Source organism: Perca fluviatilis, chromosome 1 (assembly GCF_010015445.1).
Source record: "Perca fluviatilis chromosome 1, GENO_Pfluv_1.0, whole genome shotgun sequence".
Taxonomy (NCBI): Eukaryota; Metazoa; Chordata; class Actinopteri; order Perciformes; family Percidae; genus Perca; species Perca fluviatilis.
Window position 1 is genome coordinate 12,217,369 of NC_053112.1, and position 60,948 is coordinate 12,278,316.

General features: G+C 39.6%; 4 protein-coding genes and 1 long non-coding RNA gene across 6 annotated transcripts; 2 read left to right on the forward strand and 3 right to left on the reverse strand.

The window, feature by feature from the left end:
• Nucleotides 1-244: 244 nt before the first annotated feature.
• On the reverse strand, nucleotides 245-4,810 carry LOC120562884 (kallikrein-6-like). Its single transcript, XM_039806817.1, has 6 exons — nucleotides 4,678-4,810; nucleotides 2,740-2,917; nucleotides 2,373-2,552; nucleotides 1,646-1,698; nucleotides 1,212-1,369; nucleotides 245-465 (listed from the first exon to the last, which is right to left on the reverse strand). Exons 1-6 carry the CDS (start codon nucleotides 4,721-4,723, stop codon nucleotides 250-252), a joined length of 831 nt encoding a protein of 276 aa, XP_039662751.1. The 5' UTR covers nucleotides 4,724-4,810; the 3' UTR covers nucleotides 245-249.
• Nucleotides 4,811-8,705: 3,895 nt separating this feature from the next.
• Nucleotides 8,706-9,632, forward strand: LOC120562905. Its single transcript, XR_005639870.1, has 4 exons — nucleotides 8,706-8,891; nucleotides 9,133-9,196; nucleotides 9,287-9,381; nucleotides 9,479-9,632. It is a non-coding gene; the product is annotated as an uncharacterized LOC120562905 (long non-coding RNA).
• Nucleotides 9,633-20,049: 10,417 nt separating this feature from the next.
• Nucleotides 20,050-23,722, reverse strand: LOC120562891 (cationic trypsin-like). Its single transcript, XM_039806829.1, has 6 exons — nucleotides 23,343-23,722; nucleotides 21,975-22,161; nucleotides 21,586-21,768; nucleotides 21,323-21,369; nucleotides 20,752-20,873; nucleotides 20,050-20,651 (listed from the first exon to the last, which is right to left on the reverse strand). The coding sequence occupies exons 1-6, from the start codon at nucleotides 23,380-23,382 to the stop codon at nucleotides 20,502-20,504; spliced, it is 729 nt and encodes a 242-aa protein (XP_039662763.1). The 5' UTR covers nucleotides 23,383-23,722; the 3' UTR covers nucleotides 20,050-20,501.
• Nucleotides 23,723-32,596: 8,874 nt separating this feature from the next.
• Nucleotides 32,597-46,636, forward strand: LOC120567030 (ras-related C3 botulinum toxin substrate 2-like; the record flags this gene model as incomplete). The annotated part of the gene is made up of 5 exons (XM_039813815.1): nucleotides 32,597-32,673; nucleotides 38,244-38,361; nucleotides 44,031-44,139; nucleotides 45,309-45,442; nucleotides 46,034-46,636. Coding segments are annotated over 4 exons (435 nt in total), but the record flags the coding sequence as incomplete, so codon positions are not given.
• A 10,681-nt stretch (nucleotides 46,637-57,317) lies between these two features.
• On the reverse strand, nucleotides 57,318-59,716 carry LOC120562870 (anionic trypsin-2-like). Of its 2 annotated transcripts, none has more exons than XM_039806797.1 (6): nucleotides 59,666-59,716; nucleotides 59,351-59,552; nucleotides 58,709-58,903; nucleotides 58,522-58,571; nucleotides 58,106-58,209; nucleotides 57,318-57,977 (listed from the first exon to the last, which is right to left on the reverse strand). In XM_039806797.1, the coding sequence occupies exons 1-6, from the start codon at nucleotides 59,703-59,705 to the stop codon at nucleotides 57,831-57,833; spliced, it is 738 nt and encodes a 245-aa protein (XP_039662731.1). In that variant the 5' UTR covers nucleotides 59,706-59,716; the 3' UTR covers nucleotides 57,318-57,830. The 2 variants fall into 2 exon arrangements, with proteins under 2 accessions (XP_039662731.1, XP_039662739.1); XM_039806805.1 differs by having other exon boundaries at nucleotides 59,351-59,531; nucleotides 59,666-59,713.
• Nucleotides 59,717-60,948: the final 1,232 nt, after the last annotated feature.

The following is a 60,948-nucleotide window of genomic DNA, read 5'->3' on the forward strand; positions in this document are numbered from 1 at the left end:
TGAAGTTATGAATTATTTTGACAAAATACTTAAGATCAGATGATGTTGATAATCACAGACAGTTTATGTCAAGGTTTAGTCAGCATACTGTTTGGAAACCATTTATTGTTTTCAAACGCTATGAAATTGAATAAAAGACCCATGTTATATTTGGGCAATTTGGTTGATGGAAACCCAAATTTCTGATATTGAAACTTTGAAAACGGGTCAACAGGAGGGTTGAAAATTTACAAAACTACAAAAGGTTTCTCATTCAGCTTTAATTTTGATAGAGTGTTTACAGTTCAACACATCTGTAGACATCTTTTTTTCCTCAGGTAATAGTTTTTTGATCCATGCAGCGTATTCTGGATTGCAGAGGTCCATGAATGCAGCTGCTCTCCTACACACATGGCCAGGGTCACCCAGAAAAGAAATGACGCCATAAATCTTGTCTTTGTACACCACTCCTCCACCAGAATCTCCCTGTGAGAGAGAATATATATTAATATAATAATCGTTGCGTTATTGAAATATATTCATCTTAAAGGTGCACTATGAGTTCCTGTATGACGTCAGTTCTGTTGACGTTCCAAGTAAATACCAAACAAAGCTCGCCCCTCCCCTCATGTTTCTGTAACTGTCATGACTAACTGACTAAAGTGTGAATTATACTGGCCGCAGCCCAGCTGGTGCGGGCAAATGTGACGTCATGGAATCGCCGTAACTATTTATACCCGCGCTGGTGGTCGCGACACTAGTTGCAGTCTTCTCCTGAACAGAGGTGGCACTAATGAGCAAAGGCTACCGACGTTGCTCTTTCTACGGACTAGAAGAAGAAGAAAAAGATAAACAACGGCAGAACTGGCAGCAGCATTGACGTCAATGCTTCGATTTGATTCAATGACCTACTTCGTCGGATCAAGCCTTTCATTCGCCATAAAAGAACTCATCTTAACCCAGTAAGTTTACAAGAGAGACTTGCAGTCACCCTGAGAGTCCTGGCATCCGGTTGCCCAGGAGCTTGTTCATGCTTCCTGTTTCCGCTTTGTCGCGCGCCTCTGCAAAAAAAAGTGTTGAGTGGCGCGCAACCTCGGCTTGTGCGCCGTTTGATTTGAGACAAAAATGAAATTGCGCTGAAAACATGCAGGAACTCATAGTGCACCTTTAACACAACTCAAAACATAAATAACAGCAGAGGAGAGAACGTATTAAAGGCCATGGCAACCCACATAACATATATCCATTTTAGGTGTTTGGCCACAGAACCAGTGTTGATACAGCTTGACTTGGTAAACCTTTCGGAAATCTTTCTGCAAAGTATTTTTGAGGTCTGCACAGTTGACAACATGAATGTCTGCACAGTGGAGAGTAGGTGATTCACCGGGTTCTATAGAGAAAGAGAGAGAAAGAAAGAGGGAAAAACATTTGACTACAAAATACATCTGAATGTTCTTTAAATATACAAATACATATATTTTGAATGATCAAAATAAAGTTATAAAGAAACATACATCTGCCTATTGGCTGAGACAGTTTTTTTTTATATTCTGCTTCAGTATTGCGAGAACTAAAATATATATTAAATACAATACAATTCATTTCGGTACAAAAGACAAATGCATATAGATCATGAACTTAAGTGAATGATTAAAAATGATCTCACTCCTTTCATCATTAGGGCCTCCAGTAGTGGCTGCGTGACCTGCAATCTCAAACCTAGAAAATAACAACAGGAACCAAGTGGTGAGGTTATATTAAAAGCTTTTGATGCATTCCTGCTACAACTATTATAAATGTTAAAGGCTTCAAAAGGGCAGACCGGTCCGACTTATATTTACTTAGAGGTGCTCTAAGTGTTGTTGGGTGACGGCACTTCTAGTTGAAGTTCAAAGTATTTTCAAACTAAACAAGGCTAGCTCGCCCCTCCTTCCTCCTCATCCCGTCCCCTCTCCCTCCCTTCCGTGCTTCCGCGCACTAATGTGCTTTGTGTGTGTGTGTGTGTGTGTGTGTGTGCATGCGTGTGCGTGCGTGTGCGTGTGCATGCGTGTATGTGTGTGTGCATGCGTTACCAAGATAGCGTCGCAATCGTGGAAGATGCAGTCATTAAACTTTTCAGTTGTGAACTGTAGATGTGATCAACATTAACACCACGTTTTAAGATGGGTGTGGTCTGAGAAAAGGCCCCGGAGGTTTGGGGTTAGGAAGTATAGAAGGGCCCTCCCAACACTTTGCACCCCTGACCCGATAACTGTGCAAGATGCAGTCACTAAACTTTACAGGTGTGTTATTGAGATCAAAAAGGAAAGGCCACGTTTTAAGATGGGTGTGATCCTAAACATTGTAAAACTTTTAAAACTTAACAACTATGGGTGAAAGAAATCACCACTCACATTTCCGGACGACAGTTACAATCAGGAAGAGCTAGAGGTGGAATGTTAGAGGGGCTAGGTAGCTGCAGCAGCATGATATCATGAGACCTCGTCCTGTTGTCTGTATAGATCACAGGTTCTGCTGTTATTTGCACTTCTTGCGCCGGACCTCCTGGATGCACACTTAAATCTGCGAACATACTGGAAGAGGTTAAAGATGAATATCACACAATGAAACACATACAATCATTCCACTCTGTTTCTCATCTCTTTAATACATTTTTCTCAAGAACACCTGAACATTTATATCAGTCTGTATATACCTTGCATTAGGCTGTATATGTGTTTAGATGTGACAGTATTTAAAGATATAGGATCATTTCCTTACTTTCCTGGCTTCAAACAGTGAGCTGCAGTTAAAATCCACCGGTCACTGATCAGAGAGCCACCACACAATTTGGAAGATTTACCGGCAGCAACTCTCAGTTTGACGTGGTACTGACGCTCACATGGTTGACCTCCAATGATTCTCTTCTGTAGATCCAGAACTGGGCTCACTGTGACACCTGAAAGTAAAAGTCCTCCATGGTAAAGTTAGAACTTTTTATTTTTCTTTTTTTTCAACGCACAGCAGTAATAACAGAAAAAGGAGTGTCCCCATTAGGAGACCAGGCAATATAGTTATTATACATGACTGAGAATAGGATGTTACTGAGCAGACAAATGCTTTTCAGAGTAAATCATTAATAAACAATCTGCTTCAAAAACACTTGGAAAGGTGAGTTCATTCAAGATGCAAGATTCATGATTCAAACTCCTTTATTAATCCCACAACAGGGACATTTATGTAACAGCAGCAAGGGATAGTGCAACATATTACAAAAAAGAAACTCTTAAAGGTGTACTATGAGTTCCTGCATGACGTCACCTTGTGTTGACATTCCAAGTAAATACCAAACAAAACAGAGCAAGCTCGCCCCCTCCCCCTATGTTTCCGTAACTGTCATGAACGCGCATAGAAATGGAAAGTGGATTTGTGCTACACTAACATGAAAACAAACAAGTGCCATTACGAGTTCGTTGGATGCACTTCAAAGCTAGCTGTTAGCTGCTAGTAACCTAGCTCGATAATAACTACCTTAGCCGTTACAACCAGTATTAGTTACCACAACTTTGTAGGTTCGCTCTCATGGGATAACTGTGGAAAAGAATGACTTTTTAGTGGCACGAGGGCTCAAGTGTGCATGCATTTACAACAACCAATCTTGACTTTACCTACCTGTCCAGTAAGAACTTAGCCACCTGTGCATCGGACTGGAAGCCCTTCTGCCGGTGGAGTTCTCGCCACCTTTGGATCGATTCCCCAACGTAAATCCGGGTTTTAGTTCGCTCCTTCTCAATCTCTCTTCTTCTCGCCATATATTCCTCCGAGCGTCTTTTCTTTGGTCGTGCCTCAGCCATTTTCCAAAATATATCGAATTGAGTCATAGTTTACGGCAACGTCCAGCTATCCAGCTGCTACTCTCAGATACAACTCACGCTACTCAATCAACTCTGCTCACTGCCGGAGATGATCAATCACATTTCTTGAGATTTCCATGTCATATATCTGTATACTAGGCCCGGGCTGTGGTGGCCCCTTAAACTGTAAATCAACCTTAAATGAGTCCTGTAGGGTTTACTTCTTAACAAACAAAAATCCTGTTCACTCTTATTCAATAAAACACATTTTGAGGATCCTTTAGGGCTAACATACATGTTGAGATAATTTGGGAAGCAAATTTTCATGCACGATAAAAAACAAAACAGTGACGCACACCTAAAGACATTGCTCCATTCCAATCCAGGTACCTTTAAGATCTAATGCAACATAATCTCGCTTTGCCAGACCGTCCACACGCGGAGCGGAGGAGGGTCTCCTAGTCCACACAGCATTCCGGGATGGGAGAAAAAAGTGCTCTGGTTTATTAACATTTCTTTAAACCAATCACAATCGTCATGGACGGCGCTAAGCTCTGCACGGAGCCGCTGTAAAATAGTTGTGCGAGATAAAACTCAGATTGGACAGATAGTCTAGCTAGCTGTCTGGATTTACCCTGCAGAGATCTGAGGAGCAGTCAACGGAAGTGGAATGTCAAGGATATAGACTAAATGCAACATAACAGAAGTAACTTTTATAATAACTTACTACACAGACTAATACAGACATTGACAGCACCAGGGAACGGGAGATTGAGAATCAGAATAACAGGATATGTAAAGGATTAGCTAGACAAACAATTACCTAATTTCAAAATGCATTATATACAAATATTTGAATACTCACCGACCGACAGCAAAAGGAGAAGCCTAAGATGACTCATTGCTGCCATTCACCGTCGAATTAGACCCTTTCTGTCACAATAGCTGTAGCTACCAATCGCCTCGTAAAGCCTTATCAACACAACCCTATTGGCTGCAGAGCTCTCCACATTCATGCAAAGTTTGGAACACTTATCAACAGTTCCTACCCTTGTTTTCCATAAAGTGACAGCAGGGAAATGACAATGAAAAATGCTCTATAGGGGCACTGTGAGCTCACTGACTAGAACCACCTGTTCTTTACACACTCTACTGCATGTCACTCATTCACAGAAATGCACTTTTATTTTTATTTTTTAACGAGTTTTCCTCTAACGTTAAACAAGTGTTTTAGTTGCCTAACCATTAAGAAGCCTTCACCATACACTAACCATAGTTTATTTGCCATAACTTGATATTGTGATACCAACATTTGCTGATCAATTGAGAAAAAGTTTATGGATACAATTTTAAAATGGGAATAATCCAATCAGTTAAAGGCTACCTGACAAGTGATGGTACCAAGGCAAAAAACAAACAGATAAAAATGGAATATTGCCCAAAAAAAACACTCCTGCTCAGTGATATGCAATACAGTGTTTTTCAATACTAGGGTCAGGTCTCTACCAAGAGGTTACAAGATGAATCACATAGGTCACAAGACAAGTAAGTGAATGAAAAAAAGAGAGCTTGGGATAGATTCAAACCCTGGCTCCTTTCTCACCGCTGCACACGTGGGTGTTGTGGTGTTCTTTAGCATGACTTCATGATCAAGCCCAGATTTTAAACTAACTCAGTGCAGACCATATTTGTCAGCTGACTGTCTAACTAACTTCAGCCTGGTGTTTGACAGACAGCGCTCACTGCTCTCCGCTGGTCGTGAAGTGACGTTTTTCTCTAACATCCCCAGCTGATGAAACTGTTGCTCCGTAACTGCTGGATGTGTAAATATGCAACTATTTGACCTTAGGGTTTACCACAACTTAACTAACATGAAGATTTCAGCAGAAACACTCTTCCTCACAGCAGAAGTAAGAAGGGGGGGTCATTACCAGTTCAAATTGCAAAAAAATACCGTATAAGGTCAACGGTGCAAGCTGCTCATAACGACCCATAATTACTTTTATTGTTAGGCGGCAAACTCTCACGGCTGTCGTAATTATCGCGAGAGCAAACGAGTAGTATAAGAGCACCAAATTCCGCAAAAAGAGGCAGTTTGGGGTAGCCTGGTCCTACCAGACTCTGGTACATTTCATTTATACAGAGAGTCTGGCCACTCTCCATTGACATCTTGTGTTAACTTCGTTATAGTACTCTGTTGAAGTTTAAAACTATTGGATCTGCCATAACCAAAGCCACCATTACGGAACTACAACTTTAACTAGCGCACAACCTCAACGTCATCGTTGTCAGCCAATCTCTCTGTTCACTGATTGGACCGCCAAATATTTGGCCGGAGAAAACCCAAAAATAAAGCCAGACGGTGTACTGAAGGAAAAGGAAAATTGAGCGGAAGTACATAGGAGGGCAGAGCCAGGCTAAGTTTGGGGTGGATGGGTCAAGAGCCGGGAGTTGGTGTCACTTTTTGAGTTTAGCTTTAGCTTAGCTTGTGACGCCACGACATCCGTAGCTGAAGGTAATCATATAGTTTTAGGTGACTCATTTTACGCCCACCTGAGGAAAGCCAAATTTTGGGCCTAAACGTTGTGTGCCTGATTTTGCACTATTCAATTATTTTTTCGGAGCATTTAACTGTTGTGCGGACTTTACTTTATTTAAACATTACTTTTTTGTCCTGCACCAGCAACCACATGGATGTGTACAACATTGTCTTTTAAAAAAATGAATTTTAGGCCAATCCCTGATGTTTTAATAACCCCAACTAAGAATGTATGTTGCCTAAACTAAACAAGTTCTGTTTCACAATGTTAGCTGCTTGTTTATAACTGTTACCTTTAAATTAAATAGAACAGTCACATGATTAAAATGTCCATCGCGGTCACGTGTTACGGTCACATGTTTAAAACGGTCACCACGCAGCAGTAAATAGAGCAGTCGTACATTGTTTACAGTTAAAGTTGAGAGCTTGTCCTGTTTTGACTCTTCATCCTGACTTGCAGATTGAACATGGAGATTTCAGGTAAAACAGAGAAGGAAGACCAAGGAAAAACAGCCAGTCACCATCAGTCACCATCACAGCAGAAGTTAGGAGGGGAAGAAGAGTTGAGTAAGAGAGAGCCTAGTTCTTTACAGATAACTCACATAACAATGTCCATGAGCCCTTCACTGTTTACTGAATATGTGATGTGGATGTGAAAACTGCTAAACGTCCTCAAAGCTAAAAGTCAGTACTTGACCTCAGTCGTTGTTTTATCCATCCATTATAACAGCTTTTCTTTTCAGTCGTTTTCAGTCGTTTTTGGGGGGGGATCTCAGCTGACATTAGGTGAGAGGAGGGGTCCACCCTGGACAGATCACCAGTCAATCACAGGCCTGACACATAGAGACAGACAGCCAGACTCACATTCACATCTAGGGACAATTGAGAGACAACAATTAACCTAACTTTTATGTCTTAGGACTGGGAGGAAGCCAGAGCACCTGGAGAAAGAAGAAACTTTATTATTCGTCACATACAGTCCTACAGTACAAGGTAGTGAAATGAAATCTCAGCATTTAACCCATACTAAGCATTAGAAGCAGTGGACAGCCACATACAGCTCACAGGGAGCATCTTGGGGTTCAGTGTCTTACTCCAGGACACTTTGACATATGGCTGGAGGAGCCAGGGATCGCACAATTGATATGGTTGATGGCCAATTCACTCTACCTCTGAGCCAGAGCCACGCCCCCCCCAAAAAACCACACTGGCACAGGGAGCACATGCTAACTCCAAACAGAAAAGGCTTCAGCTGGCCCAGAGCTGCGATCCTTCTCGCTGTGAAGCAGCAGTGTTAACCACTGGGCCGCCCCAAATAATTAATTCAAATCAAAGTCCTGAAGTACAGAGTGGACGCAATTGTATCCACTGCATGAAAAGGGATTTTCGTCAGTATGCGGCACTGTAGATTGTCGTGGAACTTCAGGTTTACGGCTGTACACGGCAATTTACAGGCAATACCGAAAACTGCCGTGAATTGTCGGAAATTGACGTGGGCCTTGCTTGGCAGTTGTCCCCCCATGACCCCCCCTTCCTCTAATTCTAGGGGAGGCTTTCACATGTAAATGAAAATGCTGTGAGCTATACAAATGCAAATCATGGTAGCAGCAGGGGAGTTTTACCCCAGGTGACATTTTTCTAAAAGGTATTAACTTAATTTTTAAGAAAATCTCTTAAAATTGATCAGACTCAGTATAGCCTAATTGTAGACTCTTCAATTTTCCGAATTGATTTATTTAATGAAAGTATGCTAGATTAATTACTTTGTATGTCATTAGCAATGACCAATGTTATGTAAAAGAGATACACAAAATAATTTATTTCAACAATTAGTTTTACAGGCTTTGCCACAAAGGTAAAATGTACAACCACTGTACATAGTGACATGACTACAGTCTTTGGTCTTGCTCATCCAACATTGTCTGGTGGAATGGAGACAGAGGCTCCACTGGACAGTTTTCTAAGAGAAGTCTTTCTGCTGACACCAAAACACTGAGCTTCACATATTCGCATATCAGCTTTGTCACTGCATGACAAGGTCCCAACCATTTGTCTTCTTAAAATACTGGCAAATTCAGCACCATATTCACATGTCCATGGCATATGAAGCGGTTGGCTCTGCTGAAATGGCCTCATAATCTAGACTTCAATTGTCCTATTGTTATTAAGATTTTCCAGTAATCTATTTAAACTCACTGTAATTCACCTCCACACCAGTGTGGGCCGCTGTTCGCGCCCTGCTGGTTAATCTGCTTCTTTTGTTTTCTTCTATCACTTCTGCCCCCCTCACCTGCTTCGATTCCTGAAAAGAAAAGCGGGGAGATGAGTCCGAACATCCGGAGTTAGGAGTTAGAGCAAAAGCTTCCGAAATATGGGAGTATTAAATATTTCAGGCCAACTGGTAAAATAGTTGTCTGTACACTCTGTCAAACTTCAATTGGAAACCCAAAGGAGTTGTTCAAGACGTTTGGAGCAGGTTTTTTCTCTCCTCCATGTCTCCTCCGGGGCTCCAAAGATGCGCTCACAGAAAAGAAGACAACGTAAGTATATGATTATTAATGAAACGGCGAGCTAGTCTGTACTGTTTATTAACTCTTGATCGTACAGTGACTGTCTTTGGATGTTAAACAGGCTACTTAGACTTGGCAGTAATGTTTTAAACCCCACCAAGTTTAAACGCGAGCAGTACAGAACTGTGGCTGCTTTCAGCGCCATTCATTACAGAGCTGAGAGGGTGAGTTGTTTTATAAAAGTGTATTTTTATTATCTTGTAATTTACAGAAAGCAGTCGCCGTCTTCACAACTCTGAGACAAACTGTAGCAGGCGCTACGAACCGGAGCAAGGGTAAGATTTAAAGAATATGCTTTCATTGAATTAACTTCATTAATTCTTCTGTATAAGGACATAGATACGTCAAACGTCAATTTTTTACAGACTAACCTCGCCTCATAATGAGGCCGTGACCTATATTTGTTCGGAGCTGTCTGCAAGTCCAGATTTACATGACGCTGATAATGACGCCACTGTGTGTAAGTCATTTTTACTTTTTCATCTTTCCTTGTTTACTTTTACTGTGACTTATGTTTGTTTTTTTATTCATACCACTCTCATATAATTGTTTTCCAGCTGCCTGTAAGACATGACGAGACAGTACAGGAGCTTCAGTTAGAAACAACCAGATGTGGCATCGCGGGCAGAAGCTGTAGAGAGTTCAGCTCGGAGTCGGTCGAGAAGAAAAGAGGGTAAGATTAGATCCATTTTTGGTCAATGGTAATATTTTTCAGGTGTCTTCATAGATGTGTTGTGTCCGTAAGCAGTATATCTCGCAGTACTGATTGTCTTTATTGATTGATTTTACAGCTGCTGGAAGCGAGACAGAGTGTGCTGGCTGCGGGTGAGGTGGGCATTTGGAAGTGCGCCACCATAGACCTACAGGACAACGCACCACAGACGTCTGCTAAATGGACCGAATTAAGACCGAATGCTGCCGGTTACCTCCAGCTCCGAGGCAGCCGCGGGTTAGATGTTGTGTAGATTTGTTGTGTGTGCTGTGTGTCTCCGATGCTTTGTACATAGTTTTTTCTGATTGCGTTTGTGTTCTCAATAAAGCTCTATCTTTGAATAAACAGCACGTTCCTGGCAAATCATTTTAATTAGGATAACCATGAAATGAATATACAACATAGCATGAAATAAATACATATAATACATAAATATAATATAATATATATATATATATATATATATATATATATATATATATATAATTTTATTATTATAATAATGGCCCAGGTTGACCAATAGCCTAACCCGTGACAGACATGTCAACCAATCACGAGAGATTTTTCTTGTTTAAAAGTAGTGGTTTCATCCAATAGCGAGTGAGGAAATTCCAGCCAGGCCAGACGTTCTCTGGACACGAGGTGTCGCTGCTATTCATATTCTAATTAGATCCATTAACACCTCCGCGGGGGCTCTCCACATACGTCATGGTTCGTTTCCGACAATATGTGGCACAGACGAACGTGACGTTCACAGCCTGTAAATTGTCGATAACTGCCGAAAATTAGGGGGATTTCCGGGCGTTTACGGGGACGGAAATCCCACTTTTCATGCAGTGATCCATCCTCTGTATATTCAGAGGGTGGACATAACAGGGACACCTATAATTTCACCAAATAGAAGAAATAGGAACATTTTCCAAACATGTTGGAGGGGACAGGTCTAGTTAGAAAAAAATTATTACTGTATGATGCATATGAGACATATAGAAACAACATTACTGTTCTTGTATGACATGAATGTTATAGACAATGAAGGAATTTATGATTGTGTATTGTCATGGTTTGGTATTTTGAGAGGAGTCTTTGGCTCTGCGGAGGTACAGTAAAGGTAAAATGAGAACTTTGATAATGTTTCCGACTCCCATGATAAAGTCTTGACCATATACACACATTGGTTTCCCTCATCCCTGAGGGCATGATTATAGTACATAATTCTGTTATGTGGTTCATACTGCATACAGCTAAGCAAATGTAATGTTACTTAAAGTTTTTGGAATGACTTTGTGCATGCAGAACATGCTGTACTAAGATCTGCTCTGATGTAGATTTGTACAGACAACTGGGGTTTATTAAGTTTGTTCTATTATGCATCAAAGTGATCGATATTGTTAATTAATATTGTAAGATAAATGAATATTTACTTAACAATTAATTCTTGGAATAGTAAGGAATACATGTTTGTGTGTGGTTAACAGCTGGTATGGGCGGCCATGTTGGGAGAGAAATAACTATGCACATTTGTTCTGTGAAAAGTCTTTTACAAAACCATGCACATTTTTGTTAAGAATCCATCCGAGGTGTTTGGATTTAATTTTGAAAGAAGCCAAACAAACACAGGTCTCATTAAGAACACTGAACAATGATTACAATCCAGTTCTAGAGTCAAATCAGATACATGTCTACTTACATCATGGTGCTTTTGTACTCGATTGCAATGTTGTTCAATGTTGTTTTTTTTAAATTATATATTTAATTAAATTAATTAAAGAAATAAACACATTTTATTTGAAAAGAAAAACATTTCTATAATGTGAACTAGTTCCCTTCTTTCGTAACATGTCTATCCCTTTAATGCTTCTGTGATGAGGGGGACTGACTGTTTTAGTGTTTTTGTCCCAAAAAAAAACTCCATTCTGTAAGTCACGAGGAATAGTCAAAACTCTGAAACAGCACAAGCTCTCTGGCTACCTTTTAAATGTAAAGCTAACACAATCTAACTGATAGCATCTGTCACACCTGTCACACAGGTCAGTGTGTTGACAGTGTGTGAGATGTTGTCTTTTAGGTAGATCACAGGTGAGATTGAACAATAATGCTGGCTCAGTTTTATTAAGTGTTTAGGGGGCACAGATCTGTATTAAGTGTCCCAGTAAGCTATTCCAATGAGCCAGCACGAATAATACAAGGGCCTCTGCTAAGTGCAAAGCATCTATCGTCAATGACTCAGTGTTATCAAATACACCTGTGATTTATGACATGTCAAAATGTTTAATGCAGACATTGACAGAGCTAAATAGAGTGAATCTTGGATTTAACTTGATCAGGTGGCTAGAAAGCCTGAATCCCAACAATTGCCAATGCTCGGTTACTACTGAATGTGTACAGTAAACAACATAAGATAAAAGGTGATGTGTCATTGTTGTGTTTACAGCTTGTCAGCTTGTCTTTGTTTGCTAAGTATAACACACCGTTGCCATGCATAGCATAGCGTTGCCATGGACGCAGTTCTGTTCCCCCCCGACTGGCAGAAAGTTTCGTGCTGTGATTACGTAAGATGCTTCTCATTGAAATACATTAGTATAAAAAACGTGACCCCAACACGTAAATCTTCAAAATAACGTGAGGGTATCACGTTCTAATAGATTTAATTTCGTAATGCCATCACCAACTGACGTGAGACTGGGTTGTATATTGTTACTACTTTAACTGTCACTTTCTCACCCCTTCCAGCAGTGAGCTGCTGTCAGAATCCACCAGTCACTGATCAGAGATCCACCACACAAGAAGTTATTGGTACAATCATTCGCTATCAACTTCACATGGTACAGACGCTCAGTTGGTTCACATGTTTGACCTCCAATGATTCTCTTCTGCAGATCCACCACTGTGCTCACTGTAACACCTGGAACAGAAAGTCCTCCACCTTTGTGAGTTAGAACAGTGATTGTTTACACTCAGTGGAGAACAACAATTTAATACATGAGAAGAAACTATTAGTGTAAACTAAACATCCAGAGATAATTGTTGACCACTCATCGACCCACAGCAAAAAGAGAAGAGGCGTGAGCCGAGCCATCGCTGTCACACACCCTCTGGTGACTGCCCTCCTGGTGCCACAGCGGTGGCTTTTAAGTCTGTTCACATCCTCCAGAGGACATTTGAGCCACCAATCACGCTGTGAAGTTTTACCATCATGTCCCCATTGGCAAAAAATTTGCACATCTATGCTAATTTGTGATCTTTATCAATTGTTTTGTGGAAATGAGAGTCATGCTGCAATGACTAGAGCAACAGTTATAACCTGGGCAATTCTTTAACTTATCAAATCTAATAAATATTGAATTTGAAAAATGTGTATAGTTCAACTAGAGTGGTAAAAACAATTATCCTTAGGCATGATCCTTTGTTGTGTTATATAGCAGGTCTGCTCGATTTCCCAAAGGTTCATGTTGTATTTAACAAACATGGTGTAGCCCGCTACTCAGCAGACAGCATCATAGCGCTGCCACATAACTCAAGGATTAGAAATATTGTTAACACTTTTTAATAATGGTACATTAATTATCATGAATTCATGCATGACTTCATGCATGAAAAAGCATGACTCATTCATTTAGTACTTATAAACTATCAGTAATGTACAAGGATTAATAGTATATTATGTGTGGCAAGGTGGGTGGCGCTAGGGGAGAAGCCGCCACCCGAGTCTAACCGACAACGCCACCTGGGGACTTCCACCAGGGCCGGATTGGGACTCATTTTCAGCCCTGGATTTTCATGCCTTAGACTGGCCCACTTTACTTCACGAATGACTATATTAACAAAATTTAAACAAAACCTTAGTATATAAGTCTGCAATAGCGCCCTGTCCTCTACATCCTTGTAATTCGGTGTATTTTGTAAAATATCACTATTTCCAAGTGTTGCCTAACAATGTAGATTTATTAGAAAAGTTAACATCTTAACAACAACCCAATGATGTTGAACAATATCAGAATTTGTTTCTGTGCAAATAAGTAATCACAGATTAAATAAAGAACAAGATACATTGTATTGCACTTTCTAATGACACCATAATCTATTTTTTCCTTTGAATATTTCATACAACTTTCATAATGGGTCACAAGTAATATTTGGGCATAAAAAGTGATTATATTTTAGCTAATCTGATCATGTTTGCTTGTTCACACACTGTGATACAACAGCTTACAGTAGATGTACCATACACACTGACAGCAGCTATCCCTAATGCACACTACTGGCTCTGCTTCTGACACTAAATCACATTTTATAAATTGTCATAATTCTCAGCACAAATCTCTCCTTTTTACAAAGCTTTCTGATCAAGTCAAGTCAGTGTCATTATGGTAGTGCTGAATCATCTGGCATCATTAATTATCCCAGGGCATTTTTCATATAGAGCAGGTCAACACCACACTCTTATTAATTCTTATAATACTCAGTCAATGATCAACCCTACCTGCCCAAACTGGAGTTCTGGGCTCATATAGCTGCTACTAACCTTACCCAGCTAACAATTTTTGGTTCCCAGAACGTTCTGGGAACCAAAAATACTGGCTCTTCATTGTCACTGTTAGCAGCAAACTGGACTAGTAGGCCTACTAGCTGCTGCTGCGGAGCTACAAGAACAAGTTTGATTCATATACATAAACGCTGGTTTGCAGGCACTTTTCCTAACTAACTTAGCTTACTCGTCTCAACGTCTTCATTTGGCGTTTTGCTAAAAATAGAAAAAGTTCATCTGGCCGCGTCACTTTCTAGAGCTCTACTTTTTAAATTGATGCTTTTTCAGTGCCGTTTTGCGCTTTCTATTACCCGTTTAAAACAGCTTCTTTTTGCTCGCGGTAGCATCCTCCAACAAGCACCAGTGACTTGTGTACGATGACAGTTTGTTGTTGTTTTTTTAGCAAGGTGCTGCCGTCGGAGGACTCCGAACATAGGTTATCATTAACCAGGCTGCACTCTGCGAGTGGGCTGCATGAATGAAGAGAACGGTGGGCTGCAAGAAAAAATAAATACTGTAAATACAAAAAGTGGGCTGCGAGTGCAGGCAGCATAGGGACAGCATCCATAATATTCAACTATGATTTCAACCCAGTGCCATACCTGAACACCGGCCCTCCAACCAAACAACCAGACCGGCCCACCGGGAATTCTCCCGGTGCTCCCGATTAGCCAATCCGGGCCTGACTTCCACCCCAAGATCTGTTTATTTCTAGTTCAACAAGCATTCAACCCAATTGTACAAAGGCTACACAGGTTCACTTCTGAAACAAGAGAGACGTGGTTACAAAAGAAATATTGGTTTATTAATGAATAAATGATAACTGGAATTGCCTGTAAAAGAGAATCATTAGAAATGAGATGGTTTAATCAAATTGCAATTTAAGATGTAGAAAAGGTTTTATTAAAATATATATTTAGCATTCAGGTTGATTTTAAAACAATACACTCCCAGTTATGGCTTTTATGTAAAATGACTTTAAAAGAAGTGGGCAGAGGCCAGCTGTGGAGAGGCAGTCTACTAAGGGTGTGTTCCAGGGATGCACCAACTTACCCACCGCATGTGACCACTGCAACAGATAGTCAGTGCAAACCAATTCACTACAAATCGTGTCACCGTGCTGTTATCACTACAATCTGTGAAGGGAACCACGCTAACGTGCCTAGCCTCCACCACAAGCTGGCTACTAACTCCACTTGAAACAAAACAATTTAACAGAATCAAGAAAAACAATAAACCAGTTGCTAAGCTAAAACTAGTGGTGGGCAGAACGAGGCTTCGTGAAACAATGAAACAGTTGAAGCAAATGTGCCATATTGTGTCGAGGCTTCGAAACAATCCGACACCCGTCTCAGCGATGACACCTAGTGGTCACTTGCAGGTGTTGATCTGAAACAACCTTGACAACGAGCCATTAAAAAAAAAAAATATTATTGTATTTTTCTAATATGTGAAGCTTGTAAGGCTTGTAGGCTCCTCACTGTGCATAATGTTATTTTGGTCATGAAAAATGAATATTAATAAAAGAAATCAAGCCACAATGTCTCACTTTTTTATAGATTTTTATTCAAAAATATTAATTTCTCTGCTGTGCAAGGACTTAGCCTACTTTTTTTACAGATCATTTCTCCAGCCTTTGAAAAAATCCTCTCACAAGGGACACTTGTTGCTGGCATGCAAAGATATTTTTTAGCAAGGACATACAAATGAGGAAAGATTACTGCTCTCTCTTTCCAGTAAGTTAGGGGATCATGAGTTCTGGGCAAAAACGCATAGTTGAGGTATTTTTTCACTTCCACTGTGGCATCAGCTGTAGCATTGTGTAATGTGTATCATCTTGGTTTCACGGATACGATCATCAAAACGTTCCAATACACTGTCCTGTATTTCTACTGGTGGTGATGTTGATTATGATGGGCCTGATGTTGACATTTGTGGCTCTGAATGAAAATGAAAACGGAGCTTCCATTTTTATCTATCTATCTATCTATCTATCTATCTATCTATCTATCTATCTATCTATCTATCTATCTATCTATCTATCTATCTATCTATCTATCTATCTATCTATCTATCTATCTATCTATCTATTAATGTGTCACTGTATGTATACTCTGTCTGTCTCTAGCCTATCAGTCAATGTGTAGATTTAAATGTAAGCCTAAATATAACTAAACAAATCACACTATAAATGTCACTATATCACCAAAAATCCGCTATCTCAAAATCAAACTCCTCTCACAAAACCCCAAGAGATTGTGTGGTCTGTTCCAGACCCTATCAATCAAACTCTGATTCGGCGGACCATGCCACCTGTCGAAAGTCGAAACACTTGTGAAACACTCCGATGCTTCATTTAGCCGTAGTCACGTGACATGGCTGTTTTGAATCACGCTTCGGATCAGTGTTTCGAAACATCTGTGCTTCGGGATCTCAACAAAGCTTCGGAACGTCAGTTTCACGTCAGCCATCCCTAGCTAAAACACAAGCAATCCAAACAGGGAGAGTGTCCTGGAGTCAATAACAAAATGTTAACTAAATGATTGAAATCTGAAAACAACTAAACTAAGGCAAAACAGCAGCTGACCACCTACAATTCAGACAGAAGATTACATTACTGACAAGTTTAAAAACAGTGGTCAACAGATGATAACATACTCCAGTAGTGATCATACCAGACTTAAGTTACATACCTTCACTCAAATGTACTCAGTAGGCTAAGAGGGAATTCATCACACCATTTCAGGTCAGGGAGCTTGGAATCCCTTCCAGGCCTAAGCAGACAACAGTCCGGTAAGTAGGGATGGCTGACGCGAAACTGACGTTCCGAAGTTTTGTTGAGATCCTGAAGCGCAGATGTTTCGAAACACGATCCGAAGCGTGATTCAAACACCCATGTCACGTGACTACGGCTAAATGAAGCATCAGAGTGTTTAACAAGTGTTTCGACAGGTGGCATGGTAGTGGTGGGCAGATCGAGGCTTCGAGAAACAATGAAACAGTTGAAGCAAAAGTGCCATATTGTGTCGAAGCTTCGAAACAATCCGACACCCGTCTCAACAATGACACCTAGTGGTCACTTGCAGGTGTTGATCTGAAACAACCTTGAAAACGAGCCATTAAAAAAAATATGTGAAGCTTGTAGGCTCCTCACTGTGCATAATGTTATTTTGGTCATGAAAAATGAATTAATAAAAGAAATCAAGCCACAATGTCTCACTTTTTTATAGATTTTAGGGACTTAGCCTACTTCTTTTTTTTTTTTTTGTGTTTCGAAACATCTGCGCTTTGGGATCTCAACAAAGCTTCGGAACGTCAGTTTCGCTTCAGCCATCCCTATGGAATGGTCCGGTCGAGAAAAGGACATACGGCAGAATTTCCGGCGGCAACAGGGGAATCTCAGAAGTGGAAGGTGGTGGATATAGATTACTTTATTCACAACAACATGAGGCAATTAAAAAGTAGTGCCTGGAGAACAAGGTTCACCCAAGTAGGATATTTCTGAATGTTACTCTTTACTAACTTCCAAGTGTCTGAACACCAGAAATGTCTTGACAATTCCTTTTTTGAGGGGGTCAAAAAGATGATTGCTGCATATGCACCTATAGGGCATATGCAGCAATAAAGGGTTAGAGAGCTTGTCTTTTCTGACTCTTCATCATCCTGACTTGCAGATTGAACACGAAGATTTCAGCAGAAATGCCAAGGAAACAGACAGTCATCCTTACAGCAGAAGTTAGAAGGGGAAGAAGTCTTTGGAGAGAACATTGTTCTTTGCAGGTCATTACCAGTCCAAAATACCCTGCTTTACCTTTTGCAAGTCAAAAACATATTTAATATGGATTGCTTGGAGCTAGAGCCATAGCAGCTAGAGCATTCATTGTTTTTGCAGGACAAAGTTAAGGCTTCAGTCTTTCCTGTCATCACTTTACGTGACGTCTAGTGCTCAACAGCAGGCGGACCATTTCTATTGCAGGTGAAACTATCAATACACCTTTGCACTCTGCTCATAAAAATTTGTATATCTCAAAAACAAAACAAAAATGTACATACTTCGAATTACTTCTGGACTGTTAAGGAATATTTTGTTCATGTTTCTACATTTAGAAATCTTTTGGATCAATGTTTAGAAAAGATTTAGAAAACTTTGATGAAAACACATTTTCTTATGTTTTCATTTATGACACAATTCTTAATGATTATGTTTAATTGACTTACATAACCGTTTGACTTGTACTAATTTTAGGGATGTGAAGCATTTGAAGATACTCCAAGAAATGACAACACAATAAGCAAACATACCAATGTAGGCACTGGCGGACCTTTTCTATTGCAGCAGTAAATAGAGTAGTCGTACATTGTTTACAGTTGAAGTTGAGAGCTTGTCCTGTTTTGACTCTTCATCCTGACTTGCAGATTGAACATGGAGATTTCAGGTGAAACAGAGAAGTCACCATCAGAGCAGAAGTTAGAATGGGAAGAAGTGTTGGTGAGAGAGCCTAGTTCTTCACCTCAGTGCTGGATTTTATCGTTGTGCTTCATGAGAAAAGAATTAATATTTCCCCAAATGTGGAAATAGCTCTGGTCTATAACTGCCTGTATCAAATGCAAGTGGTGAATGTAATAGACCATGAACAACCATGTGTGAATAATGTTCCACCTTTTAAAAATAATGTTGGTCCTGTTTGGTTGAGACCCGAGGCTGCAGCTGGCATTGTGGACTCCGGGACCATGGAGGTCCAAAAAAGGAGAGAAAAAGGTGGTCAGCACATGTACAATTCTTTATCACCAAATCTTCCAACTGAACTGACTATACTGAAGTCCCATTGGAAGTCCCATCGCTTTTAGCAGTGCAGATCCCCTCACTGGTGACTGGGAGCACAGTTGTCAGCTCGGCCACAGTACAGCTGTCTGTAGAGCTACTTTTTCTAATTTTGTCACATTATTTTTTCTTATTATCCTTATTCTTCCTTCTATACATCTTGTAGAGCCATCCAGTAGTGCATTTTCTGCATGTGTTACCTGTGAGTTAATTTGCTTCTTGGTCAGGTATTTGTAATCATCTTGTAACTACTAAAGGGAAAACTGTGCTGAGGGCTTCATTCTTTCTTTCTTTTTTTCTTTCTTTCTTGAGTAATAATACAGCCTTTGTTTCCTTCTCATTTACTAAATAGCAGCACAGCTGTGTATTTTAATTATTTTTAATTGTTTTAAATTGACCAAGCCTCAGGCCACACTGTTTTCTAACCTGGGCCTAGGTAAAACGGGGATATTATTGTTGTATTTTGGCCCTGGCAAAAAGGGGGCTGAACTTAAATACAAAGTTGTGGCCAGAATATAAGTGCTTGCTTCAAAAAAGTAATAATACATATCCCGTGCACTTTTCTGCCCCTTCCTCATTGATGATAAGTTAGTCATTGGTAATATACATTGATATTGTAACAAAACAACATGCATCAAATGATAATGTGAAGAAAATGCGACAATGTGAAAGGGGTCACTTGTAGTGATGATCAAACGGAGAATTATCACCTGAATCTGCATCCCTCTCTTATGGATATAACCAGTGACTTTCAGCTCATTTTTTTAGCTGTCAGTTCTAGAACTTTACTATTTTGGTTCGCTGTCTCAGCTCTCATTTTTTAGGCGACAGCAGGCAGCTGTTTTCACTGAAAAAAGGTGCCAGAAACCCTTCCCGAAATTAATGCTAATGCTCGGCTGAATGTGTAAACAATCTATGATAAAAGGTGATAAGTCTTTGTTGTGTTCACAGGGTTACCTGTTATTGCAGGTTTAAAGATATTACTGTAACTAGTGGAGCTTTATATCGTACAGAGATATGTTTATGTATATTTTCTGGGACACTGAAAGCATAAAAAAAGAATTAATGATTTTTGTCATCTCCATTTATTTTTAACTGACAACATGGTCAAGGTAGACACATTGATTATAATTGGTTAAAGTATTTTTAAAATAATTGACTGTTTTATTTGTATATATATATAATGGCCATTTGTTACTTTTCCATACAATGATTACAGCATGCTTAATCTGCTGAATTGATAAAAGGGCAAATGTACAATTATGTTTTTATACATTTTGATTGAAAAAGGAGAAAATGCTATTTAAAAACTGTATATAGATAACAACAGTCTGATAGCAACTACAGTGAGAGAATCATAATTATTGTTTGACTTTAAGGGCTTTATAAATGATAGTCAAACATTTAATGCAATCCAAAAAAAATTATAATAACGTAACAATTTTTAACAATTTTCTTAACACGGGAAATGTCTCTTGAATGACAGGACATTTTACAATAACCACAAATTAGACATATCTATGTTGCTACTATTCGATTGATCCAGTCCATGTAATCCTTATTACAGACATCCATAAATTCAACTTGTGTTCCTTGGTTAGTGCATGCACCAGAGGAAATGACACCATAAATCCTGCCATTGTACACCACTCCTGAACCAGAGTCACCCTGTGAGAGAAATGCAGATATTGTTCGAGACAGACTTTTACATTACTCATGGAAATACATGAAATTGAAAGATATACAGTTAGAAGCCATGCCAACTCACTGGACAAGCATCCACTCTAGCTCTTTTGCCACAGAACACGTCTTGATGGGCGAGAGAAAACCCAGCTACACAGTTGACAACCGTGGTGTCAACACATTGGAGAGTAGTTGATCTTTTAAGTTCTAGATGAGAATAAAAAAATTGTTTCTTTGCTACAAAACAAAAAATATCATATTCTTATGCACACTTACATGGTACACAGAAAAATGAACAGAACTCTGCTGTAACTCACCACTGGAATCTGATCTATTTATACTTATTTTTACATATATAAAAGGCATCCAAATGTGTTTAAGAATCAAACAGCATCTTTAAATTAGGTTATTTATCTGATTTATTTAATTAGTTTTCCTGATATCTTGGATTGTGCTCAGTTGAGAAGAAATGAATTGGCAGGTTTATGTTTCATTAGGTATATACATACATATAATTAATAAGAAACACATTTTGAAGACAAAATTAAATATATTCCCTGTAAATATGTCAGGTATGTTATCAAATATACAAGTAAAAAAGAAAACAAACTGTGATAAACATACACAATTATTATTAATATAAAAATTTATCTCACGTATTTCATCGGTATAGCTATGACCAGCCATCTGAACGGTATCACCTCTGAAATACAATAAAAAGATTAAAAAGAAACCTTTTTTATAACAGCTTTATATCTTCTTTTTCGTTTTAAGTCAGAAAATTATTTTAAAAAACAAGCTACTTTGCCCACTAATGACTTTACAATTAAAGAAAGATTGTACATGGATTTCTAGTTTCTTCATGAGTTAAGCCTCATACTTATTAAGACAGGGTTAGAGTGGAAAGGTCATGACTCACATTTTTGGAACATTTTCACAGTCAGGAAGTTGTACAGGTGTAATGTTAGGTGGTTCAGGTAGCTTCAGCAGCATGATGTCATGAATGTCTCCGTTGGTGTCTGTAAAGATCTCAGGTGGTGTGATGATTTGCACTGATTGTTTGTTGGTTCCTGGATGCACACCTACATGTGCTGTTATAGTCCTACAAATAGGTAAAGGTTGAAAATGATCATCCCTGAATGAATGTAAATACATAATTACAGAACATGAACATGAGTCATCTATGTTAATTTTGGGAATGCTATAGTTTTACATCAAACAATTACTGATCGCTGCTTCAGGACTATCACGTTGAACCTAATAATTGAGAAATATATTGTTAATATTGTTTAACTGTCACTTTCTCACCCTCCCTTCTCCCTGCAGTGTTCTGCAGTCAGAATCCACAGTTTTTTTATCAGAGTACCGCCGCAGTGGAACATTCCATTAGGATGAGTTATTGTCAGTTCAACATGGTACAGACGGTCATCTTTTCCACATGTTTGACCTCCAATGATTCTCTTCTGCAGATCCAGCCCTGTGCTCACTGTAACACCTGGAACAGAAAGTCCTCCACCAGGTAACTGTAAGTTAGAACAGTGGTTGTTGTAGAGAACTTATTCATTCTCTAGAAAGTTATCACTATACATGGTGAACTATGCCAAAAGTTGTATAAGCGTTCTGTCGAAGCGTAGTTTAGCAGCTTTACAATCAATAACACACATTTCTCTACAATGAGTTCACTTTCACAAAACTGTTCAGACAGTTCTCGTTACTGATGTGAAGCTCAGCACTAATGCAACCAACACACTTGATACACATCTGATTGATCAACTCTTATACCAGAACACTGACAACAGTTGTCTCACTATAAACCAAGAGTCCATTACAACAAAAGGAGGAAAGAAACTTTTTAGTTGAATTAAATTATTCTGGGCCTGTGGAATGGATATTAGGTAATTTGTCTGGACAGGCAAGTACCAGAAAGTGAGGTTAATCTTTCATAAAGTGCTTGTTACAGTAACAACCATTCAGAGAAGCTGGCTGTAAAGAGCTCCAATAATATTCATTCATACACTTCTGAGGTAGTGTGGGGCTTCCATTCACTTTCCAATGTGAGAGCTAATCATTCTCAATAGTTTTTCTTTTGGAATAGGTACATAAAACAGCAACATTTGTGGCAGCAGACCAAACTGCAGGCACCACAGATGAAGTTTTCCTGGAGGGCCTGACATCTGTGTGCTCGTACTGCCACCGACTGGCTACAGTCTCAACCCCTGGATCTGCTCCTTATCTGCATCATACCACCTGCCCAAACTTTTAACTGGCCTTTCAGAGAGGAAACATGCAAGAGTCATATTGACAGAAAACAGCCAACATGGCTGAGCTACATAGCTGAGGAGTGTCTGTCATTGTCAGCCATTGTTTCTGCCTCAGTCAAAGCTGCTTTACACCTCCAACTGATCTAAAATTCATCTGTCAGGATATTACTGTAATGGGCACCAGAAGAAGAGACCACATCACTCTGGCTTCCTATAGATTTTGGAATTGGTTTTAAACATATTGCTTACTTTTAAAACTTGGACTAGCCTCACAATACCTAATAGATATTTCAACACTCTCGACACATGTAGGAATAGCATGTCTGATGGATAAACTCAACTTAAAATACATGATAAATACTATCTCAAAGTATAAAGTAAGCAGCAGACGTGTAAGCATTAGATGACTACTCACCGGCCCACAGCAAAAGGAGAAGACATGTTATGCCACCCATCTTTGTCAATGACTGACCTCCTGGTGTAACACTGGTGCCTTTTTAAATCTGGTCCAACTGTCCTGTTGGCCTTCGAGTCACCAATCACCACATGAAGTTTTATCAACACAATCCTATTGGCTACTAACGTCTGAACTTTTGCATATTTTTGATCACTTATCAAGTGTTCCTGCCCAGCGGCAGGAAAAAGGATCTGACATACAGAGAAGAAAAACCTAATACTAATAAAAGCCTTATCTCAGCCGTATTCCATCAGCAGACATTAGACCAACATGAAACTGCCATTATTGTAAATTAAAATAGATGAACACAAATTGTCTTTAGGTTTATAATAATAACATGAGTAAACCTTGACCTAAAATTGATATTTTGATTGAAAGGCATTAATTTAAAGTTAAATTGTTACTATATACCTGTACTATTAGGCCTATTGAAATGAGTTGAATGAAACTTCTTCAGCTTTGTGCCACAAACATCACCAAAACCCAGTAAGGATCCTTCTCCAAAGCCAAACCGCTTTCTTTCACAACCTCCATGTGTACATGAAAGCTGCTAGACATGCTAAACCCCAACAGTTTGTTTGTGGTGCTGAAACAGTGACCATCATGGCCCCTTTCTATCTCTGGGCACTCTGAGTCATCATGGGTTAACTCTGCATTCAGTACACATGCATGTTTTAGAGGTCACTGTTTTTCTTTTCAAAGGAGGAATGACCCTCTTTCGAGGGGTTTTTGGTTTGCAAATGTAGCCTACATGTTTTATGACTAAAAGCAACAAAAATACTGTCAATCATGGAATAACATGGGCTTTGCCAGTGGCAGACTCAGGTCTGAGGGGCAAAGAAAATAAAAAGGACACTAGTGCACAGAAGGTTTTCTAGCTTGTAGGGCAGCAGCCTATATTTACACCAAGACTCATCTGGAGAGTTACAAAGAGTTCAGTTTATCCTGGAGCTTCATGAGTGTTCTTCATAAAGGTAGAGAGAGATGAGAGGAAAATGGAGAGAGAGACTCTGGTTTACCATCTTTTCTTCTAGTGGGTTAGAAGAAAAGATGGTATTTTCTTCTAACCCACTATTAATTTTACTATTTAAATTTTTTTGGAGTGGAGAATAAGCTATTATTTATTTATTATGAAGCTGGACAATCAAAAATATGTTTCGGATCTTTAAGTTGAGACATTGTTATGATAGGATGTAATGTAAAAAAAAATGAAAAATCTAAGTGGATTCCTTGCAAAAGGGGAACCGAATTCAAACATCAGAAATTGGTGGCCAGTTTTCTCCAATTGCTAACACATTAAAATAACATGCAGCACAATTATTTAAACGGACACACAGAGAGCAAAACTTCTTCTCAAGTCTCCAAAAGTCGAAACGCATTTTCTGCTTTATAGGCTACAAATTTTGCAAAAATCTGGTAATATGAATGAAATGTGAGCCATTTGGTGCAAACGCTTGATTTTGATAATGCTATATGAAGTTTTGGTTACAGTGCTTAATTTTGCAGGATATATATGAGGTATTTTGCAGTTTGGGTGTGTGGTTTTGTGAATTGTGTTAAGTATTTTGATGAAACCAGCCTAGTTTGTAAAATTGTGTTTTATCAATTGGAAAAAAACTGTAACTGGTAAAGTGATATAGGCTCCTATCAATCCAGTCGATAACGTCATTACTGTAACACAGTGTGTGTGTGTGTGTGTGTGTGTGTGTGTGTGTGTGTGTGTGTGTGTGTGTGTGTGTGTGTGTGTGTGTGTGGGGTTTTGGGGTGGAGGCTGTTCTCCCAGCTGGGGGGTGGAGGCTGTTCTGTACTGTTTTGGGACAGACGGAGCTCTGTAATCGCAACAGTTCACAAGTCAAATTTAGGAGAATTTCACCTCAACCAGACTCTGATGCAAACACACCTCAGACCAGGTGGATTGTGGTAAGTTCTTTTTTATTGTTTTCAAACGTGTGATCGCTGACTCTGCTGTATCTTCGGTGCTCCGGTTATTTTCATATTGGAGATTACACAAGGTTTTTGATTGTTTAATAAAATAATGTGCTTTCTTATCAAACGGAGCAGCTCGCACAGCCTGAGTTTTTATTCCCAGAATTTGCCTCATGGAGTGATAGCGCGTCGTTTTTTAATAAACGAAATTTGGCAACACATACGGCTGCTCTTGTCTGTTTGAGTATATTGAGTATATTTAAATTACATTTTAGAATCGGTTGTCGATTTACAGAAGCCCTTATTCAGTGTGTTTTGATTAAGGATATATTGTCCATGTAATATGTAATAAGTAGACTGTTATTCTGTATTGGTGGGATACGATTTTGCTTTTTCATCACGTTACTAACACACACACACACACACACACACACACACACACACACACACACACACAAAAACAACAAAAAAAAAAAAAATATGCAAATTAAGGCACACAAGCAGTATCAAGCATAATGCAAATCAGTTAAGTACAGTAGTACAGTAGTACTAGTAAAGGTATTAGTAAACATTCTGTTGCACACATTTTTTTTCATGACATATTTTTGCTTTTTTATTGAGAAACACTGGATACTTTAAGCTCCGACTGCCTCTAAAAATCCTTCAAATGAGTCTGAGTCCACAACATGAGACGAGGGGGTCACAAGTTGACACTGATTTGTTTTGAGGGGTCGCAGACCAAAAATTGGTTAATAATCACTGGACTGGAAAATCAGAAAAAGGAATGGAGAGATGGATATGGAGAAAAAGAGAAAGGCATAACATTTTTTTTAATGAGAGCAGGTGAGTCTAGAGAGAAGTGGAAAGGAAAGGAAAAGAAGGGGAAGAAGATTATGATCAGGGATGGAGGAGAGGCGAGAACAGAAGAAAGAAGCAAGAGCAGAGGAAAGAAGGAGAGACTAGTTAAGAGAGAGGAGATACGTTTGCCCTGCTGTGATGTTCATAACCACAGAGTAGTCAGGATCCGGTATAGGAGACTGCACTACTCAGTATGACACGATGTGCCCTGCTATGACATGAACTACAACGACTACCTTCGAAGTCACTGTTCCATTATCTTTAATGTAACTATTATCGCCACTGTTCATCACACCACAACGGCCCGTCAGACACCGCCTACCAAGAGTCTGGGTCTGCAGAGGTTTCTTCCTAAAAGGGAGTTTTTCCTCCCCACTGTCGCAATAGCTACTGCTAATGCTTGCTCTTGAGGGAATTACTGTAATTGTTGGGGCTTTGTAAATTATAGAGTGTGGTCTAGACCTACTCTATCTGTAAAGTGTCTCGAAATCAGAGAAAGGAATGGAGAGATGGATATGGAGAAAAAGAGAAAGGCATAACATTTTTTTTTAATGAGAGCAGGTGAGTCTAGAGAAAAGTGGAAAGGAAAGGAAACGAAGGGGGAGAAGATTATGATCAGGGACGGAGGAGAGGCGAGAACAGAAGAAAGAAGCAAGAGCAGAGGAAACAAGGAGAGACTAGTTAAGAGAGAGGAGAAAGAAGAAGAAAGGTGATGGCGAAACGGAGAAAAGAAAGGAGAAAAAAAAGGTAGAGAGGAAAGAAATAATAACAATACATTTTGAATAATGATTAATGTAAAACCTCCTCGCCCCACCTGATTAGAAACACACTGAGCATATTCTTTATATCCAGTATCTTCGTTGTTCTCTTCATTTGATCCTTTTGCACCCTATAGTAAAGTAACACTGCTTTAAATTAATGGATCAGTCAATAGAGTAAAATCTAACCTCTTGTGAGCCTGCTTTCTCTCTCATCCTGTATCTGTCTGGGGAAACACAGGAGCTTTAAGTGGCAAATATCCTCTCTAATGTAGCTTTTAAGCTTATTCTGTTCATCTGTCCAATTTGGCCTGTAATTAGCCTAGGCCTACATTTATCTGTTTGGACACGTGTGGGAAGAAGTTAATTGTACCTCTATGTGTTTAAGGACTGTGACATTACATCTCAACATAACATAAATAAAGTCAAACATGAAAAGAAAACACATTTCACCTTCCTAAAAATGTACTTAGTGTTCCTTTTTGCTTGCTGCAAAGCCTTCATCATGTTGTCACCTCTAATCCCTCACTCGGGGTAAAATGACTCATTCCAATGTGTGCATGTGAGCACACCTTTGTACTTTTATCTTTGTGGGTATGCATATGTGCAGCTTTGCCTGCGTGAGGCTTGTAAAATGCAAACCACATTCAAAAAAAACGTTCCACCCCCCATGCGTTTATTACAGCGCGTCCCGCATGTGCATGAGGAGCGTTGAGAGGGTATTGATCAAACTGGGGTTAATCTGTGAGCTCTTGTCGGTCTTTGTAATGGAAAAGTGTGGAGGCAGACTCGAACGAGGTGGCGGGATGTAGACCTGATCCATTGCTGCAAATCCGTTAATTGGACAGCAGCAGAGGAAGTAGACTCCCGGGGGGAATAAAACTGATGGATTGTCAATTTGCTGATGGTGTATCTCTCTTCCACTGATACTTTCTTGTAGGATCGTTTGAGAAAAAAAAACATTGATGTCGATCACATTTCAGCTAAATGACCAGTACATACACATAATTAGTCCACTGTCTTCCTCAAAAGGGCATCTTCTACGTGACAAGATCACATCTTTTGAGTTTGTATTATATAATTTGCAGCAAGTTAATTACTGAGTGCATGGTGCTCTGTTGCAAGGAACATCCTTGTATGTGCATCTGTGATGGGGGGGGGGGGGGGCTATACTGATGGCTTTTTCACTTTAAAATAACATTTAAAAAACCTCATTCAAGCCAATTCAGGGCAAGTTTATAAAAAAACTTAAAAATTTTTTTTGTACTGGTTTTTTTTTTTTTTTTCTTATTTTTTTTTTTCTTTTTTTTTTTTTTTTTTTTTTTTTTTTTTCTTTTTTTTATTTTTTTTTTTTTTTTTTTTTTTATTCTTTTTTTTTTTAAATATTATATACCACCACATTTCTTAGAAAAAACTCACCCATGAAAGTTTATAAAACACACAAATTTTACTACTCTGAACAAGACTAAGATTACAGCCAGCAGCTCTGTTAGACGTGAGCTAAATGCTCACATCAGCACACTAACATGCAACAAATAATGTTGTTTACCATGTACAGTACATACATTAGTGCAACTCTTAGTGCAAGCCTACATGTTACATCAGGTTTCAGTGTGTGAATGCTAGAATGTGTGTGTGTGTGTGTGTGTGTGTGTGTGTGTGTGAGACACACAAGGTGGTAGAGTACATGGTAGGCTATGTTATGAAAAAATATCCATCGCTACTGTAAAGGAAAATAAAAAAAAATTAAATAAATTCCCTACCGACCCATGACATGACAACCAACAGTAAACTTTAGGCCTAAGGTAATTAGTGCCACAGTTTGGGCGGGGTCTATTGTGGTGGTGCTGCCGGTGGTGGTGTTTGCAGACGTGCTGAAGGATGATTGGAACTGCAGCATTCTGTGGCCTGAGCCAGCTGGCTTCTTCTGCCCCCTGTTGGTCATCTGCTTGTGCTACCTGCTAATCGTCATCAAGGTACAGCATTTACAGTGATACAAATGTTTTGTCACGTGATTGATTTTGCCTATTCTGAATTCCCATTTCAAAATTCTCTTTAAATAATATCCTGTTAATTAAAATAGAAACATGAAACTCTCCTTGATATGTAATATAATTTATGTTGTCATAGCTATGTTATATTATGTGTGACCACCATGTAGAATCACTCCGATTGTGAGTCACAAAACACTTTCTAGGGGGAAAAATAAATGGGACTTTTACTTCCAACACCAGGGGTCCCTTAATTAGCTGTTACCATGTTCCAACTCGGTTGCATTACATTCTTTTTATGTTGAATATATTTTACCAAAACATGCTGTTTTTGACTACTCACAAAGAAATCCTTCCAAATGAAGCTGCAGTGCAGAGAAGACCTTCAATGCAGCTACAGCTTTTGTCTCAAACTGCACAAACACATTAGTACACAGTCACACAAATATCCTTTATAATTGGACTGTTCTCTCTTGATATCACTAACGATGTTGGAGGGCTCTTGTAGCCCAGAGAGCAAGAGCAATATTTGTACATAAATAATGGAGTATGTAGTAGGGAAGGAGACCATGATGTTCTAATTCCTCTAATGCACTAAAAAACAGCAAAGTGTATAAAAGTGTAGGCAGAATGTTATATCTGCTTTAGATAAGAAACAGACATGACGGTCAACAGTTTCCTTACAAACTATTTCTTAGGTACATTTAGGTACTTAGGCAGATTAAATGGCAAAATTGTAAAAATAATTTTTTTTCTTAGCCTTCCTGAGCTATTACCAGTGAACATGTGTGTTTAAGTAGGACAGGTTCTTTATCTTTTCTTTCAAAGGTGCGCAGCGTTGGAAAGTGGGTGCAGGCCACGTCCTCTCGGCGCAGATGTGGAGCCCCAGATCATAACGACCACTGGGGGCTGAAGTTACATTTAAGCTCTCAGAAAGTGCACTGTGTGCGGCAAATAGGTGCCCTCATCCCCTGCTGTGTCCAAAACTGCTGAACATCTCTAGTTAAAACTGTACTAATCCAGTCAGGCTGGCTCTCTTACACCCTCTTTCATAGCTGAAGCTTTTTCTGATCTGATGTGCTATAACCGGATGTTTTTATAAAGAGAGCTTCAACAGTGGAACAACGTGCTTTGCTCGACTCACACCGATGCTGATGCCTGAATCAACAAAAAAAAATAAAAAAAAAAAAAAAATATACTCTTACAAAATAAACCACTACTGCCTCCAATAGAACTGTTAAAAGTACAAACAAACGTCCCATTCATATTACGTCCTCCTCTACTGCCGAGATCTTTAAGTCTCGTCTTAAAACACTTTTATTCTTTGGCGTATGATTTAGTTTAGGGACATTTCTATAGAAATGTGTTGTTTGTATGATGTTCATTGTGTCTACATTTTTGTTTTCCCTTGTTTTTATAACATAATATAACTTTATTCAGCCTAGGTTGGTTTTAAATGTGCTCTATAAATAAATAAATTGACTTGACTTGACTAATAAAATGTATATATCACTTTCAAACTATTAACCATAAATTTACAGTAATATACTGGCAGAAGCTTCACCAGTAAACTACTCTCTATTTACAGTAAGCATACTGTTTTTAAATGTTTAAGTATTTTACTGTAAATAGACTAACAGTTTCTTACTGATTTATTTCTTACAGTAATATACTGGCTGCAGTGTAATTCCCGCCTTTTCCTTTATAACAGTAAATACCTGTAATCTGTAACACTCACAGATAGTGCTGTAATGTTATTATGTTCTCCCAGAATGCATTGCCATTGACAGTATTGCCCTGTATAACATTAAAACTGTAAGATACTGTGAGATTTTAGCTGTAAATTCAGATGAAAGGTTTACAGTGTAGTGATTGTGGTTTTTGGGTGATGAACTGATGGGTTCCTCGCTAATTGGGCACAATCTAGATTTGCCTACAGGTAATATGTTAGCAAAAGAGTGAGATATAATTGTAAAACCATAATAGACGCATAAAAGCGGTTTACATTTCTTTTCCGATTGCTAAACGACAGTGGGCACAACTGGAGACATGTGTGAGAAACTGTGGGTTAGCTCAGTTGGTAGAGCAGGCGCACATATAGAGAGTTTACTCCTGGATGCAGCCGCTGCGGGTTCGACTCTGACCTGAGGCACTTTGCTGCATGTCATTCGCCCCCTCTCTCCGCTTTCGTGTTTTCATCTTTCCTATGGAAATAAAGGCCTAAAATGCCCGAAAAAAATGATTTAAAAAAATTGTTAACCACACTTTCAAAACAGAATGGATTTCAGCCTGACAGCAATTTCAGCTGAAAGACTAAGCAGGTGTTTTGTTTTAAAACTTGTCAGTGAACTCATACTGTATAAATATACATAGGGAAAGCTCATAAAGATTTTTTTGGGAAATAAAGAAACACCAAATAAGAAAGAAACAGTTATACACTGTACCGTTTGAGAGAAACAGTGAACAGGTAAAAGAGCACATCCCAAAACGTCCTGGTAAGATGTCTGAGGTTACATACACAGCTATAAAAAAAATCTGAAAAACACTATATCTTTACTATAGTAAAACTGTGCACTTTCAGAAAGTAATGGAAGTGGAAGCAATATCAACACTACATTACTTTACATTACGTATGGGTGGTGATGGTGCAGTGGTTATGACACATGCCTTTGGTGTGTGAGATCTGGGTTAAATTCCCACTGTGATACATCAACCAATGTGTCCATGAGCTTAACCCATAGGCGTGATACATACGACATACATACCAATAGCTTTGGATGAAAACATGAGCTTAATTACATGTAATGTAATGTCATGAATAATCTAAAAGGCATGATGTAATGTCATGAATAATCTCACAGTAGAATATTTGGTCCCTGAGCTTGCAGACCACCTGGTTTTCATTCATACCTTTCCAATCTGTGATCTTCTCTGTGTGTCAGTGCCTTGGTGAAGACAGGCCACGAGTGCTGGTGTTATTGTTGAAAATGCTAACAGCAATGCTCTGGAACAAAATACAAACAGGACTAGTTGATACTTGTTTGATCATCTGGTGCATGCAGCCAGACATCACTGCGCTCCTGTAATGAACATGTTACTGGCTCAAATGTTTCCATCTCAATTATACAATGTGATATTAAAACTAATAAAATAAACTTGTAAACATGCAAGGCTACTGATATTGTACATGTGTGATTATTGCTCTGAGATCAGTCTGCCAGCTCATCTCGCATCCTCTTTCTCTGCTTTTCTATACCGTTGTCCTAAATACATTCTACACACTAAATCTAACCAGGTTGGAATTAAGCATGCAATGCACAAAAGCTGCTCAACTGCTAGAAAAAAATACAGTGTGGGTGATAAAGAAACAGTTATACCCAGAATTTGGGATAACAGAATATCCCAAAATACAACAAATACAATTGAAATATTTTGAAAACACTTCTGCTCTCCCTTCCTGTCTTCCATAATTTCCTTTTAGTACAAAATTGAAAAGTATGCTGAGTATAAAAATGATTTTTTATTCTACGTACTGTATACTGTACTGTAAGTATGTAGTATGGACTTGGGACAAAGCTTATGTTGATTGTTTCTGGCTGTGATTCCCTCTTTTAGCCTGAATGAAACATTGAAATTGTCTGGTCATAATGTCTCACTGCATGTGTTTTTACTTGTATGATTTAGAGCGGTGGGAAAAACATGTCTTCTCATCAGCTACACAACCAATGCCTTCCCCGGGGAGTACATTCCTACTGTGTGAGTATGAGGCACACCGACACACATGCTCTCTTTCTGACGGTAAATTACAAAGTAAATTACATGTACGAGTAAACTAACATGTTGCACATTTCTGTATGAACAATAATCAACTGTAATATGCAATGGTGTGCATGCAATGACACATGGGACAAATATGGCACACGAATGCAGTAAAAAATATATATACACACACACACACACACACACACACATACACACACACATACACACACATACACACACATTGCGTACATCTGCCGAACACTGACAGATTTGGGCTGGCAGCAACCTAGAAGTTAGGAAGCAGGCTTCTTTTCTAAAAGACAAAAAAGCTGACAGTTAAATAGAGAAGAAAAAGGTTTACTAACCACTCTCTATTTCAGCAATTAATGTTGCAGTGCTTGTGAGCAAGCCACGGATTTTATGTTTACTCCTCTAGTCAACATATTACCTAATAATAGAAATAATCAACTTCATCAATACACTTTCAAAACACAGTTACAAGGTGTTTTACACAGGATCTATTCAAGGTCCCATGGCATGAACATTTCACTTAATGAGCCTGCCTACGGTCCCCCAGTGGCTAGAAATGGCGATAGGTGTAAAGCGAGCCCTGGGTATCCTGCTCTGTCTTTGAGAAAATGAAAGCTCAGATGGGCCGATCTGCAGGTTACCTCCGCTTTCTCTGCTTTGCCCGCCCAGAGAATTTGGCCCACCCATGAGAAAGAGACATCATGGCTTTCAAACGAGCAAAGTGGCAGTTGGTCAAGGCCACACCCCCACCCTCCACCTTCCCCCCCTCTCTCCTCCTCAATAGCTACAGACACAGAAATGGCACATCCTAAGGAAAGCTCATTGTAATTCTAGTGGCTGTAATTCTGCACCAAGGCTGAATTTCGGGAAAGAGACTTAAGACGTAGGGGACCACTAAGGCCTATATAAAAGCATCCAAAGAGCAGCATGTCATGGGACCTTTAAAACATTTCCAGACTAACTAAAGGACAAGTAAAAGCCTACAATAAATGTAAAAAGAAATGATACAATGAGTTGAAATAGAATTACATTAACAAACTATTAAGATATTTTAGAAATAGGAAATAAGCGATTTAAATGTCCTTTTTTAGTCTTTAGACAGGATTTAGGTCCATGAAGTAAAACAACTCAACGCTAAAACCGATTTGTAACCTTTAAAGAGAGGCAAGAACATGGGCGATATATCTCTTTGAATTTGTTAAAAGCCTCTAGCAGCTGTGTTTTACTAACTGATGGCGTGAGATGAGATGAACACACGCATGAGGCAGAAACAGGATGTTGCTAAAAACAGAGTTAGTTGCGTGTGTCCATCGAAGTTGCACAACGAAGCGATCAACTAGACGATCCAAGTCAAGTTAGGTTCAGTTTGCAAAATCAGATTACCTCCGTTATCAAACTGATGTTGGTTTATTCGTCTTAAGAATGGCTTTTATCTGTTTTTGCAAATGAACTCAAATGAGTGTATGTTGTCCTATGTGTAGCAGCACCATGTGTACATACCAGTGGTGGGATGTAACTTAGTACATGTACTCAAGCAGTGTACTTAGGTAGATATTTTAGGTTCTTTCGCTTGAGTCATTTCCTTTCATGCCGCTTTCTACTTCTACTCCGCTATATTTCAGAGAGAAATATTGTTCTTTTTACTCCACTATGTTAATATGACAACTACTTATTAAGATTGTTACACACAAAACACATGTAGTTTCTAAAATACAATGTTATATTATAAATTAAACTACCCAACATACCCATCCAATGTAACGGCCTACAAGTTCAGCTGAAGTGATTAGAACATTAAACACTTAGTTGATTGACAGAACCTGCATTTTTTTCTGCATTGAGTACTTTTACTTTTAATACTTTAGTACATTTTCCTGATGATACTTACATACCTTTACATAAGTAACATTGTCAATTCGGGACTTTTACTAATAATAGAGTATTTTAACAGTGTGTTATTAGTACTTTTACTTAAATAAATGATCTGAATACTTCTTCCACCACTGGGTACATACAAAAGGTCCAAAGGGAAGTTTAGGAAAGTCATTTCCAAAGCTGATAGAAGAGACTGTAGTGTTTCAGTGTGACCACACAGGGGCAGCACAGCTTAGCATTACAATCTACAACGTTGCAGGGGTTACTTCCTTAAACACCCAGGTGTTTAAATAACAAATATATTAGGCATTTTTATGCCAAACCCACCCAGCAATTTAAATTCAAGTGTGTTTAATCCTTTCAGTAGAAGGATTGTAATTAATCTGTCCAAATAAACTTGTCCTTTTCCATGGTTTCTGTAATAAAAATCTTCTCCTCTCAGATCTAAGGTGTTTAGTTATATGACCCTACCTTGGCGTGATGGCATTTCTATGGCATTTCTATCCATCCATCCATCTTCGTCCGCAGTGGCGGATTTAGTCATTTTGGGGCCCAAGGCAAACACAGACATGGGGCCCTCTACACAGACACACAGACACTCACACAGACACTCGCACACAGACACTCACTCACACACTCAGGCCCTGTTTACACGATGACGCTCTCGGGTGAAAACGAAAAATATTTTTATTGGATGTGCCTTTCGTTTATGCGGCGACGGCGTTTTTGGGGGCTTAAAACGCAAAAAGTGAAACCACCTTCCAGAGTGGAAATCTTAAAAGCGCTCCACCGTCGCGTTACCATCTAAAGGGTAAAACCGCAAAAGTCTGAAGACAGAGGTGTGGAGAGAGGCGAAAAAGGCGTCTGTTGTTACGGAGTAGGATACAGAAATTATAGGCTCCTGTTAGAATTTCCAATGTAATGGCTCAATATTTAAATGATTTCAACAATGTGGATAAGGTTGTTATAGTTCGATGACGATATGTAGGCTATTCATTTGAGCCAGAGCAGGCGACAGACGTTACGGATGAAGAGAGAGAGAGAGAGAGATAGAGAGGCAGCGGTCAGCGGTCAGAGGTCAGAGGAGGGTCTGCTTCAGCCTCCTCTGCCCACTGCCTCGCTCTCAAGCAGGAGAGAAGTAGAATGAATGTTCTGCGCAGGTGGGTGTCTTGGTGGTGTTGTGTGGCAGTGCCACCTAGTCACCTGGAGTGCATACTACATCGAATTTCACACACTTTTGCGTCACCATACCAGATCGTTTCCGTGTAAACATAGCGCCCCACTCACACACAGACACTTTCGCACACAGACACTCTCACTCCACACACACTCACTCACACACACACACTCACACACACACACTCACACACAGACACACTCACACACACACACACACACACACACACACACACACACACACACACACACACACACACACACAAACACACACACGGAGATCAGCCCAATCATTTTTTCTCCATTCTTCATTTGCAGGTAATAATTCCTGCTTGTAAATCTTCGCCCCTCTTGATTTTTAGGATAAATTCTGTCGTCCTTGCTCTGAACTGGGCCTCTCTGCACTATTGAGCACCGCTCTTTGTCAGTGAGATGTTTTGACCAGAGTGCTGCTGGGTCATCTTCAAGTTCAAGAGTTACACACTGGTCATGACTGCTAGTAGGCCTACTCATTAGTTGTTCATTGGAATTGTCGTCTTTTTCGTCATAGACGTCGTCAACATTATTATCACTGTCACTGAAAGTGAACGTGGACAAAGGCGCCGATTTATGTTTTCCTCCGTGGGTGCTCACGCTCTTTAAAAAAAAAAACAAGTCAAAAAATGTTTGCGTTCAGAACCTTAGGAAATGGACAGCGGCCGACACGAACACACACACACACACACACACACACACACACACACACACACACACACACACACCTATTAACTCGATAATAACGCCGTAAAGTAGTCTAGTCTATCTTTCAACTCAGGACAGCGCCACTTCTCACAACTACAGATAGGATTGGAGATGAAAAGTTGAACTGACATGTAACCGCGATCAGCTTCGTGGGAAATTAAGAATCAATGCCACCGACATAACCGACGATCGCTGACATGAGTTAGTTATTAGTTATTAGTTATTCATTTTAAATTAATTTTGCCTACTGGCAGTTGGCCAGCGTGGGTGCTCAGGTATTTTTCCGTGGGTGCTCGAGCTACGGAGCACCCACGGTACCTATGCGGAAGTTTTGTTACCTGAAGTTGAAGGATCCTCATCATCCTGTAAAGGTGAATTGGATGTAACGTTAGCAGCAATATCGCTGGAGCAGCCTGGGCTGGCTCTGTCGGCAGCAACGGGTAGCTCCTCCTCGCTAGCAGCAGTGCTAACGCTCGTGATGGTGCTTGTAGCGTTGTTGTTATTGTCAGCGGCGGGCATCACGAAGAACTTTGTTAACTTCGGCAATTTTTTTTTTAAAAACGTTTTTCTTTTTTCTTCCTCCTTTTTTCAGCACCGCTTGGGTAGTTTCGCTTCATTACTCTAGTCTGTACACTGTCTGTCACTCTGCACACGCACTCTGTCTGTCTCAATACATCCATGGTCTGTCTGTCACTTTCTTTTCTCCGTTTTTGCGCCGACATTACAGCCTTGTCACTTTCGGAATGAGCAGTAGCCTAGGTGATTTAATGGAATAGTCCAATGTAGTGAGGTGGGGGGGGCCCTCCGGTCTGCGAAACTAATGATTTGATGCCATGTTTTGCAAATGGAGTTTTAGAAATATATAATTTGCGAAAAGTAAAAAAAAAAAAACAACCCTTAACCATAAGTTAATAGGGCATTTTGGGGGGCCCTAGGTAGCTCGGGGCCCAAGGCAATTGCCGACCTTTGCCTAATGGTAAAGTCCGCCCCTGTTCGTCCGCTTATCTGGTGTCGGGTCGCGGGGGGAGCAGCTCCAGCAGGGGACCCCAAACTTCCCTTTCCCGAGCCACATTAACCAGCTCCGACTGGGGGATCCCGAGGCGTTCCCAGGCCAGGGTGGAGATATAATCCCTCCACCTAGTCCTGGGTCTTCCCCGAGGCCTCCTCCCAGCTGGACGTGCCTGAAACACCTCCCTAGGGAGGCGCCCAGGGGGCATCCTTACCAGATGCCCGAACCACCTCAACTGGCTCCTTTCGACGCGAAGGAGCAGCGGCACCTCACGGATGACTGAGCTTCTCACCCTATCTCTAAGGGAGACGCCAGCCACCCTCCTGAGGAAACCCATTTCGGCCGCTTGTACCCTGGATCTCGTTCTTTCGGTCATGACCCAGCCTTCATGACCATAGGTGAGGGTAGGAACGAAAACTGACCGGTAGATCGAGAGCTTTGCCTTCTGGCTCAGCTCTCTTTTCGTCACAACGGTGCGATAGATGGAATGTAATACCGCACCCGCTGCGCCGATTCTCCGACCAATCTCCCGCTCCATTGTCCCCTCACTCGCGAACAAAACCCCAAGGTACTTGAACTCCTTTACTTGGGGTTAGGACTCATTCCCTACCTGGAGAAGGTATTTCTAGATCAAACTAATTAATTGTTCAAATCATCACTTAAATGAAAGACTGGCTCACTGAATGATTGATTGATTTATTGATTGGTTTATTGATCGCTGTGCTCCCCACAGGTTTGACTACTACTCAGCTAATGTGATGGTGGACAGCAAGCCAGTCAACCTGGGCCTCTGGGATACAGCTGGACAAGAAGACTACGACAGGCTCCGCCCACTGTCCTACCCACAGACGGTACCCACACACACACACACACACACACACACACACACACACACACACACACACACACACACACACACACACACACACACTATGGAGGACTATGGTTAACTGCTACTCAGATCTCTGCAGGGTAAATCCAGACAGCTAGCTAAGTCCAATCTGAGTTCTCTGTTGCACGACTAAAACAACTTTTGAACGTACACATGTTCCACCAAAACAAGTTCCTTCCCGAGGCTATTTTACGTTATACATCTAAAATTGTTTTCTCAGTCAAACTCAACCACCACCAAACAACATGTTGCATGTTTACATTGTAAAAACGTTACATTTACATTCAAAAAGAGAAGAGCCACATGACTCAGTGTCCCTCTTGGACGCAGGCTGCTCTGGTATGGAGTTATATTCCTATCTTTAATCAAGAGCGCATTCTTTCAATTTGAGAGCATTTCTCACTGATATTACGTTCAGATTTTGTAATAATTTCCCTCAAACGCTGCTCTCACACTCAAATAGTCACTGCTCGCGCTTGGTTTTGCTCTGCTTGTGCTCAAAGTTTGCTGCTGCGCGGATTTTCTCTGCTTGTGCTCAAAGTTTGTGCTGCCCGCTTGGATTTGCTCTGCTTGCACTCAAACTTTCTGCTTGGACTCAGATATGTTGTTGTTTGGACAGATTTCCTGCTCTCAGCTTTGAACCTTCTCCTCGCACTCAGGCTGATTCTGCTTACTTCCAAAGTTTCTGCTCTCGGATTTCTCCTGCGGCGCTTGGATTTTTTTGTGTTATAACCCTATCAAAAGTCAACAACCAATAGAATGCCAGCTGTAGTGTTGACCAATGAAATGATCCCAACCCTGTTGAGGGTCGTTCACTTTACTTTAGAACGTCTGTTGAGGGCGGCTGCTCTGTAACCTGACTGTAACCAAGTTTATATATCCCCGCGCCGTTTATAGCTTTATTATAAGTATATGTCAACAATGTGCACAGAATGGTTGCGCACTTTCACCTGCACCCGTCAGGAAACGGAGAGAAAGCTTTGAAGTGGGACGTATGAAGTTATGTCCACAACTACGAGGGTGATAACATAACTTAAGCACCTAGCTAGCTAGCTAGCATATGGCGCTAGCATATAGCCTAGCTTGATGTCCAGAAACAAATATATGTTCTTTATTGTATAGCTAGCTAGATTGAACGACTATTAGACGGACGTGTGTGTATATGTGATGACCCTACTTTGTATTTTTTCCTCGTTTGGTTAACCATTGTTCCTGGGATTTGGCTAATTTCATGTTAGAGCCAGTAGTAAAACAAACTGTAATATAACTGAAAGAACACAAGAAACTGGATTGTTTGTGTCAGTTTTTGCATCACTGTTGTTTGTTGTTCATCAGAATTTAGTCTTCATTCCTTCATATAACATTAGTTTGAAAATAGATTCATAGCAATCTGTATAAAACGTAATGTTAAGTTCAATTTATCACAAATAAAAACAGATCTAGAAATGATATGGTTTCTTATTTGCTCCTTAAATAGCAGTTATTTGTTTAATTGATACAAAGCAAACTGAACTGAAAAAAGAAGTATTTTGTTTTACTTTCTTTTCATCCAGGGTGGGGGGAGGGGGGGGGCCCCGTGGTGTGGTGTGTGTGATATCACCAACCCATGATAGCTAGAATTCACCCCCCTACTCCAGATCTACCTGCTGTATGTCTGGCTACAGACTACAACCATCTGCTCCAGATCTACCTGCTGTATGGCTGGCTACAGACTACAACCATCTGCTCCTGATCTACTACTGACGGCTGGCTACAGACTACAACCATCTGCTCCAGATCTACCTACTATGCGGGGCTACAGACTACAACCATCTGCTCCTGATCTACCTGCTGTATGGCTGGCTACAGACTACAACCATCTGCTCCGGATCTACCTACTGTATGACTGGCTACAGACTACAACCATCTGCTCCAGATCTACACTACTGCGGCTGGCTACAGACTACAACCATCTGCTCCAGATCTACCTACTGTATGACTGGCTACAGACTACAACCATCTGCTCCTGATCTACCTACTGTACGGCTGGCTACAGACTACAACCATCTGCTCCAGATCTACCTACTGTATGACTGGCTACAGACTACAACCATGTGCTCCAGATCTACCTACTGTATGACTGGCTACAGACTACAACCATCTGCTCCAGATCTACCTACTGTATGCCTGGCTACAGACTACAACCATCTGCAAGTTTTGTTTGTAGTGAACATCATCAACAGCTGCACTTAAAGTCTCTTGGGTTCATATGGGACTTGGTTGTTCTCCATACTGCATCAAACACTATTATTTTTTTGTGTTATATTAGTACAGACAACAGTAAGTATCATTACTTAATCACAGTATATATTATTCTGGTGTACACTGTTGACTTGACTCCATGCTATTGACTATACTTTAGCTTGCCACCTCAAAACTTTACCTTAATTGCTCTTGTATAGTTAATTTATCTTCTACTAGTTGTACATACCTCCTATTTAATTGAATTATTCTTAATTTGTGTTGCCATACCTGAATCATCCCTCTTGTGAACACTAGGCCTATCTTATCTTTATTCATAACCCTGCTCACAAACTCACCTGAACCTGGGTCATCTGTTTGCCAATATCAATGTTCCTGCTACAGTAAATCCTATAGGCACATTGTACTGCTTCACCGTAGTATGAACCATATACTTTTAAGGTTTTGTGTCAAATATTGTGCAATTTGTTATGAATTACTCATTGTTTTGACAAGGTAAATTAAAGCTATTTACCAAGTGTCAGCTCTGGTAAATTTAATTGTACTGTTTTTTATTTTATAAATGTTATGGAACATGAAAAAACTATTTGCCTTGATCAGGGTTTTAATTTGTTGCAAATGTGAACATGGTTTTAATAATCTGTATCTTATTGCTCTGAAAAACTACAATGATTTAAGAAATAGCAGTGATACTTATCAACATTTATTGAATTGATTGAATATATGGACAGACATTACAGGCACCTATTCATGTCAACAGAGAAAACAATAATTTGTTCTCTCTTTTATCACTTTGATTATAACGGCTGATGGTGCAGAAAAGGGTGAAGTCCTTGTAGATCTCTGGCACTTTGAGGACAGACCGATCCAGGAACTCTCCACTGTTGTCTTTGTATAGTATGCTCCTATTAAAGACAGATTCATAGACATCAACATGTAATATATTAGGTGTACATAGCTTGCTTTAACATCATTACTATCTTACCTTACCTTCTCTGATTTGGTTTTGTGGACATCAGTAATTTTCTCTCCCAGGCCTGGTTGTGCACCCTGTGAATTTAAGCAAGAAACATAAGTGTATGTAACATGATTTTACTATTATATTATTATTATTTTTACAATTGCATTATTATCAGACTTGCCAACCTTCTTGGTTTGTGCTACTGCTGCCTGTCCTCTGCACACAGGTGAGTGATGTGCTGACTGGCACAGGTCCATGCACATAGTGCAGCTGTGATGCAGCTCAACGGGTACTTAAGTCACACCTGGAAGAAGAGAAACAAACCAACAAAATACTTGTTCTTTCTGCTCAGTTTGCTTTGTATTAATTAAAAAATTACATTTAAGTTGCAAATAAAGCATATCATCTCTAGATCTGTTTTATTAGTGGTGAAATTGTACTTAACAGACTGGGTCCGTGTACTTTTTCGTTCATTTGATTTTCATTTCATAAACAGGTATTAAAAACAAATGGTTATTTGATTTTCGTTTTAAATCATGGGGATCAGACCTCCGGTGCTGGGTCTAATATTCTAATATTAGCTGCTGCAGCTAGCTAGCAGCTAGCTACCAGCCCTGTGAGCTTGGTCCCCCGCGGTTCGCTTCCCCGGTGCTGACTGACTCTGGTCCGTCTGCAGAGCTCGCGTTACCCGCTTCTAGCTGACCTGGGAATCTACCGCTGCGTGATTTATTCATATTTTATTTACTTTGCAGTGATATGCTATGCACTGATGTCAGGCAGGCTTGCTGCTGCTTTTAGTCTGAGCCTGTGAGATAACTAAACTTCCTTTGAATATAACGTGCATATAAATAGACGGAATAAATAAAAGTCCCCGGGAAATAAATATAAGTAAAACATATGTATTTAGGCTATTGAACTATAATGACTAATGCCTATATATGTATTGCCTCATTTATGTATTTCATGTTCCATTTCATAGCCATATTTATTTGTATTAAGGGGGCAAAATGGACGATCAGTCGCTCAGGAAGTTATAGACTACAGTTTCCCTCAACAGCAGCCGGGACATTCTAACGCTTAACGTGAACAAGCTTAACGTGGTAACTTAATGTACCTAAACAATGATCAATCAGATATCAATCAGTTATCAGTCACATAACGTCCATAATAATTGGACTTTGGGTTAGATTTTTTGACAGTTTTCAGTGGTTATGAGGAGCAATATGAGAGAGAAATTTGGTAATCATTGATCATTGTTTAGGTACATTAAACCACCTCTATTTGTTTCTGGACATCAAGCTAGGCCATATGCTAGCTAGCTAGCTAGGTGCTTAAATTATGTTACTAACCCTCGTAGTTGTGGACATAACTTCATACGTCCCACTTCAAAGCTTTCTCCAGTTTCCTGACGGGTGTGGCGGAAAGTGCGTCGACCATTCTGTGCACATTGTTGACATATACTTATAATAAAGCTATAAACGGCGCGGGGATATATAAACTTGGTTACAGTCAGGTTACAGAGCAGCCGCCCTCAACAGACGTTCTAAAGTAAAGTGAACGCACCCTCAACAGGGTTGGGATCATTTCATTGGTCAACACTACAGCTGGCATTCTATTGGTTGTTGACTTTTGATAGGGTTATAACACACAAAAATCCAAGCCGCAGGGAGAAATCCGAGAGCAGAAACTTTGCAAGTGAGCAGAATCAGCCTGAGTTGCGAGGAGAAGGTTCAAAGCTGAGAGCAGGAAATCTGTCCAAACAACAACATATCTGAGTCCAAGCAGAAAGTTTGAGTGCAAGCAGAGCAAATCCAAGCTGCGAGCACAAACTTTGAGCACAAGCAGAGAAAATCCAAGCGCGAGCACAAACTTTGAGCACAAGCAGAGCAAATCCAAGCGCGAGCAGTGACTATTTGAGTGTGAGAGCAAGGTTTTGAGGGAAATTATTACAAAATCTGAACGTAATATCAGTGAGAAATGCTCTCAAATTGAAAGAATGCGCTCTTGATTAAAGATAGGAATATAACTCCATACTCTGGCTGGCTTCATGTTTACTGAGAAAAACTCATTCCAAATATTTACCCTTTTACAGCGGTTGGTCAAAATGTCAGTAACTGCAGTCTAATATACAGTAAAATAATGATATTTTCTGGTATCATAAGATAACCACACTAGATGTTGCTGAAAGCTCTGGAACAACAGACTAAGTGGATGATGTTAAGATTTTGGTCATATGACAGTAACCTGAACTTTTAAGGTTTATAATACCCTTAGCAATGAAATAAGTCTGTTATAATTATATACAGATATAGAGTAATGTAAATATTTTATGGTACAGTTACACAAAAGCATGCAAAGGACATAAAATCCCAGTGTAGCCAAATCTGTCATTGAATATCACTCTCATCTCATTGTCTATTCTTTAGGATGTTTTCCTCATCTGTTTCTCCCTGGTGAGCCCAGCGTCCTATGATAATGTCAGAACTAAGGTAAGTCTTATATCTGTGGTACATTATTATTTGGACCTTTTCACATGTCAGCTAAATATATACTATATATATTTGTAGTTTATATAATCAAGGAGTCCTAATAAAAAACAACCCTGGTTAGACTATATATTAGTAGAAACAAACAATGATTTAGTTGCTGCCTCTTCTGCCACACTTGCTGAATAAGATGGATGGGACGTGGTTTGCATGTGTATGCATGAATAAAAAGAGGAATTACCATAATTAGTAGCTAAAACAGCAGACTGTACAGAAATCTTAGCTCTCAACTGCACTGTCATACAGAAAGAAAGAAAGAAAGAAAGAAAGAAAGAAAGAAAGAAAGAAAGAAAGAAAGAAAGAAAGAAAGAGCAGGAAAAGAAAGAAAGGCATTGTGTTTAAAGCTGCCCGTGGTTCTGCAGACAGGGACACAGGGGGGATTTAAAAAGTGACTCTTTGACATTTTGTCAGACAGAGAATTAGATTCTGAGCTCTAACAAATAATAATGTACATGAACAGTAGTAATACAGTTGCCAAGTATTTTTGTGCCTAAAGCTAATTAAACAGCGACCGTTTTACAACATGTTTGAAACCTTGATCGTTATGTTAAGGAATGGGGAGGGAAAACGCTTCCGTGGGACGGATTTCCTGCCACCCCAGGAGTACTACTTAAGGGGACCAGTTTTTTAACCCAAACCACAATCTTTTTTTCTCATCCTAACTAGTCATTTTGTTGCCTAAACTCAACTGCAATGGGCGCTGAAATTACCGTAACATCACAGTGCCCTGTACCTGGCCCAAAGTAACCTTTTATTGGCTAAATTTAAATGTAAAGGCCGCGGTCAGTCGCCGTAACTTTGTAAGATACGAATTGTTGTGCATATGTTTTTGTACAATATCATACTAACCACAATTTAAGTGGTCCTATGGTTTGGAGGAATTGTTGTTTAAAAAAGAATTACCAATCAAACGATGTACACCATGTCCATATTGACAAAAGTTTAGAACTTTTGTGTTTAAATACTTATTATGTAACATGTCAGAACTCACACACCTGGTGGGTGTTAACAGGTTAACATACAGTGGATACATACATTACAGGTTTAATGTGCAGGCTTACAATCGCAGCTTGTTTTCTTTAGCCTACTCCTCTCTTATTCTTTCGTTCATGTATAGTTTTATTGATGTGATCTGTGTGTCCTTTGTCGTATGTGCAGATTCAGTGAAGTACCTGGAGTGCTCGGCTTTGACCCAGTGCTGTCTGAAGACGGTGTTTGATGAGGCCATCCGAGCCGTGCTCTGCCCCCAGCCCACTAAGGTCAAGAAGAAGCCCTGCTCCCTGCTGTAAATGGTAAGGCTGACTTAAACACGGAGGGAGAGGAGGAGAGTGCTCAAAGAAAGAGAGAGAAGAAAAGAATGACGTTTTAGTCAAATTTAGTGAATAGGTGAGGGACAGAAGAAGGGGTCACAATGATTCATTCAGTGGATTGCTTTTCCTGGATCATAAGTCTGAACACATCCTACTCAACTTCTGAGGAATCTTCATCACGTACTGTGCAGCAAGAGTTGGTTAATGATCACTAATGGATGATTCAAAGGCCTCTACTTTACCAAACATACAGTTTCACAGAGACTGTCCTCTCCCCAAAAAACGTTTGTACAATCAGCAATTACAACTCATATTTGCATTTATGTAGTTTGACGGCGCCCTCTAGTGGATATACAAATTATGACGGAAGCAAAGCAGGAAGTATAAGAGCACCAAATGTTGTGTAAGGAGGCAGGTTGGGGTGGTGGATGGGTCAAACAAACACTTTCACCTAGGAGACAGTGGTTTTGTTCGGTTTGAAAATTAAAGTAAACGTCAAGTTTTTTTTAACTTTACGAAAACAAGTGGAACTATGAAGTTGTGTACTAATTCATGTGGTCTTCATTATTTTAGATTCATGCAGGACCAGAAAGAACAGAGAAAGAGATTCAGACTGATGACCCCTCGTTAAAGAAGACCTTTTGAAAGTTCTGTTATGTTTCTAATAGAAAACTACAACTAGATTTCCACTGGTTAAAACAAATAATGATTTTGCAGTTATAATAAAATGGCACCAAACATTTCTGTGCTGCATACTCTGAGACTGATTTTTAAAATGCATTATAGACGCTCTACCAGGCACAATTTTCTACTGCCCCAGTTCGCACTATAGATTTGATCTGTTGGCTTTAATGTAAGACCACGAGCAGAATGCTACTATATTATGTTTCCATGTACCAACATACCTTCAGACCAGACTGCGTCTCACTGCCCTTTTGGGGTCAACAATAAGCTACATACAGGTGCTTTTGTACAGCTTCAAATGATATTTGTTAGTGCAAAGCTAGTGTTGCTATAATATAATGTCTTACCACTGTTGTTATGAGAGTCACGAACAATAATAAAAACACAAGGATCAGGGATGTAGTTTTGAACAAGGTTGTATTTTAATAAAAGTTATGAACAAATGTATTATTTGTTGTGATGTCAAAATAAAAGACATTTTATCAAGTAAAACATAGAGAGAATGTTATTTCTTTATAGTTGACGTGACTTTTGTCCCACACATTGTGACACGTGATTTGAGGCTCAAACCGCTGGTTTTCCAGTCTCTACAGCTTGGTGCAAGCAGCAGCATCATCTACATGATCCCAGCAGAGAAACAAAAGAGCTCAGTGTGGAGGATCTGGCGAAGGTTAACGCTGATATATCTCACTGCAGTCCTACCATCTGCTACAAGCATCATCATCAAGCATCATCAGTCTTACTTTTCTTTCCTAGAGGGTAAAACATCAGGGCAGTTATATGTTAATCCGATGTATTTGTTTTCACTGATTTCCAGCGGTAATGATTGATGATGTGAATGGGAGGAAAGGTTCCACTATCTCATGTTGTGTGTGTGTGTGTGTGTGTGTGTGTGTGTGTGTGTGTGTGTGTGTGTGTGTGTGTGTGTGTGTGTAAATTATTAAGTAAGTAACACTTGGTTAATACGAGTGGAACAGGGGAGGTGCAAAGCACTTATGAAAGCATGGAACCACCAGACAGAAGACACAGGCAGCTGTGGAACAGTACAGACAATGTCCCACCTACTGGAGTGTGAAAATGCCCCCCAGTGCAGCCCCCAGGACCTGGCTGAACCAACCCCGTCAGCTGTGACCTGCGCCAGATATTGGCAGAACGACATCTGAAACTGCAACGGACTCGAAGAAGTTTATATAGCACTTTTAAATACACAAGTGCTTCACACACACATGCACAATACGTATGAATTACAAAACTAAAAATAAATGTGGGTTATAAAATACAAATTAACTTGTGCAGCACTTAACACAAAGGCAAAAGTATAAAGGTGTTTTTTTAAAAGACGCTTTAAACAGTCCAGAGATTCAGCAGACCTAACAGACAGAGGGAGAAGATTCAAGAGGGTTGGAGCTAAAATGTAAAAGGCACGATCAATCACCTTTGGTCTTGTAGTTGGAGCGAGGGATGGATGAAAGACCGAGGTTCAAGGATCTGAGTAGGCGTCTAGTGGAGTGAGGAACAAGGACCTCAGAAATGTAGCAGGGGAAAAGGTCATGTAATGCTTTGATGGTTATCAACAGTATCTTATACTGTATTCTGAATTTTAAAGGGAAGGCAATGACGTGATGCAAGGATAGGTGTGACAATGTATGGTAACAGATAACTGATCGATCATCTGGTCCTAGGATGGAGAGTTTCACTTTATATCCAAATATTAAACAGATCTATGGCAGCATTTTCTGGGTTTAACCCTTGTGTTCTCTTCATGGGTCAAAATTGAAAATTAACCCCCCAGGGTCACCCAGAAAAGAAATGATGCCATAAATCTTGTCTTTGTACACCACTCCTCCACCAGAATCTCCCTGTGAGAGAGAATATATATATATATTAATATAATAATCGTTGCGTTATTGAAATATATTCATCTTAAAGGTGCACTATGAGTTCCTGTATGACGTCACTTCTGTTGACGTTCCAAGTAAATACCAAACAAAGCTCGCCCCTCCCCTCATGTTTCCGTAACTGTCATGACTAACTGACTAAAGTGTGAATTATACTGGCCGCAGCCCAGCTGGCGCGGGCAAATGTGACGTCATGGAATCGCCGTAACTATTTATACCCGCTTTGGTGGTCTCGACACTAGTTGCAGTCTTCTCCTGAACAGAAGTGGCACTAATGAGCAAAGGCTACCGACGTTGCTCTTTCTACGGACTAGAAGAAGAAGAAAAAGATAAACAACGGCAGAACTGGCAGCAGCATTGACGTCAATGCTTCGATTTGATTCAATGACCTACTTCGTCGGATCAAGCCTTTCATTCGCCATAAAAGAACTCATCTTAACCCAGTAAGTTTACAAGAGAGACTTACAGTCACCCTGAGAGTCCTGGCATCCGGTTGCCCAGGAGCTTGTTCATGCTTCCTGTTTCCGCTTTGTCGCACGCCGCTGCAAAAAAAAGTGTTGAGTGGTGTGCGACCTCGGCTTGCGCGCTATAAATCCGGGCGCGCCGGCAAGATCTACATCATTTTAACGTCACGATGGCGCGCGCCAGGTTGGGAATGGCCAGTATAATTCACGCTTAACTGTCACTAACCCCCCATTTGATTTGAGACAAAAATGAAATCGTGCTGAAACCATGCAGGAACTCATAGTGCACCTTTAACACAACTCAAAACGTAAATAACAGCAGAGGAGAGAACGTATTAAAGGCCATGCCAACCCACATAACATATATCCATTTTAGGTGTTTGGCCACAGAACCAGTGTTGATACACCTTGACTTGGTAAACCTTTCGGAAATCTTTCTGCAAAGTATTTTTGAGGTCTGCACAGTTGACAACGTGAATGTCTGCACAGTGGAGAGTAGGCGATACACCGGGTTCTATAGAGAAAGAGAGAGAAAGAAAGAGGGAAAAACATTTGACTACAAAATACATCTGAACATTCTTTCAATATACAAATACATATATTTTGAATGATCAAAATAAAGTTATAAATAAACATACATCTGCCTATTGGCTGAGACAGTTTTTTTATATTCTGCTTCAGTATTGCGAGAACTAAAATATATATTAAATACAATACAATTAATTTCAGTACAAAAGACAAATGCATATAGATCATGAACTTAATTGAATGATTAAAAATCATCTCACTCCTTTCATCATTAGGGCCTCCAGTAGTGGCTGCGTGACCTGCAATCTCAAACCTAGAAAATAACAACAGGAACCAAGTGGTGAGGTTATATTAAAAGCTTTTTGATGCATTCCTGCTACAACTATTATAAATGTTAAAGGCTTCAAAAGGGCATAGGTGCTCTAAGCGATGTTGGGTGACGGCACTTCTTGTTTAACGTTCAAAGTATTTTCAAACTAAACGGAGGCTAGCTCACCCCTCCTTCCTCCTCATCCTCATCTCCCTTCCTTCCTTGCTTCCGCTCACTAACCCCCCCCCCAACACCCACCCCCAAATCCTTCTTGTCGGTTATTGGCTGGAATGCTGGAAGACTGTTTGTTATGTTTGGTGGTGCAGGTTGGCGCAGTTTGTTTTTGTTGCCGTGTGTGGAGCCTGGGCTGTCTACAGAGACCGTGTGTTTTTTTTACAGTGTGTTCAGGGGACAGGCAGCTCGCGGATAGTGAGGAGATGTTTGCTGTATGTGACAAAAAATGTTGTAGTCTAAAAAACGCGTGACATTGCTTAGAGCACCTTTAAATGCTGATTACTAGCCAACAGCAACGATGGTATTGTTTTCACCTTGTGAGTGAGTTGCTGTGTGTGTGTGTGTGTGTGTGCAGTCATTAAACTTTTCAGATGTGAACTGTTGATGTGATCAACATTAAAGCCACGTTTTAAGATGGGTGTGGTCTGAGAAAAGGCCCCGTAGGTTTGGGGTTATGAAGTATGGAAGGGGGCTTGGCCCCCCCTACTTTGCACCCCTGACCCGATAACTGTGCAAGATGCAGTCACTAAACTTTACAGGTGTGTTATTGAGATCAAAAAGGAAAGGCCAAGTTTTAAGATGGGTGTGGTCCTAAACATTGTAAAACTTTTAAAACTAACAACTATGGGTGAAAGAAATCACAACTCACATTTCCGGACGACAGTTAAAGTCAGGAAGAGCTATAGGTGTAATGTTAGAGGGGCTAGGTAGCTGCAGCAGCATGATATCATGAGACCTCGTCCTGTTGTCTGTATAGATCACAGGTTCTGCTGTTATTTGCACTTCTTGCGCCGGACCTCCTGGATGCACACTTAAATCTGCGAACATACTGGAAGAGGTTAAAGATGAATATCACACAATGAAATCACAATATAATCATTCCACTCTGTTTCTCATCTCTTTAATACATTTTTCTCAAGAACACCTGAACATTAATATCAGTCTGTATATACTTTGCATTAGGCTGTATATGTTTCGAGTGTTTAGATGTGACAGTATTTAAAGATATAGGATCATTTCCTTACTTTCCTGGCATCAAACAGTGAGCTGCAGTTAAAATCCACCGGTCACTGATCAGAGAGCCACCACACAATTTGGAAGATTTACCGGCAGCAACTCTCAGTTTGACGTGGTACTGACGCTCACATGGTTGACCTCCAATGATTCTCTTCTGTAGATCCAGCACTGGGCTCACTGTGACACCTGAAAGTAAAAGTCCTCCATGGTAAAGTTAGAACTTTTCTTTTCATTTTTTTCTTTTTCAACTTTTTTTTAACTGCGTGTCAATAACTGCTCATGCACACACATTGATTCTCCCTTGTGGGGGGAGGGGCTTAGGAGACCGTTTAGGCTTTAGCGGAAAGGGGGGAGGGACTGAGAAGTTGTCGATGTTCAAATTGTTTGGCTAAGTCACACCTTTAACAAACAAAAATCCCGTTCACTCTTATTCACCAGAACACATTTTGAGGATCCTTTAGGTCTAACACACATGTTGAGATTATTTGGGAAGCAAATTTTCATGCACGAGAAAAAACAAAACAGTGATGCACACTAAAGACATTGCTCCATTCCAGTCCAGGTACCTTTAAGGTCTAATGCAACATAGTCTCGCTTTGCCAGACCATCCACACGCTGCGGAGCGGAGGAGGGTCTGGCTAGTCCACACAGCTTTCCGGGATGGGAGAAAAAAGTGCTCTGGTTTATTGACATTTCTTTAAACCAATCACAATCGTCATGGACGGTGCTAAGTTCTGCACCGAGCCACTGTAAAATAGTCGTGCGAGATAAAACTCAGATTGGACAGATAGTCTAGCTAGCTGTCTGGATTTACCCTGCAGAGATCTGAGCAGCAGTCAACAACAGAAGTGGAATGTCAAGGATATAGACTAAATGCAACATAACAGAAGTAACTTTTGTTATGATAACAATAATATATATTATATATATTATATTATAATAATAACTTACTACACAGACTAATACAGACATTGACAGCACCAGGGAAAAGGAGATTGAGAATCAGAATAACAGGATATGTAAAGGATTAGCTAGACAAACAATTACCTAATTTCAAAATGCATTATATACAAATATTTGAATACTCACCGACCGACAGCAAAAGGAGAAGCCTAAGACGACTCATTACTGCCATTCACCGTCGAATTAGATCCTTTCTGTCACAACAGCTGTAGCTACCAATCGCCTCGTAAAGCCTTATCAACACAACCCTATTGGCTGCAGAGCTCTCCACAATTATGCAAAGTTTGGAACACTTATCAACAGTTCCTACCCTTGTTCTCCATAAAGTGACAGCAGGGAAATGACAATGAAAAATTCTCTATAGGAGGCACTGTGAGCTCACTGAGTTAAACCACCTGTTCTTTACACAATCTACTGCATGTCACTCATTCACTCATTCACAGAAATATGTGACGAAATGCACTTTTATTTTAACTGTAACAACGATTTTTCCTCTAACGTTAAACAAGTGTTTCAGTTGCCTAACCATTAATAAGCCTTCACCATACACTAACCATAGTTCATTTGCCATAACTTGATATTGTGATACCAATATGTATAAAGGACATGTGCTGATCAATTGAGAAAAAGTTTATGGATAAAATTTAAAAATGGGAATAATCCAATCAGTTAAAGGCTACCTGACAAGTGATGGTACCAAAGCAAAAAACAAACAGATAAAAATGGAATATTGCCCAAAAAAACACTCCTGCTCAGTGATATGTAACAGTCCCTGCAATGGCCTAATACAGTATTTTTCAACATTAGGGTCAGGTCTCTGCCAAGAGGTTACAAGATGAATCTGATATAGGTCACAAGACAAGTAAGTGAATGAAAAAAAGAGAGCTTGGGATAGATTCAAACCCTGGCTCCTTTCTCACCTCTGCACACGTGGGTGTTGTGGTGTTCTTTAACATGACTTCATGATCAAGCCCAGATTTTAACTCAGTGCAGACCATATTTGTCAGCTGATTGTCAAACTAACTTCAGCCTGGTGTTTGACAGACAGCGCTCACTGCTCTCCGCTGGTCGTGAAGTGACGTTTTTCTCTCACATCCCCAGCTGATGAAACTGTTGCCCCGCAACTGCTGGATGTGTAAATATGCAACTATTTCACCTTAGGGTTTACCACAACTTAACTAACATGAAGATTTCAGCAGAAATGCGCGGACCAATAAAACATCCTCACAGCAGAAGTGAGAAGGGGGGGTCATTACCAGTTCAAATTGCAAAAAAAATACTGTATAAGGTCAACTGTGCAAGCCGCTCATAAAGACCCATAATTACATTTATTGTTACGGCGGCTGCCGTAATTATCGCAAGAGCAAACGAGTAAGCGAGGTGACATAGTATAAGAGCGCCAAATTCCACAAAAGGAGGCAGTTTTGGGTAGCAAAGATTGTTCTTGCTCGGGCTTTAACTTCTGGATATTCTGCAGCGTTGCCACAACGGACCGAATGGCTTCACTCGCATCTTTCTCCGCCCCCATTACGGAACTACAACTCAAACTAGCGCACAACCTCAACGTCATCGTTCTCAACCACTCCCACTGTTCGCTGATTGGATCGCCAAAGATTTGGCCCACGAATATACGCAAACCCAGACGTAGTACTGAAGGAAAATGAAAATTGAGCGGAGGTACGTAGGAGGGCGGAGCCAGGCTAAGTTTGGGGTGGATGGGTCAAACAAACACAAGACTTTACTCAAGAGCCAGTAGTTGGTGTACAATGTAAAACAATAAGTCAACATAACTTTTATGTGACTCACTTTAGGTCCACCTGAGGAAGGCCAAATTTTGGGTCGAAATGTTGCGTGCCTGATTATGCACTATGAAATAATTTTTCAGAGCATTTAACTGTTTAAACATTTACTTTTTTGTCCTGCACCAGCAACCACATGGATGTGCACAACATTGTCTTTTTTAAATCATTTTAGGCCATTCCTTGATGTTTTAATAACCCCAACTAAGAATGTACAGTTTGTTGCCTAAACTAAACGAGTTCCATTTCACAATGTTAACTGCTTGTTTATAACTGTTAACGTTACATTAAATAGAACGGTCACATGATAAAAATGTCCATCGCGGTCATGTGTTACGGTCACATGTTTAAAACGGTCACCACGCAGCAGTAAATAGAGCAGTCGTACATTGGTTACAGTTAAAGTTGAGAGCTTGTCCTGTTTTGACTCTTCATCCTGACTTGCAGATTGAACATGGAGATTTCAGGTGAAACAGAGAAGGAAGACCAAGGAAAAACAGCCAGTCACCATCAGTCACCATCACAGCAGAAGTTAGGAGGGGAAGAAGAGTTGAGTAAGAGAGAGCCTAGTTCTTTACAGATAACTCACATAAAAATGTCCATGAGTCCTTCACTTTTAACTCTGACTCACTTGAACACTGTTAAACATCCTTATAGCTAAAAGTCAGTACTTGACCTCAGTCGTTGTTTTATCATTCCATTATAACAGCTTTTTTTATAGTTGGTTTTTGGGGGGGGATCTCAGCTGACATTAGGTGAGAGGAGGGGTCCACCCTGGACAGATCACCAGTCAATCACAGGCCTGACACATAGAGACAGACAGCCAGACTCACATTCACATTTAGGGACAATTGAGAGACAACAATTAACCTAACTTCTATGTCTTAGGACTGGGAGGAATCCGGAGCACCTGGAGAAAGAAGAAACTTTATTATTCGTCACATACAGTCCTACAGTACAATGTAGTGAAATGAAATCTCAGCATTTAACCCATCCTAAGCATTAGAAGCAGTGGACAGCTACATGCAGCTTACAGGGAGCATCTTGGGGTTCAGTGTCTTGCTCAAGGACACTTTGACATATGGCTGGAGGAGCCAGGGATCGCACAATTGATCTGGTTGATGGCCAATTCACTCTACCTCTGAGCCACAGCCACGCCCCCCCCAAAAAAACACACTGGCACAGGGAGCACATGCAAACTCCAAACAGAAAAGGCTTCAGCTGGCCCAGAGCTGCGATCCTTCTCGCTGTGAAGTGGCAGTGCTAACCACTGGGCCGCCCCAAATAATTAATTCAAATCAAAGTCCTGAAGTACAGAGTGGACACAATTGTATCCATCCTCTGTATATTCAGAGGGTGGACATAATGACAGGGACACCTATAATTTCACCAAATAGAAGAAATAGGACAATCTTCTAAACATGTTGGAGGGGACAGGTCTAGTTAGGAATACATTATTACTGTTCTTGTATGACATAAATGTTATAGACAATGAAGGAATTTATGATTGTGTATTTTCATGGTTTGGTATTTTGAGAGGTCTCAGAGTCCTTGACATTTGGCATGCTTTATGAGAGGAGTCATTGGCTCTGCGGAGGTACAGTAAAGGTAAGATGAGAATTTTTATAATGTTTCCAACTCCCATGATAAAGTCTTGACCATATACACACATTGGTTTCCCTCATCCCTGATGGCATGATTATAGTACGTAATTCTGTTACGTGGTTCATACTGCATAAAGCTAAGCAAATGTAATGTTACTTTAAGTTTTTGGAATGACTTTGTGCATGCAGAACATGCTGTACTAAGATCTGCTCTGATGTAGATTTGTGTTAAACTTAAATATATTCAAATACAGACAACTGGGGTTCATTAAGTTTGTTCTATTATGCATTAAAGTGATCGATATTGTTACTTAATATTGTAAGATAAATGAATATTTAATTAACAATTAATTCTTGGAATAGTAAGGAATACATGTTTGTGTGTGGTTAACAGCTGGTATGGGCGGCCATGTTGGGAGAGAAAGAACTAAACACATTTCTTCTGTGAAAAGCCTTTTACAACAGCTATGCAATAAATACTACCTTTATCAAACTTATAAAGTCACATTTTTGTTAAAAATCCATCTGAGGTGTTTTGATTTAATTTTGAAAGAAGCCTTCTTTTCATAGCAAGCATTCTGACTTTCCCAAAACACAAACACAGGTCTCATTAAGAACACTGAACAATGATTACAATCCACTTCTAGAGTCAAATCAGATACAAGTCTATTTACATCATGGTGAATAATGTATATATTTAATTTTATAAATTAAAGAAATAAACACATTTTAATTGAAAAGAAAAACATTTCTATAATGTGAACTAGTTCCCTTCTTTCTAAACACGTCTATCCCTTTAACGCTTCTGTGATGAGGGGGACTGGCTGTTTTTGTGTTTTTACTAACAAAAAAACTCCATTCTGCAAGTCAGGAGGAATAGTCAAAAACTCTGTCTGATAGCATCTGTCACACCTGTCACACAGGTCAGTGTGTTGACAGTGTGTGAGATGTTGTCTTTAGGGATGGGCGATACCACACTTTTAGGATTCGATACGATACCGATACTTTTTCTTGCATTTTCATCGATATCAATACCGATACCCTTAATTTCTTATTGCCAATTTTTGTCAGTAAAAATATTATTACATTTAAGACAAATCACAAGACAAATACAGACCATTTATACAAAATGTATTATGGTCAATACGTAATACAATTAAAATTAAAATAAATAACATAAATATGAATGTAATAAATTAAATATGAACAAAAACATACACATTTTCACTTTTCTTATTTCTCAAAAAAAGAAAAAAGACCAATCTTGGTAGAAAAAGCTAAAAGGAAAAAAAACAAAAAAACTAATACATCATAACAATGTTATGTTTTGAACCTCTTTGTAGAAGTAAACATGTAACAATTCACTGAAGCAAAAACAAGAGGTCATAAAGATCATAATAAACTAGGATTTCGTTATCCTATAAACCTGCATAAGAAAGACAGTTGTTCCCTGAGAAAATGAACTTGGAAAAATGAACTAGAAAAATGTCTGACACCATCACGCCTTTAGTGCACTCGAGATATGTCGTCACACTTTACTGAAGTTTCAGATTGCTGTTCAGAAAAAGTATCATGTTCATTCGCTCGTCTCCTGTCACGTGACATGGGCCAGCTCAATACGCCGCCAGGTACAGGGGTGTCCCAGCACATAGTCCATCCATCCATCCATCTTCGTCCGCTTATCCGGTGTCAGGTCGCGGGGGGAGCAGCTCCAGCAGGGGACCCCAAACTTCCCTTTCCCGAGCAACATTAACCAGCTCCGACTGGGGGACAGCACATAGTAATTTAAGTAAATAATCTAAAACAGCTGAAAGTGATGCATACCCTGATTATTATTTTTTAGTTTATATCCATATTTTTTTAAGGAAATCAATGCCAAATGAGTAGTGAGTATATTGATCTATCGATACCACAGGATCGATACGCCCATCCCTAGTTGTCTTTTAGGTAGAGCACAGGTGAAATTAAACACTAATGCTGGCTTGGTTGTATTAAGCGTCCTATTCCAATAAGCCAGCATGAATAATACAAGGGCATCTACTAAGTGCAATGCGGCTATTGTCAATGGCTCAATGTTATCAAATACACCTGTGATTTATGACATGTCAAAATGTTTAATACTGACGTTGACAGAGCTGAAAAGAGTGAATATTGGATTTAACTTTATCAGGTGAAAGGTGATATGTCATTGATCTGTTTACAGCTTGTCTCCGCTGCCATAAGTGACACAAAAATAACAATGTATTGCAGGTAAAGACATAAACTGTGGAGCTTTAAATTGTGCAGAGATCGTTTCATGTATGTTTTTCTGTGACACTAAAACTGAAAGAATAAAAGAAGTATATGTGAAACAATGATAGTGAGTCATCTTCATTTTATTTTAACTGACAACTCTGTCAAAGAAGTCACAATGATTAAACTTGTGAAAAGTATGTTTTTAAACAACAGACTGGTATATTTGGCCCTTTAATAGTTTTTCCAACATGCTCTGTTTGAATTTACATAAGAGCAAATGTCCAATTTGTTTTAATTGGAAAAAAAGGAAGAGGATATCTTGGTTGAAAAACACTGTGTTCATTTTTTATCATAACAACAGTTTGATAGCTACAGTAACATTGTGTAAATTAACATTTGTAACTCAGACTACCCTGTGATACTACAATCATAGAATCACAAGTGTTTGTCTTAAATGGCTTGACAAATGATAGATGAACATTTAATGTAACCAATCAATTGTAAATGTATCAGTTGCAAATGTAAATTAACTCAACTATTTCACTAACACATGTGAAATGCATTTTAATGACAGAACGTTTCACAGTTAACCACACCCCGAACATCCCAGTATTGTTTCAATAACAGTCTAGGGTTATAGGCCAGTGATTTTCTTGATCCACTTCCTGTATGAACAGACGTTCACAAATGCAGATTTTTCCGTACAGATATTGGTGCGATCCAAGCCCCTAATGATCCCATAAATCCTGCCGTTGTACACCACTCCTCCACCAGAGTCACCCTGTGAGAGAGTTGTATATATTGTTTGTTACAGACTTCTATATTCTTTATTGAAATTCTTATTTAAATGAAAGTGGTAAAACATGATGACTGTAGAAAGATGTTGGGTTAGAAGACATGCCAACTCACTGAACATAGAGCCACTCCATTTCTTTGGCCACAGAACCTAAATTGATCATTTTGATCTGTACAGCTGACAACCTCGGTGTTAGCACATTGGAGAGTATCTGATGCTAGATGAGAATAAAACAACAGCTTTTATAGCTACAAAACAAAAAACATCAATATATTCTCACATGATGCACAGAAAAATGAGCAGAACTCTGCTGTAACTTATCATTGGTACATATGTAGATTTACGTTTTCTAGATTAATATTATTACAGTAATAAGAAACACGTTTGTAAGACAAAATGAAAATATATTCAATGTAAATATGTGTCAGAAACATTACCAAATATACAAACAATGTAACAAAAACAATAATAATAACACTTTGATAAACATGCATAATTGTTATTATAAAATAAAAATGATTCATCTTACGTCTTTCGCCAGGTTTGGGTCCATAACCTGCAATCTGAACTGTAGCACCGCTGAAATACAAAATAAAGAATTTTTTACTTTTCCCACTAATGATTCCACTTTTAAAAAAAGATTCTTCATGAAATTCTCATTTTAAGATTCCACACGAGTTGAGCTTTCAGACTTATCAAATTAGATCATGACTCACAGAGGCACAGTGGGCTGATTTTGACAGGAAGGAATGTCAGGAAGTGGTACAGGTGTAATCCTAGTTGGGTTAGGTAGCTCCAGCAGCATGATGTCATGGTCTCTGAGTTCGTCTGTAACAGTCTCATGTCTTGTGATTGCCACTCCGTCTTGTCTGTTGTTACCTGGATGCACACTTAAATGTGCTGTCATAGTCCTACAAGGTTAAAAAAAAAGGTCAGTAATTACTGAAAATGAACATAAGTCATTCTGTCTTCACTTTAGGAAAGCTATAGTTAAATCAAGATTGATTGAGACTGATCGCTGCTTCAAGACTTTCAGATTGAGTTGATGATTGAGACATATACTGTCAGTGTGTGATTTTCCGGGTGGGAAATGCATAGGATTTCCACCTTCCTGGTCTACATATCCCTGGCTCTGCTAAATTATTTTTATCCCCTGTGAGTGATCAATGCTACTTTACCAATAGACCATTATATACCTAAATAGTAGTATAGTTGCTGGTGTTATTTAGCTGCTACAGAGCTCTGTATTTACTGAAAGTCGGATTTAATTGTTGCATGTTATGTTGTCAACCCCCCCTCCCCTTCTGCTCACAAATCGCACCCTGTATATTGTTATACTTTAACTGTCACTCTCTCACCCCTTCCAGCAGTGAGCTGCAGTCAGTATCCACCGGTCACTGATCAGAGATCCACCACACAAGAAGTTATGGGTACCATCATTCATTATCAACTTCACATGGTACAGACGCTCAGTTGGTTCACATGTTTGACCTCCAATGATTCTCTTCTGCAGATCCACCACTGTGCTCACTGTAACACCTGGAACAGAAAGTCCTCCACCTTTGTGAGTTAGAACAGTGATTGTTTGCACTCATTAGAGAACAACAATTTAATATACGGGAAGAAACTATTAGTGTAAACTAAACATCCAGAGATAATTGTTGACCACTCACCGACCCACAGCAAAAAGAGAAGAGGTGTGAGCCGAGCCATCGCTGTCACACACCCTCTGGTGACTGCCCTGCTGGTGCCACAGCGGTGGCTTTTAAGTCTGTTCACACCCTCCAGATGACATTTGAGCCACCAATCACACTGTGAAGTTTTACCGTCATGACCCCATTGGCTAAAAATGTGCACATCTATGCTAATTTGTGATCTTAATCAATTGTTGTTTTGTGGAAATTAGAGAGTCATGCTGCAATGACTAGAGCAACAGTTATAACCTGGGCAATTCTTTAACTTATCAAATCTAATAAATATTTACTTTAAAAAATGTGTATAGTTCAACTAGTGTGGTAAAAACAATTATCCTTAGGCATGATCCTTTGTTGTGTTATATAGCAGGTCTGCTCGATTTCCCAAAGGTTCATGTTGTATTTAACAAACATGGTGTAGCCCGCTACTCAGCAGACAGCATCATAGCGCTGCCACATAACTCAAGCATTAGAAATATTGTTAACACTTTTTAATAATGGTACATGAATTATCATGAATTCATGCATGAAAAAGCATGACTTCATTAATTTAGTACTTCATAAACAATCAGTAATGTACAAGGATTAATAGTATATAATGCATGACTTAATGCAGGAACAATTTGTTAATGAATTCATCAATAAATGTATTTGAATAATCATTATTTCGGATTTATTAACGGTGGTCATGTCTTCTTCAAAAAACTGACAAGTCACAGCCATGCATTTTTATAGTTGCTTTATTCATAGTCTCACTTTGCCAGACCTTCCTCCACAACACTTCGGAGCTGTGGAGGAGGGTCTGGCTAGTTCACACAGCATTCTGGGATGGGAGAAAAACGTGCTCTGTTTTATTGGCATTTCTTTAAACCAATCACAATTATCATAGGCGGTGCTAAGCGCTGCACGGAGCCCCGGTGTCACTGGATAATAGCCTCGGGAAGGAACTTGTTTTGGTGGAACATGTGTACGTTCAAAGGTTGTTTTAGTCGTGCAACAGAAAACTCTGATTGGACAGATAGTCTATTTAGCTGTCTGGATTTACCCTGCAGAGATCTGAGGAGCAGTTAACCATAGTCCTCAGAAATCCACAGAAGTTTAGAATTCCAACACAAAGAAAGCGGAAGGTGACAGAAATGCGGTCGAATAAAAGGACATAGGGCGGAATTTTCTACGGCAACGGGGCAATCCTGGAAGTGGAACGTAGTGGATATAGTCTATTCACAACAACCCAAGGCACTTAAACAGTAATGCCTCACCCA

Bases quoted from the DNA above. Each gene is read 5' to 3' on its own strand.
- LOC120562884 (XM_039806817.1), bottom strand. From the start codon at position 4,723: ATGGCAGCAATGAGTCATCTTAGGCTTCTCCTTTTGCTGTCGGTCG. The intron at 2,918-4,677 runs GTGAGTATTCAA...TTTTACTTTCAG, and splicing joins TCTCCTTTTGCTGTCGGTCG to GTGTCACAGTGAGCCCAGTT. The intron at 2,553-2,739 runs GTAAGGAAATGA...AACCTCTTCCAG, and splicing joins CACTGTTTGAAGCCAGGAAA to TATGTTCGCAGATTTAAGTG.
- LOC120562891 (XM_039806829.1), bottom strand. From the start codon at position 23,382: ATGGGTGGCATAACATGTCTTCTCCTTTTGCTGTGGGCCG. The intron at 21,769-21,974 runs GTGAGAAAGTGA...ACCTATTTGTAG, and splicing joins CACTGCAGGGAGAAGGGAGG to GACTATAACAGCACATGTAG. The intron at 20,874-21,322 runs GTGAGATAAATT...ATTCTCATCTAG, and splicing joins TAGCTATACCGATGAAATAC to AACTTAAAAGATCAACTACT.
- LOC120562870 (XM_039806797.1), bottom strand. From the start codon at position 59,705: ATGGCTCGGCTCACACCTCTTCTCTTTTTGCTGTGGGTCG. The intron at 58,210-58,521 runs GTAAGATGAATC...ATTCTCATCTAG, and splicing joins ACCCAAACCTGGCGAAAGAC to CATCAGATACTCTCCAATGT. The intron at 57,978-58,105 runs GTGAGTTGGCAT...ACTCTCTCACAG, and splicing joins ATGGAGTGGCTCTATGTTCA to GGTGACTCTGGTGGAGGAGT.